We start from the raw sequence: 60,397 nt of genomic DNA on the forward strand, positions 1-60,397 counted from the left end.
AATTCGCTCAAATCAACTTCAATATAAGGTGGAACGACGTCGGCAGGACAAAGGAAATTGATTGTTCTCCTTATGGTATTCAAATACGCACCTGCAAATATCACAAAAAATAACACTTTTCAACGGACAGCTCGGTCAAGGATAAGATACCCATTGGACAGAATTGATGCACGATTTAAAACCAAAGGACCAAATAAAAAAGATATTTTACAAGCCACATAATGCAACCTGAAAAATGTTATGACATAGTTGAGTCAAAGGAAGAAAACATGTTTGTGCCCCTCACTACAGTGAAACATGAAGAGCAGAAGTATCGATACTTGAGTGAAGAAACTATATCAAAATCACATTAAACTAAGATACAAAAGAAAGAAAAAAAACATCGAGGTATCAATGCTATATGAGTAGCCAATAAGTGATTAAGTAATAAAAGTGGGCTTCCATGACAAATTGTAACAATGACACAAAAGGAGAATGAAACGAATGAAACCATAATCGAAAGCAACAATTTTTACGAGACGTGCATGAACTACCGATCCAAGGAGGTGATATGAAGTACTCCTTTCACCAACCTTGTTCGTGTTGGAAAATATTGGCGTTTAAGTTGAAATGGAAGGTCGGAGAAATAATTGATGAATAAAATCATGTTGATCACTAGACTTCAAAGCTCGAGAATCTCGATTCTTTTAGGCAGTAATTCGCCCCCTTCTGGTATGAAACCACGAGTACACAACGGGTCAGGAATTATGCCTTCAGGATACGATGAAGCCCTTCAACAACTGCTTGGTTCAAAGTATGTACGCTTTGACCAAGACCAGGAACACTCCGAATATAAACTGATAATGCCAAAAGACTTCACTCCGAAATTCCAAATAACTTGATAATGTAAAAACCCAAGAACCTTCTCTGTTAATAACATAAAATAGGAAATGAGAGAGAGAGACATAAAATTTCGTTGGATCATCCTGTCTATCCAAATGGTTGAGCCAATTAGTTTATAAGGCATCAAGAGATGCCATATAATGGATATACATCCATTCACAAGGGATGTTTCCTTTTAATTGAACTTTGCAGCCATACAGATGGGTATCACACCCATTCGTTGACATTGTTGGAGGCTCCCAAAATTTCAATGTTGAAAATTTCCAACATTCCCCTACCATTTTCAAAATTGAAATAAAGGAAATGTATAAAACCACGTAGTATCGAGACAAAAACAAAAAGAAAACAAATAATTTTGGAATAAAATACGGCTTTGGCATTATCGTAGAAACTTGTACATAAATGATAGGTATCTTATGGATTTGAACCTTCACTTAGTGCAAACAACTCAAAGCTTTATCAGAATGCTATGGTGAACGTATCTTGAACCAAGAATCCTTCAATGATAAAACCGGAGTCATCGCACATACTCGTTTCGGAGGACAGAGTGTTCATACTCCGCACGTTAATGGCCATGTGCAATATCCCTTTCATGAGTCTTCTTCAGAAAACGGTCTTATTTTCTTAGGAGACGGCCTGATCTCCATACTCACTTAGGTAAGTCCACTCGAGGTGTTTCCGCGAGGCACCACTTAAAAACTAGGACTTATTAAGGATTATCATCCATCCTTTGTCTTGCAGAAAACCAATACTAGCTCAGAAATGGAAAATATAAAATGCTAGTATTCCATAATCGCGAAAGCTTTAACTTGTTGGTACCCGTTGAACTTTGCCTATCTATTTCCAGACATAAGTTGGGTTTCTGTTAAAGGCGATCAACCTTCATTCACAGACCTTAGCCCATTTCTTTTTTCTTTAGAGATAAGTTCTCTAGATAATTCTGAAATCATTAGAGAATATTTGTCTAGATAACAACATTAGAAAATATTTCTCTAGAAACAAAATTGACTTAATACAGTCAATCATAACTTTACATGAATAACAATTGACAGCATCAGTTTTGGCCAAAACATTTTATGAGTAATAATTTCTCAACCGTTTACTATTTGTCTCATGTAGCTTACTCAAAATAATTCATCACAGAGCTTCTTTCTAGTGCATATGACTAGATAAATAAATAAGTCAATTTTAGTGAATTAAATCACCACTTGTTTCTTGGTTGCCCAAGACAACCACATCTCACAATATGAGGATTTATGTATGGACCTTAAAATGAATCCACCAACTTGTGTAATTGTATTCTCTTAATACAATTGGATATTCTTTTAAAATAAAAAATATCATGTCAGTGGAAAATAAATAGTCTAAAGGAACTATAATTTTACTCTTACTCAATACAATTTCCATTTCATTATATTCTTCACTCAAGAATATGAGTATTCATTTCTTAGAGTTTTAATTCTAAGATCACCATTTTTCATCATGTCAAAGACTCAAAGTTAGAATTTACCATTCATTTCTTCCACGAAAATGAATTATAGTTTGACGAGCATTATTAACTACTTGTTAAACATTTTATGCTACAAAATAATGTTCGTTATTCCGTAAACATGAATTTCTCAAATACATATCATCTTCTAAATCTTAATTAGACGGTTTCACATGTCCATAGATAATAAAATGATGTACTCATAACATGAAGAAAATATTTTTGTCTCTCTAAATTGAGTAAATATAACTCACACATGAGATGTACCTCGTGTACCAAAAAATTATATTTCACTGTCTCGTAATTTCACTGTCACGTAAATGACTCAAATGCACTTTCGTCGAACACACCAAAATCACTTTTCTCCAAGGCTCATAATTAAATACCGCTTCAAGTGGTTAACCACTTGGATTCCAAAACCAAATAGTTCTCACGAACAAATAAAATGGACCAACACTAATGTTAAGAGTTCCATAGTAACCACAAAATCACAACCAACCTTTACTATGAATTATGGTTAAAAGACATTTTGACACAAGATGATTAACAAAAGATATCAAATCTACTTCATTTTATCACATAAAATCATGCATCAAATATAACTGAAATACTTGCAGGTGTTCCGCTTATTTTTCTCACTCGGTTCGCGTGATCATATGGAGAGATTTACTGAAATAACTTCCATTTCAACTACAGGAATTACTGTCTAAAAATTGTTGGAAAATATTGGCGTTTAAGTTGAAATGGAAGGTCGGAGAAATAATTGATGAATAAAATCATGTTGATCACTAGACTTCAAAGCTCGAGAATCTCGATTCTTTTAGACAGTAATTCGCCCCCTTCTGGTATGAAACCACGAGTACACAACGGGTCAGGAATTATGCCTTCAGGATACGATGAAGCCCTTCAACAACTGCTTGGTTCAAAGTATGTACGCTTTGACCAAGACCAGGAACACTCCGAATATAAACTGATAATGCCAAAAGACTTCACTCCGAAATTCCAAATAACTTGATAATGTAAAAACCCAAGAACCTTCTCTGTTAATAACATAAAATAGGAAATGAGAGAGAGAGAGACATAAAATTTCGTTGGATCATCCTGTCTATCCAAATGGTTGAGCCAATTAGTTTATAAGGCATCAAGAGATGCCATATAATGGATATACATCCATTCACAAGGGATGTTTCCTTTTAATTGAACTTTGCAGCCATACAAATGGGTATCACACCCATTCGTTGACATTGGTGGAGGCTCTCAAAATTTCAATGTTGAAAATTTCCAACAGTTCGTCTAATCAATCAATTGCATTAAATTCCTTTACCGACACAAGCCAATGTTCTGAACACAATACAGTAACTCTGTAGGCAGTATGATTAGGTTGCCTCCACCTATTTTACTAATATTTCAATCAGGGTTACATTTTCCTTGTATTCTTCTCTTGTAAGATGATTCCTTTACCTATGCATGAGAAGGAGCTCTTAAGAAGGTAACATTAAGTATGGCGTCAGAGAATCAACCGAAAAAATGTAGAAGTTCGATTAAATAGGTAGGCTAAAAAAACACTATGCAAATTACCGCCAAGACAATCCACAGAGTTCAACTATTAACATCTTGGTATTTGTTTCATCTGTTACCACTTGGCCATCGAAGTGCTAGTACTCTTCTAAAATAAAAACGCATCAAGTTCCAATTTCACCAGGTGAACTCATAACCTCAATATAGTAGTCATATAGAAAAAGGCGGATGTTAAAAAGCTATTTCAGGGTACAACTTGAGGATAGTCTCGAGCCTCCAGACGGGCTTTTTAGAATCAATTTCTCCTTATGTTTTGGTTTTTTGTTTATTGTGGTGTTTGCTATCATTTATAAATGTCACCCTTCAAACAAACTGTTTCTTCAGAAGCTTAGTCCTCACTTTCGCCTTTAGGCACTAACATATAGGCATTTAAAAAGAAAACCTATTGGAACCATGTGACCACCATAGTAAGTCAGCCTTTTATTCAAAAGGTATGTCACAAACAGTGTAGGATGGCATGATCTATGGGTCGGGATCGCCTGATCCATTCAATTTGTGGGTTTTCAAATGGTTTTTGTACCTCTTGGAAAGGAATAATTCAGTTTTGGCCCCCAATTGATAATAGAGTTCTGATTTGGCCCTTAACTCGTATGTAACTGTCATTTTGGCACTCAATTTTGTCAAAAACTTTTCTTTTTGCCCCCATATCTTTTTGTGCTTATTCTTTTGTATTTCATTTTTTTCTTCTTTCATTTTTATTTTCTTTTATCTTTCTATCTCGTATACTTTATATTTCTCTCTCGTATACTTTATGTTTCTCTCTCGTATACTTCGTCTTTATCTCTTCTTCTTCTTCTTCGTCTTCCTTCACTTTCCTTTTTTCTTCTAGTTGCTACGGCGAAATGTAGAGTCTCCTTTCTCGGATTTTCCTCTTTGTATACGAGAACCGTAGTATGTTTATCATATTTTGTTTCATTTATTTGGTAAGACAAAATATTTTATATCCTATTTTTTTGTTTATCTCGAATCTAACTTCAAAAAATTTTCTCCGTTTCTCAAATCCTAGGTATGTCTATTAGTAGAAAAATAAGAAAATATATGATAAAATGAATAAGCGTACAAAGCAATTGTAATTGAATAAAAAACTTCGTTATCTTTTGCAACCACTAATGCGTTTGAATACAAATTCAATATGCAAATCTTAAGCTAGCCCTGGCTCCGCCCCTGTGGATCCCCCAAGTCAATTTTACATATGATGTACACAAAAATATATATATATATATATATATATATATATATATATATATATATAGCTTGAAGGGTGACTGGTGCCAAGCGGATCCTAAGATGTCTTGAGCCGATCCTAAGAGGCTAAGACGTCCTGAGCCGATCCCATCATGGGAGATCGGGATCGTGGGTTAGTTGATCCCGTCCCCAACTTCTTAGAGCATATAAGTTATGTAATCATGTTTACCAGAATTACATCTCCCACACCAAACCTCTCCATCTCCATTATTCACTCAAAATTTTCGTCAGCATATAACTTTCAATACACTACATTTATCCTCAATGAACAAACTTTCAAGCACTCTATTCCACCAAAACATTGTCGAGTATTTCGCCTACGAACTAAATAATTTCATTGTTTGAACCACAATTAACTAAATTAACAGTGTAATTTGTGCAAAAAGATGCTAGAAACAATTATTCGATTCAAACTCAGGTCGAACTACAAAGAAATGGTAACAAAATCTTATAATACATAAGAATTCTTTCTGGGCAAAACATGAACTTTCTCAATAACCTCATCCGATTCAAACTCAGGTCGAACTTCAAGCACGAATAATCGAGAAACAAAAAAGGAACGACCAAGATGATTAACAAGTTTTTTTATCTGATTAGTTCTAACAGAAATGCGTCGTTTATTACCACCTTCTTCTCCTTTTTCCTGTTCAAATACAATGCTCGGAACACGACCAGCTTTCCTTTATTTCGCCGAGATGTTCTTCCCGGAGAGGGCACGAGGAATGGCTAGAATCTCTTTGGGTAGGTCGTCTAGGTATTTGAAAGGTTGATGGATTTCGGGTTTTTGATGAAGTACAACTTCTGCGGCTGATTGAGAGAAGAATCAGAAGTGGGTGGACTTTGTACTAAGATCAATGGATTCATCATGTTAATAAACTGCAGAATCATATCAACTGATTTAGAATCTTGCAAACATTCTCATTAATACATTATAGGTCACACTATATTTTGCTTAAAATTATCTCCTCCCTCATTCTATGAGTACCAATAACATCTTTCAATTTCAAAATAGATCAAAATATAGGTTTGAATGTCTATGCATTTGGACTACACTCTTTCTTCACCATTTGATTAAAAACTTCAATTGCTTCATCAAGATTACCATACTGTAAGTGTACACATTGGTTGAATTTGAGCTTTTTTTAATTTCATCAAACACCTTCTCTGCTTATGCTTCTGTACCACCCATGAATTAAACTAGTATAAAACATCACCCTCGCACTTCTCCTACCCTCAACATTCCAATCGTCATTGATCTAATATTCTTCAATTTCAGGGATATTTGGATTTCCATAACTCAATAGGGTTCCTTTATGAGCAAAAGTAGAGACAAGTACATAAGAACATGAAATCAAAAAACTAAATACAAAACTTATAAAAGAGGCAAAATTGTAAACTTTCTTTGGGTTGGGGCAAAATTGTTCAATTGCATCCAACCCAGGACAATGGAACAAAATTACATTTATAGAAATTCAGTTTACTCCACCATCTCAAAATTCATAATAAGTTTTATAATGACTAAAATATTCATCTCTCTTGACTTATATCGGTACTCACAAATCAATATATAGCCAAATTAACTTACATCCTTGTTAGAACTAAAAGTCGCGGAAGCTATCGAACCTACCCAGAAATTGATCCGATTATGAAGATTAATCGAAAAGCTAAGTCAAAATCAAATATGCGAACGGAATTTAACGAGGTTCGGCTTTAAAGCCTACGTCCTCGGGCGAAAAGAAATCTTTATTGAAGGATAGATGAAGACGACTAACACAACCCGCAAGTTCGTCCCAAGATGGTACCGTATAGAAATTAACCTTCTATACTAGATCTTCGACGACCGAGAAATTTAACACCGCTAAAAAACTATGAAAAATTTCTCTCACTCTTGCTCTCACTCTTGCTCTCTCTCTAGCTCTCTAAAGAAGAGTTGTTGTTGCTTGCGTTGGTGTGTTTTTTATTGAACTCAAGACCCCCTATTTATATATTATAATATAAGCAGGTGGGGAACCAAATTTTGGAAACCAATTCCAATTTTTGGAAACTAAATTGAAACCGCCATCCACATTCCAAACCGCCACAAACCATGAAACCGCCTATTCAATTTGAAATCAAACCGCCTCTTTTGAATTAGAAACTGCCTCTCACAATTTAAATTGAAACCGCCATCCACATTCCAAACCGCCACAAACCATGAAACCGCCTATTCAATTTGAAATCAAACCGCCTCTTTTGAATTAGAAACTGTCTCTCACAATCCTCAGACTTTATTTATCAATTACCATAGAATAAATGTGATCAGGACGAATGAGATGTTCATGTGTTGTAAACAACTTCTGTTTTTTTGTCACAAGTTCGTTAAGTCGGATTTTGATTTTCAAAAATTATCTTCTTCTGTTTCCTCTCCTTTTTTTTCTCTCTATGGACACCGATCAATTTCTCCGTAGTCGTAACTTTTTCCTTCACTCTCTCTAAATCTATGTTAATCTTTTCGATCCCTCTCTCACATACCACATCTCCCCCCTAACCAGTTTCTCTCCCACTATCCGTCTGTGCATCTCTTTTTTCATTATTCCTTTTTTTGTCTATGTTACTTGAACTCTCTTTCACGCCCTTACTTCAACCCAATCCTTTAAATTTCTCCTTATGTTTTGTTTTTTTGTTTATTGTGGTTACGTTTGCTATCATTTATAAATGTCACCCTTCAACCAAACTGTTTCTTCAGAAGCTTAGTCCTCACTTTCGCCTTTAGGCACTAACATATAGGCATTTAGAAAGAAAACCTATTGGAACCATGTGACCACCATAGTAAGTCAGCCTTTTACTCAAAAGGTATGTCACAAACAGTGTAGGATAGCATGATCTATGGGTCGGGATCGCCTTATCCACCCGAGTAATCCTGTATAGGATTGGGACCGGGTAGACCGAGACGATCCCATGTCGATCCCCCGAGTCAATTTTACACATGATGTACACACATATGTGTATATAATATATATCTATTATATACATAGCTTGAAGGGTGACTGGTGCCAAGCCGATCCTAAGATGTCCTGAGCCGGTCCTAAGAGCAAGTCCAATCCCAGCCTGTCTTAGGCCGAAAAAACCACTTTTTCACCTAATATTATTGGCCTCGGCCCCAGCCTCTAAAATTCAGCTCCAGCCCCAGCCTCTCTTGAGGCCGAAAATTTGAATTTGGAATTTGCCAATTTACTAATAAAATTCAATTAAAAAACATCGATTACAACTAATAATTGATTAAAAATTTAAAACTACTTAAATACGACTAAACAACACTAGAAAAATTAATTAAAAATAACTAGAAGGGGTTTCTTGGGTCTCGTGGTGCACCGTTGAACCAAGCCTCTCGCGCCGCTAAAAGCATTTGTTGAGCATGTTCGTCGAGAGACCTAATATCAATCTTCATTAAGTCCATCGCATATTGTCGGTTCGCCACCTCCGTTTGCACCCGTAGAAAATCTTGTTACACCTTTAGGGTCTCTTGTTGAACCCCTACTGCTTCACTCAAAGTTACTGATCTTTGTTGGGAATCTTCATCTCTTTTTTCCCAATATCCCTCACTGGGAGTTTTTGAAGCGGTAGAATGTGTGGATGGTTCGCCAACTCTTGCATTTGCTTTGGCTTGTTTACGGCCAATTGGTCTTTCTTCCGATGGATTGGTATTAGAATCTCTTTTACCGGATGTTGACTCTCCTGGCATGTCTGCCATCCACTTGTTGTGTGTCATCAAAATTTTGTAAACATGTAGGAACCTAAACCCTTTACCTTGATGATTTTTTTTATACAATTCGATAGCTCTTTGTAACTAAAATAAACAAAATATATGTATAAGTATATTATATGAATGAAGTGAAAAGATAGAAAAAAGAAATTAAAAAGTTAGAAACAATTACCCGGTCATAATCGTTTTCTCCGCTTTTTGGAACTTTATTTATTATCCTCAAAGTCGATATAAAACTTTGACATTCCGAGCTTATCTCAATGAAACGAGATTTACGACTTCTAAGTGTGCGTTGAAACTTTGCACTCGCATTATATTCATCCGATATTTTTTGCCAAAATACTTTATATTTTTGGCTATTTCCGACAACCGCATCAAATGTGATTTTCAAATAACAATTAGTAAGTAAAATATCTTCATCCGGCTTATACGGTTCCCGTTTAGTTATCTTTGTCGCAGACGTCCCTCCTTGCACACAAGAATCCTCACATACTTCATAATCATCAACTCCTAATTGAGCCGACGGGTAAGTAGAATTAGGGGACAACATTTCCATATAACTTTGGTTATCGAATTCATTGATGTCTAATGGATCCATGGGTGAACAAATGAAAAGATCAAAAAAAAAATTGAAAGAAAGAGAGATAGAAATGGAGAGGAAGTTGCAAGAATGAGAGAAAGAAAGTGATGAGAAGAGGGTGAGAGATGAAAATGGATCCAACCCCTATTTATAGGGGTTGGATCCATTTCTAGCCGTTGGATTTGCTCCAACGGCTAGGGGATGCCCCCCAAGTGACCGTTGGGGCCCCAACGGTCAGTTGGGGCCGATGTTCATCCGCCCCTAATGTTAGGGGCGACTGAACACCGAGCCCCAGCCTCCGCTCCAAGCGGCTGGGCTTGGAGCGGGGGGCTGAGGCCATAAATTTGAATTTATGGCCTCAGCCCGGCTGGGGTTGGACATGCTCTAAGAGGCTAAGACGTCCTGAGCCGATCCCATCACACGGGTGATCGGGAGCGTGGGTTAGTTGATCCTGTCCCCAACTTCTTAGAGCATATAAATTTTCGTCAGCATATAACTTTCAATACACTACATTTCTCCTTAATTAACAAACTTTCAAGCACTCTATTCCACCAAAACATTGCCGAGTATTTCGCCTATGAAATAACTAATTTCATAGTTTGAACCACAATTAACTAGATTAACAGTGTAATTTGTGCAAAATGATGCTAGAAACAATTAATAACTACAAAGAAATGGTAACAAAATCTTATAAAACATAAGAATTCCAAACTGGGGTTTAATTTGTGGGTAGTAAAGATAATACCTTTCTGGGCAAAACACGAACTTTCTCAATAACCTCATCAGATTCAAACTCAGGTCCAACTTCAAGCTCGAATAATCAAGAAACAAAAAAGGAACGACCAAGATGATTAACAAGTTTTTTTTATCTGATTAGTTCTAACAGAAATGAGTAGTTTATTACCACCTTCTTCTCATTTTTCCTGCTCAAATACAATGCTCGGAACACGACCGGGTTTCCTTTCTTTCGCCCGAGATGTTCTTCCCGGATAGGGCACCAGGGATGGCTAGAATTGTCTGCGTGTTTAGGGTCAGGTTTGGGTAGGCCGTCTAGGTATGAAAAGTGTGGGAGAAAACCAACTAATAAACTGCAGAATCATATGAAAGAATCTTGCAAACATTCTCATTAATACATTATAGGTCACACTGTATTTGGCTTCATCAAGATTACAAAAGGTGAATTACTTCATCAAGATTATCATACTGTAAGTGTATACATTGGTTGACCTTGCACCACCCATGAATTAAACTAGTATAAAAAAACATCACCCTCTACTTCTCCTAGCCTCAACATTCTTTTTCTCCAATGGTTATTATTGATCTTCCTCATTTTGAGCGTGGTTTTTTCATCTTCTTTATCTTCTTCAATTTCAGGCAGATTTTGGATGTCCATAACTCAATAGGGTTCCTTTATGAGCAAAAGTAGAGACAAGTACATAAGAATATGAAATCAAAAAACTAAATACAAAACTTATAAAAGAGGCAAAATTGTGAACTTTCTTTGGGTTGGGGCAAAACTGTTTAATTACATCCAACTCAGGACAATGGAACAAAATTACATTTATAGAAATTCAATTTACTCCACCATCTCAAAATTCACTCTAAAATATAGTAAGTTTTATAATGACTAAAATATTCATCTCTCTTGACTTGATATTGATACTCACAAATCAATTATCAATATATAGCCAAATTAACTTACATCCTCACACTTTATTTATAATTGCCATAGAATAAACATGACAAGGATGAATGAGATGTTCATGTGTTGTAAATAACTTCTATTTTTTTGTCACAAGTTCGTTAAGTTGGATTTTGATTTTCAAAAATTATGTTCTTTTTTTTCCTCTCCTTTTTTTTCTCTCTATGGACACCGATCAATTTCTCCTAGTCGTAACTTTTTCCTTCACTCTCTCTAAATCTATGTTAATCTTTCTAGCTTGATATTTCTGTCTCTCTAGTTCGATCGATCTCTCTCTCACATAGGACATCTCCTCCCTAACTAGTTTCTCTCACACTATCCGTTTGTGCATCTCTTTTTTTATTATTCCTTTTTTTGTTTATGTGACTTGAACTCTCTTTCACACCCTTGCTTCTCCCTAACTAGTTTCTCTCACACTATCCATTTGTGCATCTCTTTTTTTATTATTCCTTTTTTTTGTTTACGTGACTTGAACTCTCTTTCACACCCTTGCTTCAACCCAATCCTTTAATCAGGGACGGAATTGTGTGTAGGCCATGGGGGGCTTGCTCCCTTGGCCTACAAACATTTTCATGGTTGAGTCGACAATGAGAAGCAATTTTGGGAGCTATAGGTTTATTGGCCCCCACCTTACTCCTCACACACCAACAAAACTAACACGAGAGTGACCTAAAAATACAAATTCGAGCTTATAAAATATCTGAAACCTAAATCAATCCCTAAATGTAGTTGGTAAATTGTTCATTTTACTTGGTTAGTCATTGTTTACTGGACGAAAACGTTATTTAATTCTGACGTAATTCGAACAAATCTCGACATCTAAGATGGCTCACATCAGATGTTGATCGTTGGCGTGTATGTTGTTGGAGGCGTAATAAAGCTTTTACTATTAATATTTCCTCGTAATCCCTCCCGGTTATTTTAAAACGTTTTCACGTGCCACTCCTCTTGGCTTATGATAAAATTGTATAACGTCCCCTCATTTCTTCTTATTTGAACCGTTGATCAGCAATGTGCAGTTCAAACATAGAGGTGATAAAGCAATCTAGTCACAAATTGGAATCCATGACTTTTAGTGAATATTGTGAAATTAAGCTTCCGATAAAACATACCACGACGAGTAACGTCAAACGTCTGTATTTTTTATTTTACTTATATATTTTTTGGGTAATATTTTCCTATAACTCGATCTTAAATGCAGTATCTAGAGGACGATAGCCGTCCCAAAATCAAACCTAGACTAGCTTTACCTAACCAGTTGAACCGATTTTGGCCCATGGTCGCATATATATAATATATATAGAACTTCACTCGGGCAAAGGAAGAGAAAGAAAAAACAACACAGAGGGTTTCTGCGTGATATCAATCCTTTCTCTTCCGGTAAGTTATTTTTTATTCACTTCGATTACTTTTTTCCCCTTTCGTTTTTGCTTCAATTGGATTCAATCCTTCGTTTTTAGAATCAATAACCTCTCAAAAGGGTTTCTTTTTCTTAAATTAAAACTAGGGTTTCTTATGTTAGGGTTGCAGGTTCTATTTTAAATCCTAAAAAAATTAAAAACTAGGGTTTCGCCTTGTTGATGATCTGCAAGATGTAACCGACTTTACCCACAAAATCGCTTCTTTCTATCTGTGTTTGGTTCATCTAGGGTTTATTTTGAACATATTATGTACTCCTGTGATGTTCTCTTCCAAATCTTGTTTAAACAAATTGGTTCTAACTTATACAAGTATATTTGTCTTATGAGAGGTTTCCATATTATTATTCATTTAGGGTTTTGCTTTGGGGAAGTTCCCTTAATGTTTTCATATTTGGATTTGGATTTTTGTTAGTTAGTTTATATGCATTGAACTTTTCTATCTTACTTGTTAACAAATTTACTCAGTCCAGTTTCTGATATTGACAGGATAATTTCGTTGTCGTCGAGCCATGGGAAAAAGAAAGTCGAGAGCGAAGCCAGCTTCAAAGAAACGAATGGACAAGCTTGATACAGTTTTCAGTTGCCCCTTTTGTAACCATGGAAGTAGTGTTGAATGTCGAATTGATATGAAGAATTTGATTGGCGAAGCTGTCTGCGGGATTTGCCAAGAGAGCTTTAGCACAACCATCAACGCCTTGACCGAGCCGATAGATGTGTATAGTGAATGGATTGATGAATGTGAAAGGGTCAATGCGGTTGATGATGAGTAACGGCAAAAGAGAGGTGTTCAGGATCGACTACTTCAAGCACAATGAAGAAAATGAAGTTTGTTTGCAAGCTCATTCCTTCGTAAAACCCGGAGTTTAGATCCTGATAGCAAAGCAGCTTTTAATTCAGATCAAGTAATACTACATATATATTGAGATCCGACAATAAGTTCTGTACTTGCAAAGTTGTTATGTTTGCTTAGGTGATATATGTCAAAAGTATGTATTATTTTCAATGACTAATGAAAGTTTGTTTCCGTAGAATGAGTATGATATGAAAACTTCCATCTAATTCAATATCAATAGTTTTTTCTTTTTTGGGAAATTGACTACGGTCTACGTGACATCAAAGATGTGATAAGCACCGTAACTGCCTGATTCAAACTTTAACAAAAACGGGTCTATATATATCAAAGATGGCCAACAACATTATTTATACTTTAATATATTAAATTCAAACCTGAGAGTCCGAACGGGTCTATATCAAAAATGGCCAACAACATTATTTATACTTTAATATATCAAGTTCGAAAGAGTCCAAGACACTTACATTTAGGATTCTGGAGTCCACCACTTACTCTACTAAATGTATCATGATGTTGGAGTCACGTACTCTACCAAATGTATCATGATGTTGGAGTCTCTATTTTCTCTCATATGTACCCTTAGAGTATCTCCAATGCAACCCACATACTCTAAATCTTAGAGTGTCACATATGACTTTTTTAGAATTTTTCTTTAAAATTCATCTTCAATGCAAAACTCAACGCGAATCTCTAAAATGACGTATGAAGATTTATTTTAGAGATCCTTAAGAGGACACTCTAAATTTAGATTGTCCTCTTGAGGATCTCTAAGTGCCACATAAGTAAATCGATTAATTTTATACCAAAATATAGGTTTTTAGAATTTCTCCTTACATGTTGCATAGGAGAAGGTTTTCTAATAGAGTATCTCTAAATGGGCAAATAGGAAAGAAATCATTTAGAGATCCGCTTTTCACACTTGACACATAAGATTTTTAGAATTTTTTTAGTATTGCAATGGAGATGCTCTTACTATATTCATCTACTCTCCCTGGCAAAAGGTTTTTAGAAACCTGCTTCAAATGCACAAAAAAGTGAATAAAAAATTTTCAGCTGTGTTCATCTCTCTCCGGCATTATGTTACTTCTCTCTCTAGTTCCTTTTTCAGATATCAGACTAAACAATCAAGTTTAAAGCAAGTAACGTAGCACCAGTTTCAACAAAAAAAGAAGAGAAAAAGTAACATAGCACCAATTATCATTGATTGTGAGCTTAATAAACCGAACTACATGCATATAAAATAACCTCTTAAAACAGTAATTATATTCGACGCCAACACAAACCACAAAAACTTCATAAGAGCTTCCAAAAATCTAAGGGAAAGAATTGCAGCTATATTGCAATTCGATACCACCTATACAAATTTATTTTCAGTCATTGCCTTATATGTTAGCTGAGCAATCAGTGATTGCTCTGAATCAGTGATCATTTTCTTCACCTCTGGTTAATGATCGCTCCTTCTCACCTGCTATGTCCCACAATAATCTTTCAGATTATCAACAGTATATCCATCTGCAGCACTTACTCCATAACTAAAATTTTCATTTGGACCAGGAATCTGATTCGGAACTGAACAAAGATTTCCTGTTTTCTCCTTCATGTTAACCTTTGACCTACTACCCTTGACAGATAATTTATTGTCCTGAGATACAGCAGTTAACCTTCCCATTTGCTTCTGTAGATCGACAAGTGGGTCAGTACTTACTTTTCCTTTCGGACTCTTCTTTCCATTGGAAAGCTTGAATTCCAGCCTATATAAAGCAGAGGCATCACTATTGTCTATCTCATATTCGTATAGGTGCCACTCAAAACCAGTAAGTGGTTGTGGGTCCATGTAGTATGACCTTTTCGAACCTCCAAATTCCTTCATCACCTGTTTCCTTGATTCGTGCCATCCACGACCTGCATAATCAGGCAATGATCTCTGCTTTCTGGTACCACTCTCAAATGCTCTTCGAGGCTTATCGAAAAAGAGCCACTCCCTAATTGTTTCGCCATTGACAAGAGAAAGATCAAAGAGCTCTGCAATATTAACAAGAAAGTAACTAGTCATACCAAGGCCAGGACAGAACCACAAAATGTAAGATAGTAACGTTATATATATATATATATACATATTTCAACTGTGACATAGTGAATGCTTACCAGGGATATATATATATATATATATATATATATATATATATATATATATATATATATATATACATATTTCAACTGTGACATAGTGAATGCTTACCAGGGGCGTTCCATGGAGACTTTGTCGTAGCAGCACCCTCACACACTGGAATACCAACGTGTTTTCCCTGAGTCTTAGCATTAAGAGAGGAAAATAGTGGACCATCTTTCAGACCTATGCCCCCAGGTCTCACGACTGGACTCATACCAGGTGGGCCTTCGTTCATGGCTAGACCAGCATGATAGCTACTGCAATAGTCTTCGTACCATTCTGATACTTGAACGGGCCTTGGACAATCCCAAAGTGCACATATGGGACCTAAGAAGGCAGATGGTGGAAGATATATAGCAGGCTGCAGGTCAGAGATATAGGGCATGGCATCCTCGCCAAACTGTCCCGTAAAATCAAAACCAGAACTAGGGTTATTGTCGTACTCCTGATGTAAATTAAATTGATTCAGCTCGAACTGATTAGCTACATCCAAGCCATTCATCAAATTCTGATTCATCACTGGAGGAGAGCCCAGAACATGCCCTTCAAATTCGTGCTCTTTTGGGTCTTGATGAACGAAATAGTCCTAGAAGTAACATAACATACAGCTTATCAGTGAGCCAGTTACCATCTAGCCTCATAAACAAGACAAGTGAAAAAAGTAAGCAATACAAGATTAATATACCAAGCCAAGAAATTGAGTTATAGATGTTATTTTAGATAAAGGTGCTTCTTCAGAGAACGACCTGAGAAACTAGTAAATGATTTTAATCATACTTTCCATGAGATGGTCCAGTTATTCATGGATACACTGGGAATCTTCAACTGATTCGTGCAAGAGAAAAGAGTAAATGCTCGAGAATTAAGGAGTACTGAAAAACGTAACATGACATGCTTAATGTATTATATGACTAGGGAGATAAAAGGCGAGTTCCGACGTTGATAACTAAAGGAGGATTATAAAATATAGAGCAAGAGAAAGTACATAAGACAGAACAGACAATAATCTAGAGAAGTGTGGTGAATGCAATGATAGAGAAGACTAGAATAGAAAATAGAAGACTTAGACTATCTTTATCATTTATAACTCTATATATGACAATCAAGCATCAATAGACATGGAACGAACTAACAAGAGTAGGTAGGCGAAAGAATAGGAAATCCTCACTCCTCGTACCAATTCTTTACCATCTCCCGCTCTAAATTCCTAATTAGTTTACATAAGTACCACTAATTTCTCGATATAAGAGATAGGCCAATATGAGGCTAGTAATCATCTGAAGAAGATGATAATTGCTCAATAACAAAATGACCCGACGAGCCCTACTTGAGCAAAATATAAATGCTTCCCAGCTATATTGGTATCAAGAACTCCAAGGAATGCTGTACGGAACCCACCGTACTTCTCTTTCTTACTATCTTCTTTCTTAAATTGAACTAAATTTTGCAACAGGGTCATAAGTTATAACTTGATATTTTATACCTACTAGATTTCAGAATAAATAGATGTTGTTTAATAGGCAATATCTAACAACAATCAAATTTAACAAACCAAGTTATAACAAAATCAATAATTTGCGAAAAGCAGTGAAGCAAATTAGGCATGCGATAAAAATCTCACCTCATGAAATATGGTAGGAGCATCTCTCTCTGGAAGGTTTGGAACATCAGGCTCGGGTTTCGGCTTTCCTGTTTCTTTCAAAGCACTGGTTGCATCATCTTCTTCATCACGTTGCTCCAACAGACGTTGAAGATCAGCCGAGAAAGAACCCAGACTACCACCCTATACAAAACTTCTAGTCAATTAAGATGATTCAAAACTCAAAGAACTAATCTAGAAAGAGCGAGAGAGAGAGTCTCACCAGTAAGGAAGAAGCAGGAGATGGCTCATTGAGTTCAGCTCCCCACTCCTTTAGCATCTGATGAACTTGCTCCTCTATCAGAGCTACATCCCCGGCACGACTTTCCTTTCGAGCCAATTGCAGATCAGTAAACAAACCTTGAAGATCATCCACCCGATTCTTGGCCTTATCCTTGAAGAGCTTGTGAGAAGTAGATTTACAACTTCTCTTCGACCCTTCCATCATACAAAATCGAACTTCCCACGAAAACCCTAGAGATGAAAACCAAATTAAAACTTAATTTAAACCCTAAAAACCTACAAGAAGTACAACTTTCACAAATATACCCAAATTTTTAAATCAACATAAACTAACATAAAAAAATAAGTGAATTAAAATCTTCATTGAACGTAGGTCCACTATTTTCTAACCCTAGAAGCCTCCAATTTCAAAGATTAAACCCAAACAATAGAGAAGAAATTGGAAACCCTTGAAGAAATATTAAGACAAAAGATAATGCAGATGTAATTGATACCCTAGTTTGATACTTACCCACAATAATTATAGATTTTTCTGTTTATACCTTGAAGAAATTAATGAAAAAGAGGGCTAGATTGAGCAGAAGACGGTGAGATCGAGAAAATAGTCAAGGAAAGTTTGATTTCTGAAGAACTCTCTCTCTCTCTCCTCTCCCCTATCTCTCTCCGCTTCAGAAGACGACCTCAATGAAAAGCAAGATGGGGAATAGAAATGTACGCGGCAAAAGCAAAAAAATAAAAAGAAGGGTTTATTCTCTAGTCTTTAGACAAGATTTTTTCTTACTGTATTTTGGAGTAGTATTTACAAGTCCGCCCCTTGACTTCTAGTTGACTTTTTAAAGTACTATATATTGTTTTGGGAGATTTTGGGCAACTGGTATTTACATAGCACTATAGCAATATACAGAGTTGGTTATTTACAGGGAAAGTTTTATAAGACCTTCCATTCTTGTTAAAAGGGCCTTCCGTTAAGAGAATATTTAGTACGAATTCATCGAATTTATAAGAAAATATTCGGTACGAGTCCACCGAAATTCCAAATTCAGATGAGGGACTCTTTTAACAAGAATGGAGACTCGTATAGAACTTCCCTATTAGGAGAGCATACTTTTAGTATCTATGGTTATTATAATTAAAATATTATTTTGTATTTAAAAGTAAAGACTTAAATTCAGTACGAAGTCCCTCAAGTTAAACGATATGATAAAACTCTAAGCCTGAAATTAATAGCTAAACATCATTAGAATTAAAGACAAAATCAAAAGGGATTTTAATTAAGATTTCAATTAGTCAAATCTTTGGGTTCTTAAGGTTCTTTTAATTGGATTGATAAGGCTTATAATTTCTTGTGTTGGGTATTGTTGTTGGTTTGATTAGAAATGAATTTTGATTTTCTCCATGAGAAATAATGGGTTATTAAATACAAATAGAATTAAGATTTCCATACAGGTAGGATTGGTTGGTTTTCGCTTGGGTTTTATTAAATTTTTATTGTGTGAAGTTTAAACTCGGGCAACCATGAAAAAATATTTGAGGAAGACGATATATTTCGGTAGATCCGTTGTGTAGGAGAAAAGATTTTTCGGCATATAAGTTTGAAAATCAATCGTTTTTTTTGTCGCCGTATTTTTCATCATTTTTTTTGTTGTTTGTGACTGATTTTTTATTTATTTATTTATAGCAAATTTCAAACACTTTGTTTTTTTTTTTTGATGAGAGATCAAACACTTTGTTAGTTTGTTATGTTTTTTATATGTAAACTTGACATTTGTAGGTTGTTTACATAATAGTTGTAAGTGGATCACATTTTTTCTAAAATTTTGTTATAAGAAAAGATGCAAAAAAGAAAAAGCGGTGGCTTCCCCAATTATTTTTGTGCAAAATGACATTGTTGACCTAAATTTTTGGATAAAAATGTGCCGGAAAAACTTCATTGTCAAAAGCATCAACTGGCCGAAATTCTAAGTTGCTGTCAAAAATGAAGAAATTGATTTTACATTATAAATCTTAGTTTTCTTTCGAAGAATTACATAAGTTTTTTTTTTTTATCTTACCTCTACAAATATATTTTCACTCAAAATATTATTACTATGAAACCAACGATTCTTAAGAGTTCTCGATTGTTAACCTCCCCCTTTAATGAGTTAATGAGGATGCTTTACCTTCAACTTCCTCGAGTAGTGAAGCCTATTAAACTTCTCCACTAATGAAGCTTCAAACTAATTTCCTCCATTTACAACATTTGTGGTCGATGCATGAGTGTGCGGATGGTGTTGATGCTTGTGGATAATAGTGGTAGCATTTGGGGACGAAGAAGGCATAAAATAAGAAGAGTAACACTACACAAACCGCCCCCTTAAACTGCCTATTAAACTGTCCGAGAGAGAAACTCTTCATTTGGAGAGAGAAACAAGGGATTCTCTCTAGACGGTTTAAGAGGCAGTTGCAACTTTCAACAAAAAAAAGAGCCATTTGCAAAGGGGTGGGCTGCGTAGTGTTTTTCAAATAAGAATGAACCTTAATTTCAGTTTGATCCTTGAGGAAATTTCATTCATTTTAGCCCTTATTTGATCCGAAAATACCAAACGTATATTTAAAAAGAAATACCAATGACCAGATTTTCAGAGCAATTAATCAGAGTCGAATTAGAGGGGATTTCTGGAGAAAAGGCAGGCGAGACTTAGCATTTTTTTGGCAGAACTTCCATCGAGTCTGGAACCAAAGGCGGAGCAACACTTGATATTTATAGATGATATCTTCTCTCTATTTCTTCTTTTTTTGTTATAAATCTTTCATCATGACTACGATTAGTGAACACATGGATTTCTCATGGATTTCTGATTCTTCATCTAGAGTGGAAGATGAAATCCATATTTGATATGGTGGTGCATGTTTCTTAATCAATTAAACTCTTTTATTTAGAATTTAATGGATACTTAATTATTATTCTTCTATAGTCTTGTTGGATTTCTTTCATTGTTTATGCTTTTAGTTTGATATATCACGGTGGGTAAAACTTTTGATGATATGTTTTTTTTTTATGGGAATTGATGATATGTTCTTATTGATTGATAATAGTAAAGAAATTTTATTTTCTAAAAAAAAAAAAAAAAAGAAGGTGATTATGATTTTTTGCAATAGTGCTACGTAGAATAATTGTCCGGAATCTAGATGATTCATCATCTTAGGTTTCGCGTTATAAAAAAAATTTAATTAGATGGAAACTTGTTTGAAACGTGACTTTATGTGGCCAATTCTAAGAGCAACTCCAATTCAGTCTGTCTTAGACAAAAAAACACTTTTGCACCCAAAATTTTCAGCACTTTTTCATCAAAATTTTCGGCCTCAGCTCAGCCTCAAAAATTCAGCTCCAATCCCAGTCTCTCTTGAGGCTGAAACTTTGTTCATGTGGGAAACGTGTGTGTGACCTTTTTGTTAGTGTGCGAAAAACGTGTTTTGTGTATATAAAAAACACGTGTTTGAACTATTTTGGAAATAATAATCTTTTTTCCAAAGTTGAAAAATTATTCGGGGACGGACATTTTGGTGGGATGTATTTTAATTGGTAATGTGTGGAGTTCAAAAAGAATATTTAAACTAATTGCAATTTGCAAAAAAAAAACAAAAAAAAAAAAGAGAAAATCTAGCCGTTGGATAAAATCCAACGGTTGGGATCCCAACGGTCATGTTGGAAGCTTTCAGTCGCCCCTAATGTCGGTTGGGGCTCCAACCCAACCGACTGTGGTTGGAGGGTGGGGTTGAGTTCAAAATTTTGAATTTTTGGCCTCAGCCTGACCCTCCCTTGGAGTTGCTCTAAGACTTTAGCTTTTTTCTATTTATTCTTTTCGATTGTTTATTTGTTTATTTCTTATCAATCAAAATTCTAAGTTTTTTTATTTTATTTTACTAATTAAGAATCAAAATAGATTTCAACTTGTCTTCGTGGATCCACCTCGGTCTTACCGAACATTATTAGTTGACAGACGTACACTTGCCCGCAGTAACAATCAAAATTTTATTATTACTAGTTTAGAATCAAATTTGACTGTGTTGTAGCCACAATCTATACCTGGTATACTAGAGAGAGACTGGGGATTCAGTGGCAGTGGACACCCTACCCTCTCTGCCTAGGAATCTGTCTTCCTAGAGAAATCAAAAGAGGTAAAGAGAGAAAGACAAGGAGAGAGAACAGTTATGCTTCAAACAAGAATTAACAAAAGGGAGAGACAACATGGAATCATTTATTATTAGCTTAGCCCATTTGCAATGGGTCACTCAAACTCTAACACTTAAGAGCCGAGTTTAGGTTAAAACCCATCCCCAACGAAACACTCTATTAAAAACTCCATGATGACGTGTAACATTTCTAGAGTTTATCTTGAGTGACCCATATTTGGGGTTACTTTTCTTTCAGTTTTAGGTCTTGCATAGTAAACAGAAAACTATGATCTGCCAACGCAGAAATCTATTACCTAAAAACCCTTTGCTCAAACAGAGTAAATCCAATTGAATAAGATATCAAGTATTACAGGAAATTTTTATCAATAAACGGCCATTCTGTATATCTTACTGAGCCGGTGGTTGTGATTTGGGTGCTTCAGTGGGTTGAGGGTGTCTTAATCTGAAGATACCAGAGAGTCCTTGTCCATGGGCTAGTTGCTCGAGTTCTGCTAGTTTTTGCTTAACCAGCTCCAATTCTCTTTCTAAACTTTCGTCTTTCTGCTTCATGGCCTACAATAAAAGAACACAAGTTATTTACCTTAGCAGAAATTGACGACTCTTAGGGATCATACAAATGATGTTAACTTTATACGGAGATCAGAAGAATCTTAAACACAAAATTGAAGAAAATCGATTACCCACCAAATTGTTTTCAAGTGAATCGCCAAAAGCCCAAAACATTTCTCGTACACTGAAAACAATAGATTTTATGTTGTGACCTAAGTAGTTGAGGTCAGGACTTGGTTCAGGCTTTGTTCAGATTAAGCTTGAGCCTGTGGGAGTCTTTCAGGAGTGTACCTTTTTTTTTGTTCAGAAACGAGAGTTTTACGAAAGAATATCATTACCCAGTAGAGGCCCTTCGTATATTACCTCTAGTTCTTGCCTGCGTAATTCCTCCTTTCTTGCTTCAGAGTTAGAACTTCTTTGGACCTCAAAGATCACAGCAGCACCAGCAACCTGAACAATATATGCATGCAACTCAAATATTAACATTGAAAAAGAAGATTATTTTGGAAGCGTTAAATCAACATCTGTATACATGGAAGCACGGAAACTTTTCAATGGGGATTAATTTGGAAGGGGTTATTGGGCTCTAATCATATTACTGAAATTTCTTCTAAATAACGGAGATAAAACCATTAAAATGAAAGTAAACTTTAATTTGCCTTCTTCACTCAGTCGCTAACAAAAGCAAGTTCTTAGCTAGGTGCCCCCAATGTTCTCAGCAAGTTTTATCCAAAAGAATCAGTCTGTTGGAAAACTAAAATATTTCAGTTCCAAAACAAGTTCATGACCAGCACTTAAAACATATAAAAATAACTAACAATTCAAAAAAAACATATCAAAATAACTCAATGGAAGTTTTAAAAAATTTAGAGTTTTGAAATTTGGCCAGAATATCCAGTCTAGACGTCTCAATGATCTCATAGGACTTTCTGCTACATTTTAACAAGTCAATCAAAAGGAAAAGCAAACATAATGGCTGGTATGCGAGTAGGAAATATATTGGTTTTTTGGTAATGGAGTTATACGAAGAAACCTTACATACGTTCAACAAGCAGACGTAATGTATGATGCACAAAAACTTACGAAAATATCACATCTCCCCTCATTTATTACAGGCAACGGTAGAACGAGAAGCAACTACATATATATATTCAGGATTCAGGAAAATATTTACCGAGAAAACAAAGAGTTCGCCAAGAAGATCTGCAGCAGCTTGAACAGCTTTTTCCTCATTCAAAGGGCGGATTTCAACATCAGTTGCACGACCATAAATTCGTCTTTGCACAGTTGTCGTAAACCGATGGTTCGTCTGAGATACAAATAGTAAGTCAATAACTAGATACTATAGCTCTATGCAAAAGTTATTATAACTAGATCACAGTTAACCAATACAAACATTTACTAATAGACATGGAAAGACCAGTTTAGACTAGATATATCTCAAATTTTCATGCTAAAATGCTAAGTACTAAAGACGGTTTTCGTTTCTCAAAGTTTAACTCCAACCAATTCCACAATCTTGTCAACTACACTCTTAACAATAACATCATACTAAACAATCAATTTTGTCGACCATATGACATTGTAAAGTCACAACTAGAACCATCAAACTCTAATAGTTAAGCAGTTTATGTTTAGGGAAATTTGATCAAAACTCCTCATAATTTTTTTGCTTTGGTGAAATAGGGTCACTCTTAGGTATTTCGTACTTTGCAACTGATGATTGCAAGAGGGTTGCAACTGCGGCTAAAGGGTTGCAAAAAATATTGAGTTTTTAACCGAACAAAATACAAATGTTGGGTTTTTAACCTCAAGTTCAATTGTTCAAAACACACAGTATGACATTAACAATTACAAGTATGATCAATCACATCAATTATACAAGTGGGTAGTCAAGAATTGTCTATAATAGTACACACAAAGTTCAAGTATCGTGAACAAACCCAAAATCAAAAACTAAAAAAGATAGTAGAGAGAAAACTGAACCTGGGCAAAATTGATGATTAACTGACGAAACCTGGGGTGCAATCCAGCCTCTTTTTTTAACCTAGTTGCTATAGGTTTGCATAAGGTTTTAAGGAGGAGTGTCCCGAGCTTAACTACAGGGAGGATCATATCGTGATTCTTCTTCTAATAGCTTCTTTGAATATTGAAGACCAAGTGCTCGATCTTTTGCCCAAACGAAAACGAATTACTATTATAAGCTATAATACGTTGGAATCAGTATTCTTGAAGAACAAGAAATGGGTAGGAACTGAATCGCTTCCTTCATCTTACTTTGATGGTTGGCTGGAATGTTACTTGGTACAAAGGGAAATGAAAGATTAAGGACGCCCGTCGTCCGGACGGTGAGTTAAGAGGAGAATCTTTATATGGGTTCATTCGTTGTTGGCCCCATATTTGTGAATAATTGGCTATGTTTTTTTTTTCCCAATTACTCATATTTAACATCTTGTTTTGGTTCCTATGACACGGAATTTTCACTCTTTTCTCCCCAATTTTGTGCTTGTGGATTGTGGTGTTTTGACATAATTATTTTGTTTTTCTTGGGAGGTTTTTTGTTTTTTTTTTTCCGCATTCCCCCACTTTCATATTTCTTCTTTTTCCGCAGATAAATACGTTTATCGACCTTCTTCTTTCTGCTTCCTCGTTTACCACCGGTGTCACTTCCAACAACAACACTTTTACCACCACTACCTACATCTTTACCACAGCCACCGACTCCTTTTGCTCTTTCTCTCTCTTTCTCTATTCTCTTTCTCTCACTCAGTTGGCTCCTCTTAGTCGACTGGAATCCCGACGAAGATATGAAAATTATTCGTGAAGACAACTGACTCGACCACAAACATACTTATGGTAACTTTTTGACTTATAAGTAACATTTTTTTTTTTTTTTTTGTATTTCAACAAAAAAAAAAGTAACATTTTTGCCAGACATACTTATGATAATTTTTTACTTTTTAAAAGTAAAATAACTTCTACTACAAGCAAAAGTACTTATACTTTTGGTTGCCAAACGACACCTAAATATAAGAATGTTCAAAGAAAATGGAAGGTGTTGGTGGAAGCAGAAGGACAGAGTAAAATAAATTGAAAAAAGATTGATTTTAATGAAGGTCTTCGACAGAAGCCCAACCAACAACCTTCTTAGATTGAAGAATAAATGTGAGAAAAGGAGGATATACGTAGTCAAGGAGAGAGAAACCAATGAGCTAGATAAATACCTGGGAACGAAACAAATTTAGGCCAAACACCACAAAGATAGAATTGGAAGGCCAGCGCTTTGGGGAAATTTAAATAGTTTTTGGGGTGTGAAAATTTAAAGGGAATATGTAAAATTTTCTGGGGAAATTGTCCACCTCACTCTCTCTCTCACCACCTCACCCCTCTCCACCATACACGTCTCTCCACCTCATCTCTTTCTTCTCCGACGAAGGTCGCCGGTCGAAAAAATTTCGGTCGGCGACCTTCAACATAAATTTTTTTCTTAGACTCTTCTCTTTCTCTCTCTCTGAAAAAAACCTCATTCTCTCTCATAATATTCCGGAGAAAGGGGTTCCTTTCGCCGGAGAAACCAGACCGGAATCTGGTTTCATCAACCAGAACTCGGTCTGGTTACATCAACCAGATCTCGGTAAACCAGACCTTCAAGGTCTGGTTTCTCCGGCGAAGAGGGTTCCTTCGCTGGAGTTTCTAGAGAGAGAGAGTGATTTTTTTTTTTAATGGTCGCCGGCCGGAAAAATTTTCGGTCGGCAACCTAATAAGAGAAGAGAGAGAGATAATGGTAGGGGGAGAGAAGATGAGGTGGTGAGAGAGAGAGAGGTGAGGTGGGGTTTTTTTATTTTTCCCTCTAACAACTTGCAAAATAAAATTGTCAAACAAAATTGACCAATTTTTGACCAAGTCTTCACACCCTGGAAACTATTTAGCTTTCCTCAAAGCGCTGGCCAATTGGAATCCATCCATCTATCGTGAGCAAGGAGAAATTGTCCTTGGGACGAATTTTGTTCAAATTGGTAATATCGACGCACATTCGATGCAATTCATTGTAAGAGAGCAAAAAGGTTAGAAGAAAAGAAATAAGGAAATAATAAACTCTCGCCGTTAAGTTTTAGTCATTTCTTGAGATAGTAAGAACGATTATGAAAACTGTATTTAAAGGTTTTGTAAAATTAGGTCTTTTCGATCGAAAAAAAACTGAAAAACTGTAACTTATTTGTTTACGACATTATCTACGAGGGGTAGTCAATCAAGACACGGGTTGACCTTCCAAAGTCAGTGAATGTATTCGACATTCAATCGAAAACACTATAAAGTATGGGAATGTCTAGGCCAATCAATCACGAACATTTTAAAGTTCGTGAATGTATAAGTCATTCAATCCCGGACATTTCGAAGTCCACGAATGTCAGGTGCATTTCGCAAAACCATGTACTTTGGTGGATTTAGACTTTCATTGACATTTTGGTGGATTATATGTAAAAAAAGAGTCAAACGTGTCAACCAAAAAATGAGCGACTTTCATGGACACTTATTGTATATTATAGTTTAATTAATACCAATGATCGTAATTAATATTAATTATTACTACGATCACTTGAAATTATAATTTTTTACTGATATTTTAAAAATTTCACGATATTTCAAAATCTATCATTATATTTCGAAGATACATAATGTGCGGGCTAACCCGTCTTATTTATGCCGACATAATCCATTATACCCAAACTACACCATTACCTTAACAATAATATGTATAGTAATATTGATATTATCGCAATAAGCAAAACAACTGCTTGCCCGTTTAGCTGCGCATCTACTCCAATAAGTGTGATTAATTTGCAGTGGAGGTTGAAACCACCATTTATTGAGTTGGTATAAATAAAAAGAATAATGAACAAACTTTCGTGTCCTTAGGATGGTCTTAAGGGCATGTATACGAACTTTAGAGGCCATGGTGTATTTGATGACGGTACTCGAGTAATGTACTTATTCACGATGCATTTGCATGGAAATCCATTAAAGTCTATACAAAATCAATGAAAATTGTCAATAAAAATTCATAAAGGATTATACGATGTACTCCTTCTGTCTCGCTTTATTTGGTCGTTACAAAATGGGATGGAGGTGGTCCAATGTCACTAGAAATGTCATTGAAGTGATGATGAGAACCTATTGAAACTTATACTCTCCACTGTCAATAGAAATATACATAGACATGAAGTTTGTAAATATCAACTAAAATCATGATTGACTATACCCCTTCCACGTACGTCTTTTTTAGAGTTTTGAATGTTGGCTAAATTCTATTATGATAATGCGTGAAGTAATGACAAGGCTAAAATATCAAAGCCCTAATCCACTATCTGAGTTACGGGCGAAAATGAAAGAATCAAACGGGCGACCAACAGACTGGCATCCAACCCACAAAATCCACGATCCGCGTGAGACACTGAAACCCAACTACAACCATCGATAAAAAAAAGTAAACTAACAACCCAGATCTATTATCCGCGTGCAACTATTAAAATAATCTGTGACCGTCAATAAGATCCACGATCTGACGGTTGAGATCTACTATCCGCGTGAAACACTTAAAATCAATTAAAACCGTCGATAAGAGCAACGAAGTGACGACCGAGATCTAATCACTACTTCCAAAACAAAATTTTCACTCTATAAATATCAATCCAAAATTCCCTCCAAACTCATCGATTCAACTTTCTCTTTTCCCTCTATTTTCCTGCAACTTTTACTCCCTTTTTCGATCTTCAATGGCGCGTACCAAGCAAACAGCTAGGAAATCAACCGGAGGAAAGGCTCCAAGGAAGCAATTAGCAACAAAAGCTGCTCGGAAATCTGCTCCGGCAACCGGAGGAGTGAAAAAACCTCATAGATTTAGGCCAGGAACTGTAGCCCTAAGAGAAATCAGGAAATACCAGAAAAGTACTGAGCTTTTGATTCGTAAACTTCCCTTTCAACGTCTTGTGCGTGAGATTGCTCAAGATTTTAAAACTGATCTTAGGTTTCAAAGTTCTGCTGTTGCTGCTCTTCAAGAAGCTGCTGAAGCTTATCTTGTTGGATTGTTTGAAGATACTAATTTGTGTGCGATTCATGCTAAGAGAGTTACAATCATGCCTAAAGATATTCAATTGGCTCGTCGTATTAGAGGTGAACGTGCTTGAAGATGGTTTATTTGTGTCGTTTTAATGGTGTTTGTATAAAATTTCTAGGGTTTTAATATGGGGTTTTAGGGGTTTACGGGATTATCTTGTAAGGGTATTTTGTTATGTTTGATCTGAACCTTGTTTAATCGATCTATTTGAATCAAACCCTAGTTTGTTCTTCAGTTCTTCTATTTGAATCAATTATGGTCCCTTAATTTGTCTCAAGTTCTAAACTTGGGAAGTGCCCAACAATTTATCAGTTTAGTGCTGTTGAAAGTTCATCTTAAAGCTGAATCAAACCATTCTTCTGCTACCTTCTTCTCAGGTAATGTCCAAATCCTGTCTTCAAGCTCTTGAGGAAGTTTCATATGAGCTCTGAAACTAAATGATAATTTTGATGGTCCATCCATTTTAGCTGGAAATCTCGACCTAATTACCCCACAGGCACTGCAATATTGTTGATTACTAATCCTTTATTTGCTAATTTCCCCAAACTGCAAATACATGTTAGAACAATGAACAAATTCTCTGTTATCTTCAAACTTGGATAATATTTTTGGGCTAGTATGAATTTTGAGAATTTGACGCATTGTGGGGTTGGAATTCTTGTTTTCGACATTGTTCCAGCCTGTTTTCAAGATAAGCTGGACAATATTTTTACTCAAATAAACTTCAAGAAGTTCACTAACTTTGTGTGTGATTGATTGACATTGTTCAAGTAATTGGGTTTTTCAAAAAATTTCTCGACATACATGACAAGGACAGAAATCCTTCCCAAGAGGAAACGATTGGTGATTGATGAAATTGAGAGAGTTTTCGTGACAACGGTGGAGGAGAAGATAAGAATGTGTGGTGCACCAGTGTTGCTCTTGAGGCCTTGAGGGTTGGGATGATCTCGCTTAGAATAGGTCCGGTGAAGGAGATTGAATTTCTTTGATATTTGAGTGTTTTTTTGAATGTGAAGATTCGTTTGATATAAGACCAAGATGAAGAGAAAGATGAGATTTAGGGCGTTTAAAAGTCGAGTACTAGAATTGCATCAAAAAAAGTTTGAGTACTAGAAGATGATTGAGAAGAAGGGTTGGAAGATGGAGGAGATGGGTAAATTTCTTAATAAAGAGGGAATAGAGCCGAAGGATTGAAATTACGTCGTCCGGCCAATAAGGCCAAATAACATTTCTCCCAAATTTGACACAAATGCCAATATAATAGGAACGGTGGATATTCTAGCAAGTTCATGTTATCTTTTGATCATATATCTAGAATTTCATGTTATCTGTTGATCATATTATCATATTTTATTTTGATCGATATGAAATGTCTAAATTGGCCGAGCTTATGTAGGAAATACTTTGGTAATGACAAAAATAGTAACAACATTTTCGATTTCTTCTAAAGAAGAATTTGATTCCATAAAACAATTCATGGCTCACTACATAAGAAACTTTATGGTAATACATTTCATAAAATTTCTATCTTATTTCCTTATACTCTGGAATTATAGAAAATATGGATCAAGGGTATACCTCAATGAGAGACCTAAACCCAAACAATGGAATGATCTTATAATCACTAAAACCTGATTCTGAGAAGATTTTCCTCCATTCATTTTCACTTCTCTCTCTTCCTGAAGTATACATGGTTAGCATGAACATATCATAGTACATTTGGGTTTCAATTGTCTCTTTCTCTTGTTCCTTATCCTCTTTCATCACAATCTCTATTATGATTACCTTTCCTCCTTCGTCTTTCGACGGAATGGCTTCTTTGCATTTCCTTAGTATTTTTACGCATTCGTTATCGCCCCAATCATGCAAAACATTCTGCCAAACCAAAATTGTAAAGATAAAAGCAAATTTATAGACAGTCAGACGAGTCAAATTCAGACACATAAAGAAAACAAGCACCAATTTCAAGAAATAAAAGAAAATCAAACTTACTTTCAATAATATGGCGTTGGCAGGGGGAATCGATTCAAACATGTCACCTGTAATGAAATCTAAGCTCTTAGTTCCCTGTAAATTTGCAACAACATAAGGGAGGTCAAGAACAGAACATTTCAAGTTTGGAAATGCTTCAGCAATGGCTTGAGCTGAAACTCCTTCTCCTCCTCCTACATCAATCAAAGACTTCAAATTTTCGAACACCGATTTACAGTCTTTGACTATCACACTCATCAACAATTGAGAATCGTTTGTCATTGCTTCATTAAAACTACGACCGTATTCAGGGTTTTGCCCCATGAAATTCCAAAATGTCATATTATGAGCAGCCTCGAACGCTGTCGATCCATTCCCTTGGAACCAAGATCCCAATGAATGGCAGGGTTTTATCATATCAGGATTTAGCAAATTGAGCACGTAAGACGATAACGAATACTTATTAGTACTGTTGTCTTTTAGTAAGAGCTTTGAAGATGGTGTTAGAATAAATCCTTCTTCATCTTGATTTTCGTCGACTTTTTGTTTAGTAAAGAAACCAGAATGGGTTAAAAGGCGCATAAGGCGAGACAGAGCATGGGTTTTTGAAGAGGGTAAAGAGAGAGATTCAGCAAGTTCAGAGAGAAGTATGGGTTTTCCATGGTTGTAGATAACATCTGGTATCCCTAATTCAACAGCACATTTCAGAGACATAGAACTTATAAAACTGCACATATGGTTTAAAACATGAGTATGAGCTTTCATTAACTCTTCACTCTTCAATTCTTGAGTAGTTGAATCCATTTTACAACTAAGTTTAGTGATTGGGGTTTTTTAGACAAGTAACAAACAAGTCATTGAATATATAAAAGAGAGAGAGAGAGATAAGAGTAATAGGTGAATTATTTGGGTCAAACTTTGAATCATTCCATCACTAATATAGATATTTTTTTTAGGGAATATGACTTCATATAAAGAAAATAAATCATTAAAAAAATGGTCATTATGTATGAAGATAAAATCTTTTATGTAATAATTTTATTTCCTCTATTACTTCTACAATAATGGAAATCCTACACACAATTCAATTTACAATTTTAGCATTTCCCATATAACACAAAATGGTAAAACTGGAAAATTAGTGAGGCACCTTCCTGAAGTCTACTATATTAAATTTGGAGATTATTATTATTATAATAGAGACAAAAACAAAATATCAAGTGATGATTTTAGAGTACCATTTAATAATTTTTGAGTTAAGAGCATCGACTAATGGTCAACCTTGATGACTTTTATAAAGTAACAATGAACTCACAACCATTAGTCGTTGATTGTTAATTCCTACTCTTTTGCATCCAGATGTTGAACATTATAGAGATCCAAGGATCTTTCTGATTTGATGGCGTCATTTCATTTTTCTTCAATAATTTTAGAGTTAAGAGCATGTACTAATGGTCAACCTTGACGACTTTAAAAAAAATAACAATGGGCTAAAGACCATTAGTCCTTGATTGTTGATTTAATAATTTCGAGTACTTTGTTTCATGTGGATGTTGAGAATTATAGAGATCCAAGGATCTTACTATTTTTAGGGCGTCTTTTCATTTTTCTTCAAGAAAATTAATAAATACAAAATAAGAAAGAAAATAATAAAAGATAACTAAAAATAAACAAGTAAATACAATAACATAAAATATATGTAATAAAATACAACTAAAACTACACTAAATTTAATTCAAAATTAAACTAACATTAACAGCAAAAGTCAAATTTAAATTTAAAATAGAAATAAATAAGTAAAAGCTTATAAATGATATAAAAAAGAATAAAAGTTGACGTATCAAACAAATAAAATAAAAATAAAAATCACTACAGAAGCGACTGATAGTAGCGCAATTTGTATCACATTAGTTAACGACGCTCAACCCCAATTGGCCGCCAGTTAATGCCTAAACTCAAATACATTTAAATCTCGCTTCAATGTTATCACTTGGATTTTTTCGTACAAAATATCTCTTAAATCTGATTACATGTCCTGATAAAGGGTAGGCCCTATTTTAGAGGTTATGTACATATTTTACCTACTCTTCTACCGGTACACAATTAGAATTACTTAAAATCTTTCATAAAAATTTCAGATTACAAAATACCTCCAAATGTAATTTATTGAATTTCTACACCAATTGAGTATATATTTTACTCTCAAGGGTTAATTAAGATGGGCATGGTTTATAATAAATGAGAAATATCTTCTTATCTGTCATAATTAATGGGAAACAAACAAAGCAGTAAATGGGGCACCGGGCACCTCCAAAATTAGAAGATGGAGAATGAAAGTGTATAATAGGTAGAATTTCAAAAATAGCATACTAAGTAATATGTTAAGACATAAATTCTTTATATTGTTAACTAAGAAAGATTCAACAAAGCTATAACTATACTTATATATATGAAGCACCCCCTGCACCACAAAAATAAGTGAATATTGAGGGAATTGAGTTTGCAATGGAATTCAGAACTAAAGAAATGGAGAAGGAGAATGAGTTGAAGATGCAAGTTCATACACATATTACCAAGGCTGTATTAGGCTATATAAGCTCAATGTCCTTGAAGTGTGCTGTTGAACTAAGCATACCAGATATCATCCACAACCATGGGAAACCCATATCTCTAACCACCCTCGTCGACTCTCTTTCCCTACCGCCTTCTAAAACCACTCACTTGAATAGCTTAATGCGCTATTTGGTTCACTCGGGCTTCTTTACTATGCAGAAACTTGATGAAGATAGAGAAGAAGAAGGGTTTTGGCTCACACCATTTTCAAGTATCTTGATAAAAGGTACTCCCAACACAATGTCCTCTGTTGTTCTTGCTCTGATTGATCCTGTGAAAGTAACTCCTTTTCATTTCTTGAGTGATTGGTTCAAAGGAAATGGTAACGGATCAACAGCATTTGAGTCTGTTCATGGTAAAAGCTTTTTTAAGTATTTAGAGAAGAATCCTGAATATGGGAAAACATTTGATGATGCCATGTCTAACAAATCTAAGTTAGAAATGGGTATAATTGTTAATGAGGGTAAGGAAGTATTTGAGAATTTGAAGTCTTTGGTTGATGTTGGAGGTGGAATTGGAATAACTGCTCAGGCTATTTCTGAGGCATTTCCTCAGATGAAATGTATTGTTTTTGATCTCCCTAATGTGATTTCAAAATCACCCAAGAATACTGAGACCATAGAGTTCATTGGTGGAGATATGTTTGAGTCAATTCCCAAGGCAGATGCAATTTTACTCAAGGTACACATTAAATATTTTCTTTTTAATATTCGATGAGATCGTCAAATGGGCTCACTATTTTTCTTATATACACTCGCATCAAATGTGTTTTTTTGTTAAAATCAAATGAGATACGAGGGCATATAACAAAAAAAATGAGTGTCTATAAATTTTTCCAATTTAAAACAGATCACATATATAACTCAAGTTGTAGTTTAGTGGTTCAGAATTTGATTTGTATATAACTGTAAATGGCGAAGGTACAAATCTTTTCTAAAACATTATGATATTCTGTTTTCACTACATAAAACTACCCCAATTTTAATGAATTATATACTTTGGACATTTCAAATGACCGGGACGATCTAGATTAAAGGATATGCAAATGCTTCTGTTTGGATTATTGTTTTATTTTTAGACAAGTCAAATAAACAAAATATTTTTTCTGAATTAAATTACGACTAGTCAGATCAATGAATTAAGAAAAAGAAATACGACGTTAGTTTTTTTTTATTTGTTACAATTGTTGTGATCAATGGCAGACTGTTTTACATGATTGGAACGACGATGATTGCATAAAAATATTGAAGAAATGCAAAGAAGCCCTTCCAAACAAAGGAGGAAAGGTGATTGTAGTAGAAATTGTCTTGGAGCAAGACAAGAAACAAGAACATGAGATAACTGAAGCCCAACTCTTGGTTGATATTATGATGATGACTACTTTTGCAAGTAAAGAAAGAACTGAAATAGAATGGAAAAAGCTATTCATGGATTCGGGTTTTACCCACTATAAAATAACTTCTCTCAACTACTGTGTGTCCATTATTGAAGTTTATCCTTAGTGGTTTATGTATTATTTATTATGATGTGGGTCGGGTTTGTCCATTGGATATTTTGTGGTTGAAATAAGTGAGGCTAGTTTGTCTTTCCTAGTTTGCCTAATACATAATGAATAGTTGAATCATAAATTCGGTCTAGAATAAGCTTTAACTTTTGAATTTACCTTTGCTCGTATGATTTAAATAAGAGTGGGAATTGGGCGAGTATGGGCACCAGGCGGGTTCCACTGGTGACGGGCATCGGGTGACCATGGTCTCTTCTGGGATCGGGTGTTCTCCACGGGCCCAATTCCCACCCCTAGGAGCACCTCCTTGTAAATGTGCTTGGGCTTTCCTAGCCTCTAAGGGCCTCCTCTTACCCCAAAAGTTAGTTCAAGAGGTACTATCTTCCCTCACACTTAAAACTGCCTACTTACCCCTCCCATAACTTAGAAAATCTGAAAAACTGATTCTCTCTCCCTTGGCGAAACAAACCGTGGAAAATATGAAAATGTTTGTAGAGTAAATGATTTTCAAAGTAAATTTTTTTCAGAGAAAATTTCTCTATTTTTTTTCCTTTCTCCAAGTTGCTATCAAACACAACTTAAGATTTTAGCTCCCATTCATTGGCATCACTTTTTGGGCTCTCTTTTGTTCTTGGGCTTGATTGTTATCTCTCCATCCTTCAGCTTTAGAAATTGAAATTTGGATATTTATGGTTTGTTGTTTCAAGAGAAAAGTCTGGTTACCGGTTTTGTTGCTTTGATTAATTTTTCCTATTGGATGTTGACGCTTTTGAGGTATCTAAATGTTTAACAGTACAATATTACTCCGATGAGTGAGAGATGGGGCCAATCAACGAACTTTCTCAATATTTCTCATTAGTCTCACAATCTATTCTAACAATTGTTCGATGATGGGCACACGAAGGTTGGCTACCCTTCTCTTTTTTTTCATAATCAATTTTTATTATTGGGTGTTGAGATTCATGGAGGCTTTTTAGATAACCAAATGTTGATCTGAAGCGGATTCGTTAATATCAATTCGAACTGGCTCTGGTTCGTTTGAAAAATGTGGTTCGAGGAAGGAACTATGTGTGGTGCAATTAGGCATGAATCAACACCAACTCCTCATAATTTGGTAACTTTTGCTCTATTAACAACCGTTTATGAATCATTTTTCTGCTTACATCCTTCATCTCATGTTCTACATCAAACTAACCCATTGGCACAAATATTTCATGGTTCTCGGTGTTGCTCTGCAACAGTCCCCCACCCCGTCCGTGGGGTGCTTGCCCCTAATATTTTGAGGCATCCTGACAATTATATACCAGACAATCGGATGTCCACCCCACCTCATATTGGCCCAGAAAGGTATTTCCTACCGACCATGCAATTCTTCGCAGTATATTCGACAAATCAAGAGGTGTAGCGACATAGCACTAGTTTCAAAATATCGTCGGGCTTTAACTTTTTTTAAAAAAGTATGTATCTGTGCAGTTCAAGTTACTGTCAAATTCACCAAGCAATATTTTGGTTTTTTAGGTGGGTCGCCTGCTCCATCAACTGCTAGAGAACCTCAAAGTTGTAAGGTAACACCGGAACGAGTGATCCAATACCGGAGATTCCGAGGATAACTTCCATGCATCCCCTTGTTTCTCTAATGAGGCCATAATTCCATAAAAGGGGTCCCATATGCTTGTGTTAAGTACCACCATATGAGCAACGAGAAAAGTCAACAATTTCTCTCAATATTTTCTCTAATATTCTTTTCCTCTATATTTTAGCATGTGTTCGAAAGACACATTCCATGAATCAAAATGATGTATGTAGAGGCTTTAGCTAATAAAGTTATGGAAGAAATCGATACAACAAAAATTAGAGGAAAAAATGTTAACACTGCTGAAACGGAAGTTTGCCAATGTCGGAATCCTGCATAATTTGGTTTCCTCATCTATAATGTCGTATTGATTGAGATTGTCGTTTTCCTATGGTCTTTCCACTTTCAAGGACAATCTAAAATTTGTTGAGTTTTTTGCTGTGCTAGTTGGCATGAAAGCGAGGTTTCTCCTGGATCAATGACAGATAATGAAGCTAGAAACACACTCATCAACAATGGCTGAAGGAACGCCCTTATGGTTAGTCATTGAATATATGAACCGAGAAAACACATAAGGTTGAGCTTCGTGAGATCTTGGTTAACAGTTTGAGTATCAACATGAATGCTTTCTAAATATGTACGTTTTATCAAAAGCCGACATGTAATGAAAAAGTTATGTTTTCAAATTAAATTTGAAGAAAATGACACAGAAACGTAATTTAGTTTTTATCAATATATTGACCTCATGAAATGCGTGTTGTTTGTTTTACCTCTTTGCCTTTGGAATATTAATTTTTTTTTTAGTTAAGAGACTTTGGAATATTAATTTGATGACTCAAATAGTTAAAATGGCATAAACAACTAAGGAGGCAAGAACTGAGTAATCTATATAATAAGACACAAAGTGGAAATCATATCACTATGCATTAATAATATAAAGTTTTGGTAATATCTATCTATTAGGTCAGATTTGCTTTTCTAAAAGTCATAGACATGGGTTATGAAATGAAAAGGAAAATATTTCTTATTTTTAAAATAAAAGTAACAAAAATATTTTAATCTATCAAAAGAAAGGGAGCTCACCTTGTTTGTCAGTGGGTTCTTCCATTCAATTTATTATAACAGGATCCGCTAAAATGACACTCGCCACTAGGAAATAAGATTTTCTTTGTCACAGAAGTCTTGTGGGAGCCTTGCAGTACCTTACTCTCACTCGACCAGATGTGTCTTTTGCAGTCAATTACACGGCTCAGTTCATGCACAAACCCACAACAGTACATTTAGTAGTAGTAAAAAAGATCTTGAGATACTTAAAAGGGTCAATGGGATCTGGAATTACTTTGTCCAGAGGAGATCTTACAACATTTACAGCCTATTCAGATTCAGACTGGGCTGGATGCCCAGACTCAAGGAAATCAACAGGGGGTTATTGTATTTTCTTAGGATCAAGTCTTATTTCATGGAGTTCGAAAAAGCAAGCCACAGTAGCAAAATCATCTACAGAAGCCGAGTACAAGGCCTTATCTAATACAACTACAGAGTTGGTTTGGTTATCATACCTTATGGATGAACTTCGACTTCCTCTGAATCGACCTTTCCACCTCTTTTGCGACAACATCAGCGCAAAAGATCTTGCTTCAAATCCCATTTTCCATGCTAGGACGAAGCACATTGAAGTCGATTTCCATTACGTTAGGGATTTGGTTGCAAATGGATCGGTATTGGTTAATCACATCCCAACGAAAGATCAGCTTGCTGATATCTTTACGAAAGGATTATCAGAAGATCTATTTCAAAAGTTTCGAGACAAACTGATGGTGTTTCGTCTCTCCTCACCATCGGTTTGAGGGGGGCTGTGGAAACTAGGGTTTCCTAGGGTTTCCTGGTAAGAGAATAAAGAGGAGATTAGGGCAACACTTGAGTTTATATTTGGTCAACATGAATTGGTCATATGTCAACAGATATTGACCAAGCTCAATCAACAGGACCGGCCCAAAGTGACTTCTCCAAGACTTGTCTAAAGGCAGCTTCTATTTCTGTCTAAAGGCCACCATCACCTGAAATGGAAACAAGAAAGGTTGTTAACAAACTTTATTGTTTCAATTCAGTTTTCTGTTTTTAGTTTCTGTTAGTTGTGTAACTGTTTTTACTCTTTCTTCTCTAATCCTTTTCTATATAAAGAGAATTGTAAAGACAAGACAATTATTGAATAAAATAGAGTTGAGAGCTTCTTCTTACATGGTATCAGTTAGGTTTTCAAAGATCCATAGCTAGGTTTTCTGCTCATCAACTCAAGAACAATCAGTCCACAATCTCGCAAAACAAACAACAAAGATCAAAATTCAGTTAAAATGGATCAATACTCAAAGATTATATCAAGTTTATACAACAAAGATCAAAATTAGATAATAAAGATCAAATTCAAGCTACAAACTAAGTGATTGGAATCACTTACTCCTTTTTCAGACTCATCTTCCAGCTTTCTCCTGGTTCTTTGATCATCTCTTCATTTTCTTATCATGGCAGCTACTTTTCAAGGTAATCTTCCACCTATATCTTCTGTAACTAGCTTTATCACAGAAAAGCTAGATGATAGTAACTTTTTAATGTGGAAAGACCAAGTTGAAACATTACTTGGAACATATGAATTGATAGGGTTTGTTAATGGTACCATAGAAGAACCCCCACAACTTAAGATCATTCATGGTGTAGAACAAGTAAATCCAGATTTTTTAATTTGGAGAACAAAAGAAAGTTTTGTAAGATCATACATCAAAAGCACTTTGTCAAAATCTGTATACTTTGACACTTATGGATTAAAGACTGCAAAAGAGATATGGGATTACTTAGATCTTACAAATAATGAGGGTCTAGAATAAAAAAAAGATCAACTTAGAAGGAAAATACAAAATATTAAGAAGGGTAATGCTTCTATTTCTGAATATCTTAGAGAATTAAAACTTCTTGCTGATTCTCTAACAGCAGTCCATGATAAAATCAGTGAGTCTGAACTTGTAAGGATAGCATTACATGGGTTAAGTTCTGAATATGATCAGTTTATCATAGCTATTAGGGCAAATAATGAGCAACTAACATTAGCCCATTTAAAGTCAAGGTTGATTCAACATGAGCAGTGGCTAATTCAAAAAGAAACTGACCAAGAAGCTTACTATGTTAAGAGATATAATTCAAGACAACCCACAAGACAGCAAAATAAACCTTCTCCATCTTATTATAAAAATCAAGCTTATGCTAAAAGAGAGGGTTCTCCTTCTAAGGGAAATTCTTCCATGAATAATCAATTAAAAGGTCAAAAGGCTGAGGATTTTGATTTCTCCTCAGTCCCTTGTGGTCTCTGTAAAAGATGGGGACATACACCAAATGTGTGCTATTTCAGGTATAAGCCAAACAGAAACTACCCAAGTTATCATACTGAATCATATAATCCTCAAGAAGATATAGTTGAATGTAATAATGATGAAAGTACAGAAATCAAGTCTTACCCTTATGAAGAAGAGGGTATGCTGGAGTGTAATAATGCTGTTCTAACACATTATAACAGTGATGGTGATGATTTTCAGGAATGTTATACAGCTATTATGACAACAGACTTAGATGATGAAATTTTTTATGATTGTGAAACACATGATGAAGAATGCTATGTTTCTACGGACTCCTCAGCCAAGGATAGATCTTGGTTGGCTGACACAGGAGCCAGTAGTCACATGACTCATAGTGAAGATAATCTTACTCTTATTCATCCCTATACTGGGTCAGATGCAGTTATGGTGGGCAGTGGCAAATTTTTGCCTATTTCTAGCACTGGTATGTCAAAATTGTCTACCTCTACTCATGATTTTGAACTAAGTAAGGTTTTGTGTGTTCCTCACCTAAAAAGAAATCTGTTGTCTATATCAAAGTTTACTAAAGACAATTCCTGCTCAGTTGAATTTCTACCTTGGGGCTATACTATAAAGGATATTCATTCTAAACAAATCCTAGCAGAGGGACCAGTCAAAAACAATTTATATCCAATAGAAGTTCACAATGTGGTGTTACAACATAGAGTAAATTCTGCCCTTTTATCTCAGACAGCATCACAGTATCATATATGGCATGCTAGATTAGGACATGCTCACAGTGGTGTTATAAAACAACTCCAAGAAGAACACAAAATTGAGTTATCTACTAAAATTGATAAGACTTTTTGTAAGTCTTGTGAATTAGGTAAAAGCAAGTGTTTGCCTTTTGATAACTCTTCTACCACTACAAATACACCCTTATATTTGGTCCATTGTGATATTTGGGGTCCAGCCCCTGTCAATACTCCAAATGGTGCAAGATATTATATACTTTTTCTTGATGACTTCAGCAAATATAGTTGGATTTATGCAATGAAACTCAGGTCAGACAGCATAAAATGCTTCAGTCACTTCAAAGCTACAAATGAAAACCTTCTCAAGGAAAAGATTGTATATTTCCAGTCAGATGGGGCACCATAACTCAAGAATGGTGAATTCAGAAAATTCTTGGACAAATGTGGTATTCTTTTTAGGTGTTCATGTCCTTTTACTCCACAACAAAATGGAAAGGCTGAGAGGAAACATAGACATATCACAGAACTAGGTAATACTCTTTCTTTCCATTGCTCTTTACCAAAGCAATTATGGTTTGATGCCTTTTCTACTGCAGTCTATATCATAAATAGACTTCCCACAAAAACTCTACAAGGTAATACTCCATATGAGACACTTTTTCATCATTCTCCTAAGTATTCATCTCTGAAAATTTTTGGATGTGCTTGTTACCCACATCTAGGAGAACTTAGAAAAGACAAACTTAGTCCAAAAAGTGTTCAATGTGTGTTTCTAGGTTATAGCAATGAACACAAGGGTTATAGATGCTATGATCCTTTAACAAAAAGACTCTATATGTCTAGACATGTTACTTTTGAAGAAGACAACTTTCCTTATGTCAACCTCAACAATAGTATGCCTAGTGGTGATCAGATAACAAAGCCACATATTTCATTACCACTGCCTCCTATTGATAAACCTTTAATTAGGGCTACTGAATTAGGGACACCTAATATCTCTATTAGTTCACCAGCTAACTCAGTCTCTAGATGTCTGGCTTCACATGATGAGGGCATTACTAGTAATTCTACTAGCACACCAGCAGCATCAATAGTACCATTACACTCTACACAGCCTAATCAGATTACAACAAGAGGCAGGAATGGAATTATCAAAAGTAAACAGCTACCTACTGATTTTGTGGCCCATTATACATCCCCTCACACATTGAATGTTGCTTATTTGTCTATTTTACAATTACCCTCTGAACCAACAAGTTATAAGGAAGCAGCTAAGCATACTGCATGGGTTCAAGCCATGAATGAGGAGTATCAAGCTCTAATTGATAATCAAACATGGTCTTTAGTTCCTTATCAACACAATATGAATGTACTTGGGTGCAAGTGGGTATTCAAAATAAAGCAAAAGAGTGATGGGACTATTGAGAGATACAAAGCAAGACTTGTAGCAAAGGGGTTTCATCAACAAGAGGGAGTTGACTATGATGAAACTTTCAGTCCAGTGGTTAAAGCAAATACAATTAGACTGATTCTTACTATAGCTATCACAAAAGGCTGGCAAATAAAGCAACTTGATGTCTCAAATGCTTTCTTGTATGGAGTTCTAGATGAAGATGTATTCGTGATTCAACCACCTGGTTTTGTTAAACCAGGAACAGAGAAACTTGTGTGTCATCTCCATAAGGCTCTATATGGCCTTAAACAGGCTCCAAGAGCATGGTTCAACAAATTTGCATCTTTTCTTCTGACTTATGGGTTTCAAAAGAGTCAGTCAGATCATTCAATGTTTACATATCATCAGGCATCAACAACAATGATATTGCTACTTTATGTTGATGATATCATTTTGACTGGAAGCTCAACTTCTCATATTACTACTCTTATCAGTGACTTAAGCAAGAACTTCAAAATGAAGGATTTGGGGCCATTATCTTATTTTTTGGGAATTGAAGTATCTACTGATTCAACCAAAGGGACATTACTTCTCACACAGAATAAGTATACACTACAACTCCTTCAGAAATCAAATCTACTTAATTCAAAGCCATCAAAATTACCAGTTTCTAGTGGAAAAAGGGTTTCACTTATAGAGGGTGATGAGCTCCCAAACCCCACTGAATACAGAAGTCTTGTGGGAGCCTTGCAGTACCTTACTCTCACTCGACCAGATGTGTCTTTTGCAGTCAATTACACGGCTCAGTTCATGCACAAACCCACAACAGTACATTTAGTAGTAGTAAAAAAGATCTTGAGATACTTAAAAGGGTCAATGGGATCTGGAATTACTTTGTCCAGAGGAGATCTTACAACATTTACAGCCTATTCAGATTCAGACTGGGCTGGATGCCCAGACTCAAGGAAATCAACAGGGGGTTATTGTATTTTCTTAGGATCAAGTCTTATTTCATGGAGTTCGAAAAAGCAAGCCACAGTAGCAAAATCATCTACAGAAGCCGAGTACAAGGCCTTATCTAATACAACTACAGAGTTGGTTTGGTTATCATACCTTATGGATGAACTTCGACTTCCTCTGAATCGACCTTTCCACCTCTTTTGCGACAACATCAGCGCAAAAGATCTTGCTTCAAATCCCATTTTCCATGCTAGGACGAAGCACATTGAAGTCGATTTCCATTACGTTAGGGATTTGGTTGCAAATGGATCGGTATTGGTTAATCACATCCCAACGAAAGATCAGCTTGCTGATATCTTTACGAAAGGATTATCAGAAGATCTATTTCAAAAGTTTCGAGACAAACTGATGGTGTTTCGTCTCTCCTCACCATCGGTTTGAGGGGGGCTGTGGAAACTAGGGTTTCCTAGGGTTTCCTGGTAAGAGAATAAAGAGGAGATTAGGGCAACACTTGAGTTTATATTTGGTCAACATGAATTGGTCATATGTCAACAGATATTGACCAAGCTCAGTCAACAGGACCGGCCCAAAGTGACTTCTCCAAGACTTGTCTAAAGGCAGCTTCTATTTCTGTCTAAAGGCCACCATCACCTGAAATGGAAACAAGAAAGGTTGTTAACAAACTTTATTGTTTCAATTCAGTTTTCTGTTTTTAGTTTCTGTTAGTTGTGTAACTGTTTTTACTCTTTCTTCTCTAATCCTTTTCTATATAAAGAGAATTGTAAAGACAAGACAATTATTGAATAAAATAGAGTTGAGAGCTTCTTCTTACAATAACGTTACTTCTACCTTCAATCTCCAACTGACTAGACAGAGGCTTCACTTGGATACATATATAGTTTATTTTAAGAGCTTTCAAGTATTACGATGTGACCTTTGGTAAAAAAAAATAAATATATTTTTTATATTGTGGTTATTAAAATAATATACTTATACCATTATATTTAATAAGAAATATATAAATAATAAAAATTAAAAGGTCATATAATTAATAATTAATTTTCCTAAACACAAAGACATCAATATTTGAGAAATTGGAACCTCTTGTATAGTACTGATGGTAGTTTTAGTATCGAAGGTGACAGTAATGTATTAAGACTTATATTGTGTTGGTAATGAGGAGGCAATAGTGGGAGTAGTGGTAAGTGGATATGTTGTGGCGGTGTTTAGTGATAGTGGAGCTGTGGTAGTGATGGTTGTGGTGGACTGAAGGGGGTGTTGGTGGTGTTTTTGGCGTGAAGTTGCAGTTACAGTTGTTAAGTTTGTGGCCATCCAACTCAAAATCAATTGCCAATAAGTGGAGAAGACCTAGACCTTATATTCTTGGTTGCTAGATACCCATTCTCCCATGTGAGACTATTCTCACACGCCCCCTCACGTGTGACGTTCTTTGAGCCTAACACCTGTATTTTTTTTATTTCTTTCGGGTGACGTGGAACACGTGTGGCTTTTAAGCCTATCACGTGCCTTTTAAGCCTATCACGTGTGGGACTGGCTCTGATTCCACGTTAAGTTTGTGGCCATCCAACTCAAAACCAATTGACAATGAGTGGAGATGACCTAGACCTTATATTCTTGGTTGCTAGATACCTATTCTCTCATGTGAAACTATTCTCACAATAGCGGTGAAATGGTGTTGGTGGATGTGGTACAGTGTGGTGGCGGAGTGGTTGATTGATGGTGAAGTGGTTGTAGAATGGTTGTGGTGGTGGAGTAGCGGCGTAAGTGGTGGAGTAGTGGTGATGGACTTGCGCTGGAGGTGGTGAAAGAGTTGCGCCGGTGATCACGGTAGAGTTGCGCCGGAGGTTGTGGAGTTGCGGGGGAAGTGGTGGCGAAGATGGTCGAATGGTTGTAAAATAATTTTGTTGGTTGTAGAATGGTTATGGAGTTGCGGAGAAAGTGATGTGGTGGTGATGGAGTTGCACCAGAGGTGCTAGAGTTGCGGAGGAAACGGTGAAATATTGGTGATGGTGGTGGAGTGATGGCAGAGGTGGTGGAGTGGTGTCTGGTGGCAAAAGTGGTGAAGTGGTTGGGATGGAGGTGGGAAGTGGTTGTGATGGTGGTTGAGTGGTAGCAGAGGTAGAAGAGTGGTTGTGATGGACATGATGAAGTGGTTGTGATAGTGGTAAATGTTTATTGATAGTGAGAAAAGAGACAAATATTTTGCTTTCTTTTAATAACTAGCTTTTTAAAAGGTAATTAACAAAAGTCACGAAATTGTTGTTTCTGTTTTTTTTTTCCGGAGAAAATAGGTATGTATACATCATGATAAATACATGAATTGAATAAGTCCAATAACTATTAAAAACATCTTGGACCCTAAAGACAATATACAAATACTTACGACCATCCTATGAGCATAAAAGCTTATATATACTTTTACTTTATTTAGGTGTCGTTACCACCACCATTACCACCAATATCATCACCATGCACCACTTCCAAAAGAGTAACAATGAAAATCATAAATAAATTTAATTAAAATCAAGTATCTCTACGAAAAAAAGATGTTGAGAAAAATAATCACTCCTTATAGGTGATCAATCTACTTTGTGTTTTTCTCTAATGCGGAAAACCAGGATCTTGGATGCAATGTTGAATAAATAGAACATAACCACGAAGCAAATAAAGAAGAATGACATGTAAGATTTATAGAGGTTCGAAGCAATCCTAGTCCTCTCTCAGCCGCAACAAGCTAATCCATTATAAACTTGAAGTTACAACATACCTGAGTTACCGTACACAAAGTCTAGTGTACTTCTCGGTTACAATATATCACTACAACTCTCTCTTTTCACTTACAAACTCTATTGGTCTCACACTCTTTCGTTTCTTTCAATTATACAGAAGAAAACCTCTCGTAAGATTGGATACTAAAGTAATGAATCAAGAAGCCAGTTTATAAGCATTCATTCACCCTTAAGAAATTGGAGCATTTCGTGCGTGCATTAAATTCCAATTCTTAAGACAAGATCTGGTTCTTTTCACAAATGTCTCTTCCTTTACTAATCCCTCATTTCACAAGTTATGGGCTCCTTTGAAAAAACTCACACCTTGGTAGTAAGTAGTCCCCTCCTTTGCTTTTACGACTACTTTATTTGGTCCCACATATAACAAAAGAAAGTAGAGAAGTAAATTATTTACCAATCTAACTTGTAAGATACAGTTGATTGAACTCAAGGAAGAAGAAGAAGTTAACCAACTTAACTAACTTTCAAAGTTAGAAGAATGGTTATGGGCACTCTCTGGCACTGGTGCGAGTCACACGTATCGTAATTAGTTTGTTAATCTTTTGGTTAAGTCTTGTTATCTGTTAGTTAAGTTTGTTAGGAACAACTAACAGATTTTCTCTCTCTAGAATTGCTTAATCAACTCTATATATATTGAGTAGAGATTAAAAGAGAACGTAATAAGAAATTGTGATCTTAAGTGAATGAATAAAACTCTCTGAGATTTACAAAAACTTTTATGGTACCAGAGCCAAAGATTGTTCTTGATCAAGATCGAAGATCATATTCAAATCGAAACTAAGAGCTCATAAACAAATTGTTCTTCTGTATCAAGGAATCAGATATTCAAGTTATTTCAAGATGAATACTCCACCACAGAACACAAACCCTAACTCAGGTCAGACTTCATATAATCCTAATCTTACAAATTTGATTTCTGCTAGGTTAGATGGTTCGAATTTTCTTGTTTGGAAAGATCAAGTTGAAAATGCCCTAATTGGGAATGATCTTATACGTTACATAGATGGAACCTGTACTGAACCATCGCAATTGACTGTTGTTGATGGAAGAGATGTAGTTATTTCTGCCTATCTTCAATGACGAAAAACAGATAGTTTCGTAAAATCATGTATAAAAGCCACAATATCCCACTTAATAGCATCAGACATATTGGGACTCAAAACCTCTAGAGATATTTGGTCCTATCTTGAAATGGTTTTTCTCCAAGAATTTGAAGCTAAAAAATCCTCAGTTCCAAAGCATCAGCTCCAAACTCATGCATTTCCCTTCGGCTACTGCTTCGTTTGAGGGGGGATGTAGATACACTCGACTGAACTCAAGGAAGAAGAAGTTAACCACCTTACCCAATTTCAAAGTTAGAAGAATGGTTATGGGAACTCTCTAGCACTCGTGCAAGTCACACGTATTGTAATTAGTTTGTTAATCTTTTGGTTAAGTCTTGTTATCTGTTAGTTAAGTTTATTAGGAACAACTAACAGATTTTCTCTTTCTAGAATTGGTTAATCAACTTTATATATATTGCGTAGAGATAAAAAAAAGAATGTAATAAGAAATTGTGATCTTAAGTGAATGAATAAAACTCTCTGAGATTTACAAAAACTTTTATAACTTTTTGATTTTTTGACTTATAAGTAACATTTTTGTCAAATATATTTTTGATAATTTTTTTAGTTTTTTGAATAGAATTTCAGCTACAAGCAAAAATAGTTATACTTTTGGGTGTCAAACGACACCTTATACTCTTTAAAAGAAGTCAATAAATGATGGATTCCTCCTCCACTTCGAATTGAAACTGTGACTTATGGGATTTTTTTGGAGCAGATACAAAACAAACTGGCCAAACAGTTGTTGGCTTAAATTTTAATTTAGTCTGATTCCTACCCACTAGTTTCTTTGGAAATGTTCCACTCTTTGTTATTTTAAGCTTTTATGAGCATATCTTTGCGGAAAGTGCGTAAATTTTTATGCTTTTAAAATAATACCCCGACTGAGAGCGATTCCTCATTCGATGCCACTCAAGGTTATTTTAGACTTTTAAGAGTTCCTGGTTGAATTGGAAGAAAAAAGTTCAGATCTCCAGAACAACTAATTATTTTCATTAAAAGACTTATTTCCTATTAGAGTTTCCCGTTGGATTGAAAGAAGACTACTGTTTTCGGATTTATTTTTTAATTATCAAACTTTAATTTCTATGTAATTGTTTTTTTTTATATTGTGATATTTTCTTTTGTAATTCTCTGTTATGACTGCTTGTCATCATTTTTCAATGAAATTCCATTATAAAATAAAATCTGGTGTTGAGAGACATCTTTGATGTTTAGTCTTGGTTCTCTTGATATAGACTTCAAGAATCATAGATACATCATAAATACATAATAAACTAAATAAACTTTATAACGACTTTACTAGAAGATATCTTGGAACCTAAAAGTCATATAAAATCTTTACCGTCATCTTATGAGACCTAACTAAAACTTCCTTAGAGATTTATTTTTCCTCCACATTGAATCTCAAAGGAGTGGAATAACATACTTAATGTTGGGCGGTCTTGGGCCTCTCTCACCCCAAAGCTAGCTCAAGAGGTGAGGCTTCTCCCACACTTATTAACATGCACACCCCTTGCCTCTTCCGCAATCAATGTGAGATTAACCTAACAATCTCCCTCTCACACATGGCTCTTGACTTCAATAGTTGTTGTGCCGAGACTTGTTATCACCTAACACTGGTATCAGTCTATCAGATCCCGGGTAATAACAAGTCTCGGCTCAATAACTATTGAAGTTAAGAGCCAATGTGCGAGGGAGAGATTGTTAGGTTAATCCCACATTGGTTGTGGAAGGGGCAGGGGGTGTGTTAATAAGTGTGGGAGAAGCCTCACCTCTTGAGATAGTTTTTGGGGTGAGAGAGGCCCAAGACCACCCAACACCACCCAACACTTAACCCCCACATTGAGTATACTGGGGAGCTGTATTTTCCTTTTCAAATCTGATCAATTTGAAATATAGTTGTTTTGCATGATTTTATTTTAAGATTTTGAAACAAGTATTTGTATCCAATGCATGTATTTTCAACTTATAAATCAACCCTGAATATGATAAAGATCAGAGTTGGATTAAGATCTGAATTTCATAAAAGTAAACTTGGTCTCCCACAAGAATATTATAAAAAGAAAAATCTTTTAGTCATGAGTACTTGAATATAGATTGTTAACACACATGAAACACATGAAGCAATTTAGGCTCTCTATATCTATATATGAAGCTCAACTCATGCAACTTACACATATCATCATACTTGCATTTAAACAAGCGAACAACAAAGAGCAAATAATCTTGAAATGGATTCTAACAATCATATTGAAGAAGTGATTGAGGATAATCATGATCAGTTAATGCAAGCTCATACTCATATATGGAAGTATGTTTTCAGTTCTGTACATTCAGGGACCCTCAGGTGTGCTGTTTTGTTAGGCATACCAGACATAATTCACAGCCATGGAAAGCCCATGCCTCTCTCTAGCCTTGTTGCTGCTCTGTCTCTACCACCAAAGAAGACTGATTACGTCCATCGTCTAATGCGCTTCTTGATTCACGCTGGCTTCTTTCTTACGCAAAAACTTGACGAAAATCAAGAACAAGAAGAAGAAGAAGAAGGGTTTGTGCTGACACCATCTTCAAGGCTCTTGCTTAAAGACAATACTACCAACATGTCATCTGTTGTTCTCGCCATCGTGGATCCTATATTTATAACACCTTTGCATTTCTTAAATACTTGCTATGAAGAGAAGAGTACCGGACCCTCGGCATTCATGGCTGCTTATGATATGCACCTCTGGAAGTACTTGGAGCAGAAGAAACCTGAACTTGGCAAGGTATTTAATGAAGCGATGGCTAATGACTCTTCCTTGGTGATGGATGTAATATTCAAAGAGGGTAAGACAGTTTTTGATAATTTGAAGTCTTTGGTTGATGTTGGAGGTGGCATAGGCTCTGCTGCTAAGTCTATTTCTGAAGCATTTCCACACATAAAATGCTCTGTTCTTGACCTCCCAAATGTGGTTGCTGATTTGCCAAAGGGCAACAACAACCTAGAGTTCATTGGTGGTGACATGTTTGTGTCCATCCCTTGCGCCAATTCAGTTTTCATGAAGGTATGTCAACATCTGCATACACATATAACCTAACTAGGTATTACCACTTCCCTGCAGGCTGGAACAATCCTGTAGTGATGATATTAAATGACTTAGACATCGTTTAGTGACTACATCCCCCTTTTCTCTCATGATATTAAATGACTTGGACATTATTTAGTTTTTTTCCATATTTACTTAAAGAGTTCAATTTTTAAGGAAACCATTGACGGTCAAACTTATCTCCTATATTATCGATCAAGCTGTTTTTATATGGAGTATAAGATTTGGAGCCACTAGGGAGGCCCAGTATACCATTTACTGAGACAATAGGTTTGTATTTTGCCTCCGCGGTCTATCCTCGCACATATTCTCATGTTTAGCCTTTTCTGCTCTGATACGTGTATTATAGTTGGTGACATAGAGCTTAAAATTAATTGACAATAGGCGGGACTCGGGAGGTCTTATCTATTATTTTCCAATTTTCGAGAGACTTTTGTTCTGTCAATGCGGGACTACATATTCTCACCTATATATATATATATGTGACTACAACTGTGCAGTTCATTATGCATGACTGGAGTGATGAAAACTGTGTAAAGATACTGAAGAACTGCAGAGAAGCCATTCCATCTAGAGAAGCGGGAGGAAAGTTGATAATAGTAGACGCTGTGATGGAGCCTGAGAAGAAAAAAGAACATGTACATGAAAAAGAAACTGAAACCCAACTGATCTTTGACATGATGATGCTGACTCTAATAGATGGTAAAGAAAGAACAGAGAAAGAATGGAAGAAGCTCTTTTCTGAATCTGGCTTTAGTGACTATAAAATTACTCCTCTTTTAGGGTTTCGCTCCTTGATTGAGGTTTATCCTTAGCCGTCTGTGCCAGCATCAGTTTTTTTTTTTCTTAAATGAAAGATGCGATATCTTCACTTTGCTTTACATGACATCTCAACTAGCCGTATGTGCCAGCATCAGTGTGTATGTCATGAAGTTCTATTGTTGACTGTTGTATTTCGTTCCTTAGATTATGATTTTGTGTTCTTTGGGTTTTGGTTTGTCCAGTGACAAAAAATAGGCTAATAAACTACATTTCTTTATAACACAGTGTGGTATTTTGTCATGAAGTTCTATAAGATAAATAACATTATGTCCCTCAATTCTTTTGTTGTTGAAGTTATGTTCCTTAATATTTCATCAAAAAAGAAAAGCTATGTTCCTTAATTAGTTACATCTTATTAATTCTTAATGTTTGCAAGCATTTGTTTGGAGATTTTCTCAAAACTTACTTCTTTGTTTAAGTTGTGCTTATATTAAAAAAACCCAATATATCCCATGAACCGATCTAACTTCATTCCGTCATCTCATTGGTCGATTCCTATTTCTTAATGATATCCCACGATCGAGACAATCGGATGAATCCCGTGAAACCATTTCATAGAAGTTCATTGATATATTCTTTTTATAAAGCAAATCGACTTCGATTCTTGAATAATCCACATAACTTCTGGTTCGATTGTAACAAAAGATTCCCTTTTTATGTGGAAAAGGCCAGTATCAATAATTATGGTCTTACTTATGGACAATTCCTCTAAGTCAATTTGTGCAACATCCTCGTTCTACGCACATGGATGCTATGACTCGAGTACTCCATTATTTGAAGAGAACCCTTAATCATGAGGTCCTCCTTCGTCTTGGAGCTCTTTGACATTTTCGGGTTTTACTGACTCTGCTTGGGGTAGTTGCCACATTAATTACTCGCCATTCCACCACCGGCTACTTGATAGTTCTTGGTGCATGTCCGTTGTCTTGGAAATCAAAGAAACATCCAACTGTTGCCTATCCTCTGCTGAATCAGAGTATCATGTTCTTGGATTTCTAACAACCGAGCTCCAGATTGAAACACCTTTTGCTAAACCTTACAATTTCAATCCCAGAACCTTTTCAGGTTTTCCGCGACCATAAATTAAGCAGCTATGCTTATCGGTGTCAATCCGGATGAATAAAGCACATCGGGTTCGTTTGTCACTTTGTGCGTGAGAAACTAGAAAATGGTCTTATCCGGATATCCGACATTTAGCCCACCGATCAGGTAGTTGATATTTTCACCTAACCTCTTGGCTCTAGCCAACTCCACTCATTACTTTCCAAATATAGCTTGCCTCCTCTCCAACTTGAATAGACATATGGGGGCCGACATGTACGTGTATTTTAATTTTTTTGGCATATGCGATATTAGGAGAGCTATCACAAGAGAAAAAGCTCAAGATCATAGATGATCTTGGAACAGAACTTCATGACACTAAAGTCATGCCAGGGGAGGGGACAGATGGATCCAATGGAGTTGAGTCTAAACCATTTGAACTTTAAAGTTTTGCTATCCTATGGGACCATAAATGTGTTAGAAATATCTTCCTATATGTTAAGATATCCCATATAATAGATATTAAGAAATATCAAATATTAAACACTAGTAAGAAATTAGGAAATAGTAAATATATTAATATAAACCATTAGAAACTAGTAAAATATTAGGAACTAGTAAAATTAGATACTTGTAGTATTGTAACTTTATAAATAGAGTCTTATATTTCTTTTGTAAACCATCAAGGAATAAAACAAGCTCTTTGATCAATTTCAACTTGGTACCAGAGCCAACAGTCTTAAATTTGTGTTTGTGAATTTATATTAATTGAAAGGGAAAGAGCCTTCATCTTCATCTTGTTTTTCCGGTTTAGCTAAAGTGAAGAGCAACTGATGCTTCTGCAATAATGATTTACAATAAGGCAAATTCAAATTTTGCTAAAGTTGTTGGTCAATCTGACAAAACTACTTATAAGTGTACTCACTGCAACAAAATTGGTCATACCAAAAGTCATTGTTATGAATTATTAAGCTATCCAGAATGGTGGGATCATAATCGAAAGAAAAACTCTAAGAAGATCCTTGTAGATCCAACTGTTAAGCAAGCTTCATCAACGGTAGCCACTACAAGCAATGTAGGCAAGACTTTAAATATGTCTACACATGTTTCGAATAATACTTGGATAATTGATTATGGTGCTACAGATCATATGACTTTTGATTCTAGACAGGTCTCAACCATTAACCAATCTTCACATAAATATGTAACTACTGCCAATGACACCTCAATCCATGTTGTAGGGAAAGGACCTATAACTCTAACGAATACATTGAGCTTAAACTCTGTTTTGGTTGTCCTATCTTTAGATCATAATTTATTATCAATGTCTCAAATAACCAGCACTCTATTTTGTGTTGTCATCTTTTGGCCTGAATTTTGTATATTTAAGGACATTCGGACAATGCAAACAATTGGTTATGGTGTTAGACGAGGAAAGTTGTATTACTTGAATTTAGTATTTGAAAGCTCTAATAAATTGCGTCAGACATTAGTAGTGAACAATTCTGAAATTAAAAATAGAGATGAAATATGGTTATGGCATCGCCGTCTGGGGCATGCCTCATTCGGTTACCTTAAGAAATTATTTCCATCATTATTTATTAAATGCGATGTTTCAAGTTTTCAATGTGATGTTTGTGCACTTGCAAAAAGTCATCGTGCATCGTTTCCGTAAATTTAAATAAAAGTCCAACTCCTTTTATGATCTTACATTCCGATGTCTGGGGCCCATCTAAGGTTTCTACTTTGGGTGGGGCACGGTGGTTTGTTACCTTTATTGAAGTTTTTTCCTTAGTCTCGCAATATTTCTCCTAAGTCTCGCAATCAATTCTAACAATTGTTCGATGGGCATATGAAGTTTTTTTATTTTTTGAATTATCGGCGTGCCTCGAACCCTTGACCTCTAAGGTGGTAGACTAAACCTCTAACCACCCCAACCAAAGGTTGTTGGATGCACACGAAGGTTGGCTACGTACCCTTCTCTTTTTCTCTTAATCAATTTTTATTATTGGGTGTTGAGATTCATGAAGGCTTTTTAGATAACCAACTGTTAATTTGAGGCGGATTTGTTGCATATCAATTCAAATGGGCTCTGATTCGTTTAAAGAATGTGGTTCAAGAACTATATGTGGAGCAATTAGGCATGAATCAACAACGACTCCTTATAATTTGGTAACTTTTGCTCTATTAACAACTGCTTATGAATCATTTTTCGGCCTACATCCTTTATCTCATGTCCTGGATCAAACTAACCCATTGACACAAATATTTCATGGTTCTTGGTGTTGCTCTGCAGCAGTCCCCCACCCCGCCTGAGGGGATGCTTGCCCATAATGTTTTGAGGCATCCTTACAATTATTACCAGATAATTGGATGTCCACCCACTGTGAGAATAGTCCCACATGGGAGAATGGGTAATTAGCAACCAAGAACATAAAGTGTAGGTCCTCTCCACTCATTGACAATTGGTTTTGAGTTGGATGACCACAAACTTAACATGGTATCAGAGCTAGGCCCACACGTGATAGGCTTAAAAGCCACACGTGCTCCACGTCACCCGTAAAGAAAAAAAACACACTTGTTAGGCTCAAAGAACCCCACACGTGAGGGGCGTGTGAGAATAGTCCCACATGAGAGATTGGGTAACTAGCAACCAAGAATATAAAGTATATGTCCTCTCCACTCATTGCCAATTGGTTTTGAGTTGGATGACCACAAACTTAACACCCACCTCATATTGAGCCAGAACGGTGTTTCCTACCGATAATTCTTCGCAGTATATTTGACAAATCGAGAGGTGTGTCTGCATAGCACTATTTTCTATTTATCGTCGGGGTTTAATTTTTTTTTTAAAGTATGCATATGCGAAGTTCAAGTTAAGACCAATTCACCAAGGAATATTTTGGTTTGTTTGGCAGGTGGCCTGCTCCATCAACTGCTAGAGAACCCCAAAGCTGTAAGGTAAGACCTTGATTTGCGAAGGGAATACAGGATAACCAATGTGATGGCCGAACGAGTGATCCAATACCGAGATTCTGAGGATATATAACTTCTACGCATCCCCTTGTTTCTCTAGTGAGGCCATACTTCCATTAAGGAAGGGGTCCGATATGCATGTGTTAAGCACCACCCATATGAGAAACCTCCAATTCCATACTTCACTATGCAGATTTTTGTATTTCTTTGATGATTCTTAGATAATCTTCAAGGGAGATTCAGAGCATATCTTCAGCTTTTGATGATTCTTCAGATGTTTCAGAATTGGTGCTCGGCCAATTAGGACTAGGATGTTTGTGATCTTGGAGAAAGTCAGGCGTACTGTTGTACCCCCTTTTAGTAACCTAAGAAAAATGCAAATCATATCTTCCAAGTCTCGATAGAGAGGACAATCCCAAATATTAAAAGTTCTATTGTACTGGTGGGTTCTACCACTAGTTTTTTTTTTTGTTGCAAGTACCACGAGTTTTTTTAGAGATGTTCCACACTCACGATTATTTCTAATTTTAGGAGAATATACTTTTCAATTTGTTTAAATTTTTATGCTTCTGAAATAAATATGGTAAGTTCATGTGATTCTTCACCGCTCTTGATATATTTTATATTTAGCATCTAAGGTCAGATATAATGCACTCAAGACTAACCAGTTAGTTTTCAAGTAGCAATACATTCTTCAACAAAAAGAAAAAGAAAAAGAAAAAGAAAAAGAAAAAGAAGCACTACATTATATCTTTACAAGAAATAAGCGAGGAATAATAATTCACACGAGTTGATGAAACCTATGGGGCTCGCGGCTATTGGACATCTAGAAAAATCTTCTGGGAGTAAAGATTTAGGTCAATTAGATTTGACCTGAATAGCATATTCATTTTGAGGTCAAAAAGTAGTATTTTGTCACCTAATCTTCATCTTTTCATCTCTTCCACCACCCCAACTTCCGACCACCACTGCCAGCGTTGCCGCATCTCTCTCTCTCTCTCTCTCTCTCTCTCTCTCCTCCCTCTTTATCTTACCATCTACTACTCATTGTCTTTCAGTCTCTGTTCCGACGAAGAATTTTTTTCCCTTCACCGGAACCCCGTTCGTCTTAGACGAAGGGTACCTCGAGGAGGGTTTAAGGTTTTAGATTTGTGGTCGACCGACCACAAAACCCTCAAGGAGAGTGTCACTACCCTCCTGAAGGACCCTTTCGTATGAGACAGAGGGGGTGACGATGAAGGGAATACTTTCCTTTGTCAGATTTCCTTCGTCAGAGCTGTGTTTGAGAGAGAGAGAGAGAACGAGATTGAGAGAAAGAAAAACAATGAGAAAGAGTGAAACTGTGAGATAGAGAGCGAGCGAGAGAGAAACAGTGAAAGAGAATCATCAAGAGAGTGAGCGAGAGACTCAATAGGAAAAATAGAAAGACAGAGAGAGAAGGAGATGAAGATAGGGAAAAAAACCGAAAGAGTCAAAATTTTGACTCAAAATGAATATACCCCTTTGCTAACTCTAGTAATTGACCAAAATTTTTATTCTTTTTTTTTTGTTGAACTTACTATTCATTAATTTATTAAAACGTTATTACAATATTTATCAAATAAAATACAAGGGACATTCTTCCACTTTTTGCTCGCATTTTTTCTCCTTGCCCATTTAGCTTGTTTGTCAGCTTGCGAGTTGAGTTCCCTTCTGGTATATTTGAATTGAACCGCTTCGAATTCTCTTCTTTTTTCTCGTATTCTCCTGATATGGATAAGAGACTGCCAGTGGCACTGAGTGATGTTTGTTGTGGATGTGCTTGATGAGGTTTATGTTGTCGCTTTCTATAGTAATTGACTTGTGATTCTGTTCTTTAGCCTATTTCATGTCAAATTTTTATTCAGCTGACACTTTTGAGGATGCCCCAAATCCACAACTAATTTTTTTATTATGTTCTTTGTGGCAGGGATGGTTGGTAATGAACTTTTCAAAATTCGAGCTATCTAGGGAAACTTACAGTGACAATCTTATCGTTGTCGTTATGAAAATTGTGCAAAATTCGATCCCGTGTTGAAAGATATCTTTGATTTTTAGTCTGGTTTTTCTTTTGACATGGACTTCAAAGAATTATTACATGACATAGATACATCATAAATACATAATAAACTAAATAAGCTTTATTACTTCCTTCTTGAAAGACATCTTGGGATCCTAAAATCTATATAAATCCTTAAAGCTATTCTATTTAATCTAACTAAAGGTCATTTATTCACACTTTTAGGTTATTGATATCCCATTTAACACAAGTCAAGAATCGATGGACTTTCACTTCCATGGACTTTCACTTCCATGGTGAGTCGAACCCGTGACATACAGTTATTTAGAGTGCCCAACTAATACATCTAGGGGGAGTGGACCTTGTTTTAGTTCCATTTTACTAGAATTCGTATTTTACCAAGAAATTAGTGTATTTTCACTCTTGGATTATATATCTTGTGAAACTACATTTACAAAACCTTCAAAAGTTAAAAAGTTAGTAGGTCGTTTTGACTTTAAGAAATGTTAATGGATTATATTAACATGGTATTCACATGCACTTTTTTTTGTTTATCGCGACTTTGTGGCATCCTAAAAAGTCTATGGGAATATAGATTTTGGTTAACTAGATTTGACCTACGAGGCATATTCATTTTGACTCTAAAAAAGAGTTTTTACCCCCAATCTCATCTTCGTTTCTCTCTTTAAAAGCGGTCAATCAATGATGGATTCCTCCTCCACTTCGAGACTTCTAGACTTTCTGAGCAGATACACAACAAACTGGTCAATCGTTGGCTTAAAATTTTATTTTGTTCGGGTGTCTTACCCACTAATTTTAGAGATGTTCCACTCAATTATTTTAAACATTTATGAGAATATCTTTGTCAAATGCGGACGCGGGCAACTTTTTATGCTTTCTAAAAGAATACCCTAACTTAGAGTGATTCCTCAGCCCTTTCCACTCTAGGTTATTTTAAACTTTGAGGAGATCATATGGTTGTCAAAATGGGCAAATTTTTATGCTTTTGAAAAAAATATAGTATCTTAGGAGTGATTCCTCAGGACTCTTGATATGTTCTCAGAAATTTTACAGTTTAGCTTTTTAAGGCTAGATATAATGACTAACCAATTGGGTCTCAACTCTCAAGTAGCACTACATTATATTTTTATAAGAAAAAAGTGGGGAATAATTATTCTCATGAGTTGATGTTAAGGATGTTCATTAGTTAGTCTGTTAGTTACAAATAATTAGTCATAATTAGTTAAGTAACTAAGTTTGTTAGAGAAAATTAGTTGAGAATTCTGTTTTAGTTTGATACTTGATTAGTTGTAACAAACTATCTCTCTCTAAAAACTCTATTTATATCAAATCTCAATTGTAATTCAACTAATGAGAAATAAGAGATTTTAGCATTTCAATCATCTTCTTCTTTCTAACAGGGTAACAGAGCCAATCAAGTAAATTTTTCGTTTTTCTTCTTCTTCTCCTTTCTCAAGCACCATTCAATCTTCAAAATCTTTCAATTTTCTTCTTCTTCTTCTTCGAATTTTTTGTTTCAATTTCATCTTTAGGTTCTTCGAATTCCTTTTCTGTTTCAATTTTTGTTTTCGATTTCTTCAATTTCTCCTCAAACTCCTTTCATGGCTACTCAAGCTCTTCACACCAAACTCTTCGACATCTTCTTCTTCCTCATTTCATCTTCCTTCACCATCTACTGTTAATCAATATCTCTCTAACAAATTATCATCTACCAATTATATCTCCTGAAAATGTCAATTTCTTCCATTATTGCGATCATATGATGTTCTTGGCATTGTTGATGGCAAAGCTCCATGTCCAGTCAAATTTATTCAACTTCATCCTTCTGATCCACCTACTCTTGATCCTGATTATGCGAGTTGGCATAAGCAAGATCAAATGATCCTTAGCTGGCTTCTTGCTTCTCTTACTGAAAAGACTCATAGTCAAGTTCTTGATCTCACAACTTCTCATGATGTCTGGTCTGAACTTGTAAGATCTTATTCTTCTCACACTAAAGCTCGAGTGTCTAATCTCAAGAATGATCTTCAAAACTTGAAGAAGGGATCAAATTCTATTCAATCCTATTTTAATATAGCAAAATCGATTGCTTTACAGTTAGGACAAGCCTCCAAACCAGTTGATGAAGATGATCTCGGTGAATTCTTAAAGGTTTAACTTCTGATTTTGGTTCCTTTCGAGCTGCTTTCTCTCTTAAGTCTCAATCTATCTCTCTCAATGAATTACTTGGTCTTCTACTCATTGAAGAGAATAGACTACAACATGATACCTCATTCAATCTTGCAAATTCTTCTGTCAATTTGACACATACTTCTTCTTTTCGAGGAATTCATAGAGGTCCTTCATCTTCTCCACATTATAGAGGTAGAGGTCGACCTGACATGCGTTTTTATGACAGAATTCCTTTCAGAGGAAGATCTTCTTCATCTACATCACCAATTATTTGTCAAATCTGTGGCAAATCTGGTCATTCAGCCTATTATTGTTATAACAAGAACAATTCAGCTTTTCAACCTAAATCTCAAGTCTCTGATAATGAAACTTATTTTCCTGAAATTCACAACACTTACTCTTCCAATAATCCTTCCATTCCTTCAAATTCACCAGCTTCTACATCCACCATTTGGAATCCAGATTCAGGTGACACTCGTCATGTTACTTTTGATATCTCCAATCTTAATATTCAATCTGAATTCAAAGGTAAAGGGCATGCGAAGATTGGAAATGGTACATGTTTGTCTATTTCTCACTCTGGTTCTACTTATGCTTCTTCAAATTCTAACACATTTCTATTAAAAAATATATTACATGTTCCTTTCATTACCAAAAATCTCTTATCTATTCATAAACTTGCAAAGGATAATAACTGTTACTTTCAATGTTATCCTGATTTTTCAACATTAAGGATCTTCTAACTGATCAAGAGCTTGTCACTGGTCCTTGTGAGGATGGATTATATTATCTCAAACTTCAGTCACCTACTTCATCACAAGGTTCTGCTTTCACCTCCACTTTTGTTCAGGGCATTCTCGATTGGGACATCCAACTTTCAGAAATGTGAAGCACATTATTCAGTCAAATAAGCTTCCTTTTGAATCTCTCCTATCTTTTGTTTGTAATCCTTGTCCCATGGCTAAAAGTCACTCTTTACCTCATAAGTCTTATATCTCTTCTGTCTCTTCTCCATTGAAATTAATACATTTAGATGTTTGGGGACCTTCCTCTTGTTCTTCTTTCAATGGTTACAGGTACTATGTTACCTTTTTAGATACTTTCTCAAGATATACTTGGATATTTCCCATTACTCATAAGTATGATGTGTTCTCTATATTCTTCTCTTCAAATCTCATTTTGAAAACATGTTTTCTCGTAATATTAAGTGTGTTCAGTCTGATTGGGGAGGTAAATTTTGAAATGTATCTAAGTTTCTTGAGGATAATGGCATTGGTCATAGAGTTTCTTGTCCTCATGATCATGCTCAAAATGGCATGATTGAGAGGAAACACAGGCATATAGTGGAAAGTGGTCTAGTTCTATTGGCTCGTGCTAATCTCCCTCTCATATTTTGGGATTTTGCTTTTGAAACAGATGTGTATCTCATTAATCGATTACCAACTCCCTTACTTCATAATGTTTCACCTCTTGAGGTCTTATTTCACACCCAACCTGATTATTCTCATCTCAAGATTTTTGGTTGTGGTTGTTATCCTTGTCTCAGACCATATAACAAATATAAGCTTGATTAAAGAAGCTTCTGTCATATTTTCATTGGTTATAGTCCCAAGCATAAAGGCTTTAGCTGCTTAAACCCAAAAACACATCAAATTATTATCTCTTCCAATGTTGTGTTTGATGAGACTCTATTCCCTTATGCTTTTCTCTCTTAAACCCCAATTCAAACTCCTTCTTCATCTTTCTTTCCCCTTCCTCTTTCTCCTATTCCATCTTCTGCTTTCACTCATCCTGATCCTACTCCACCTTCTGCTCCTATTCCACCTTCCGC

At 35.7% G+C, this 60,397-nt stretch overlaps 6 protein-coding genes across 8 annotated transcripts; 4 read left to right on the forward strand and 2 right to left on the reverse strand.

The window, feature by feature from the left end:
* The first annotated feature begins 12,511 nt into the window (after positions 1–12,511).
* Positions 12,512–13,667, forward strand: LOC147542133 (transcription elongation factor-like protein). Its single transcript, XM_086636838.1, has 2 exons — positions 12,512–12,598; positions 13,126–13,667. The coding sequence occupies exon 2, from the start codon at positions 13,149–13,151 to the stop codon at positions 13,407–13,409; it is 261 nt and encodes an 86-aa protein (XP_086492964.1). The 5' UTR covers positions 12,512–12,598; positions 13,126–13,148; the 3' UTR covers positions 13,410–13,667.
* A 997-nt stretch (positions 13,668–14,664) lies between these two features.
* LOC147542134 (transcription factor VOZ1-like) lies at positions 14,665–24,822 on the reverse strand. 3 transcript variants are annotated; one of them, XM_086638579.1, is made up of 8 exons: positions 24,256–24,822; positions 23,444–23,578; positions 22,633–22,719; positions 22,173–22,272; positions 17,525–17,775; positions 17,284–17,445; positions 15,732–16,248; positions 14,665–15,514 (listed from the first exon to the last, which is right to left on the reverse strand). In XM_086638579.1, the coding sequence occupies exons 1-8, from the start codon at positions 24,382–24,384 to the stop codon at positions 14,961–14,963; spliced, it is 1,935 nt and encodes a 644-aa protein (XP_086494705.1). In that variant the 5' UTR covers positions 24,385–24,822; the 3' UTR covers positions 14,665–14,960. The 3 variants fall into 3 exon arrangements, with proteins under 3 accessions (XP_086494705.1, XP_086494706.1, XP_086494707.1); XM_086638580.1 differs by lacking the exons at positions 22,173–22,272; positions 22,633–22,719; positions 23,444–23,578; positions 24,256–24,822 and adding an exon at positions 18,087–18,303; XM_086638581.1 differs by lacking the exons at positions 22,173–22,272; positions 22,633–22,719; positions 23,444–23,578; positions 24,256–24,822 and adding an exon at positions 18,056–18,292.
* A 3,156-nt stretch (positions 24,823–27,978) lies between these two features.
* Positions 27,979–28,618, forward strand: LOC147542135 (histone H3.2). The gene has a single exon (XM_086637426.1). The coding sequence runs from the start codon at positions 28,044–28,046 to the stop codon at positions 28,452–28,454; it is 411 nt and encodes a 136-aa protein (XP_086493552.1). The 5' UTR covers positions 27,979–28,043; the 3' UTR covers positions 28,455–28,618.
* Positions 28,619–29,822: 1,204 nt separating this feature from the next.
* Positions 29,823–31,296, reverse strand: LOC147542136 (trans-resveratrol di-O-methyltransferase-like). The gene is made up of 2 exons (XM_086638437.1): positions 30,377–31,296; positions 29,823–30,259 (listed from the first exon to the last, which is right to left on the reverse strand). Exons 1-2 carry the CDS (start codon positions 31,157–31,159, stop codon positions 29,951–29,953), a joined length of 1,092 nt encoding a protein of 363 aa, XP_086494563.1. The 5' UTR covers positions 31,160–31,296; the 3' UTR covers positions 29,823–29,950.
* A 1,539-nt stretch (positions 31,297–32,835) lies between these two features.
* Positions 32,836–34,596, forward strand: LOC147542137 (pluviatolide O-methyltransferase-like). Its single transcript, XM_086636830.1, has 2 exons — positions 32,836–33,649; positions 34,171–34,596. The coding sequence occupies exons 1-2, from the start codon at positions 32,861–32,863 to the stop codon at positions 34,468–34,470; spliced, it is 1,089 nt and encodes a 362-aa protein (XP_086492956.1). The 5' UTR covers positions 32,836–32,860; the 3' UTR covers positions 34,471–34,596.
* Positions 34,597–48,494: 13,898 nt separating this feature from the next.
* On the forward strand, positions 48,495–50,592 carry LOC147542138 (trans-resveratrol di-O-methyltransferase-like). The gene is made up of 2 exons (XM_086638582.1): positions 48,495–49,454; positions 49,997–50,592. Exons 1-2 carry the CDS (start codon positions 48,642–48,644, stop codon positions 50,309–50,311), a joined length of 1,128 nt encoding a protein of 375 aa, XP_086494708.1. The 5' UTR covers positions 48,495–48,641; the 3' UTR covers positions 50,312–50,592.
* Positions 50,593–60,397: the final 9,805 nt, after the last annotated feature.

This window comes from Eschscholzia californica, unplaced genomic scaffold (genome assembly GCF_041429995.1).
Source record: "Eschscholzia californica isolate CP2 unplaced genomic scaffold, dmEscCali1.0.p SCAF_4, whole genome shotgun sequence".
Taxonomy (NCBI): domain Eukaryota; kingdom Viridiplantae; phylum Streptophyta; class Magnoliopsida; order Ranunculales; family Papaveraceae; genus Eschscholzia; species Eschscholzia californica.

Bases quoted from the DNA above. Each gene is read 5' to 3' on its own strand.
- LOC147542133 (XM_086636838.1), top strand. From the start codon at position 13,149: ATGGGAAAAAGAAAGTCGAGAGCGAAGCCAGCTTCAAAGAAACGAATG.
- LOC147542134 (XM_086638579.1), bottom strand. From the start codon at position 24,384: ATGATCCTCCCTGTAGTTAAGCTCGGGACACTCCTCCTTAAAACCTTA. The intron at 22,273-22,632 runs GTAATATACGAA...CTTTTATTGTAG, and splicing joins TACGCAGGCAAGAACTAGAG to GCCATGAAGCAGAAAGACGA. The intron at 17,446-17,524 runs GTGAGACTCTCT...AGTTTTGTATAG, and splicing joins CTCCTGCTTCTTCCTTACTG to GGTGGTAGTCTGGGTTCTTT.
- LOC147542135 (XM_086637426.1), top strand. From the start codon at position 28,044: ATGGCGCGTACCAAGCAAACAGCTAGGAAATCAACCGGAGGAAAGGCT.
- LOC147542136 (XM_086638437.1), bottom strand. From the start codon at position 31,159: ATGGATTCAACTACTCAAGAATTGAAGAGTGAAGAGTTAATGAAAGCT. The intron at 30,260-30,376 runs GTAAGTTTGATT...TTGGTTTGGCAG, and splicing joins CCAACGCCATATTATTGAAA to AATGTTTTGCATGATTGGGG.
- LOC147542137 (XM_086636830.1), top strand. From the start codon at position 32,861: ATGGAATTCAGAACTAAAGAAATGGAGAAGGAGAATGAGTTGAAGATG. The intron at 33,650-34,170 runs GTACACATTAAA...GATCAATGGCAG, and splicing joins CAGATGCAATTTTACTCAAG to ACTGTTTTACATGATTGGAA.
- LOC147542138 (XM_086638582.1), top strand. From the start codon at position 48,642: ATGGATTCTAACAATCATATTGAAGAAGTGATTGAGGATAATCATGAT. The intron at 49,455-49,996 runs GTATGTCAACAT...ACAACTGTGCAG, and splicing joins CCAATTCAGTTTTCATGAAG to TTCATTATGCATGACTGGAG.